Source organism: Anabas testudineus, chromosome 5 (assembly GCF_900324465.2).
Source record: "Anabas testudineus chromosome 5, fAnaTes1.2, whole genome shotgun sequence".
In the NCBI taxonomy this organism is placed as follows: domain Eukaryota; kingdom Metazoa; phylum Chordata; class Actinopteri; order Anabantiformes; family Anabantidae; genus Anabas; species Anabas testudineus.
In genome coordinates, this window is record NC_046614.1 from 1,823,703 (window position 1) to 1,895,791 (window position 72,089).

General features: G+C 39.6%; 4 protein-coding genes across 5 annotated transcripts; 3 read left to right on the forward strand and 1 right to left on the reverse strand.

The window, feature by feature from the left end:
• Window positions 1-2,515: 2,515 nt before the first annotated feature.
• On the forward strand, window positions 2,516-8,166 carry LOC113151781 (proteoglycan 4-like). Of its 2 annotated transcripts, XM_026344709.2 has the most exons (3): window positions 2,516-2,778; window positions 4,385-5,566; window positions 7,819-8,166. In XM_026344709.2, exons 1-3 carry the CDS (start codon window positions 2,583-2,585, stop codon window positions 7,977-7,979), a joined length of 1,539 nt encoding a protein of 512 aa, XP_026200494.1. In that variant the 5' UTR covers window positions 2,516-2,582; the 3' UTR covers window positions 7,980-8,166. The 2 variants fall into 2 exon arrangements, with proteins under 2 accessions (XP_026200494.1, XP_033181851.1); XM_033325960.1 differs by lacking the exon at window positions 7,819-8,166 and having other exon boundaries at window positions 4,385-6,134.
• A 12,309-nt stretch (window positions 8,167-20,475) lies between these two features.
• LOC113151731 (H-2 class II histocompatibility antigen, E-S beta chain-like) lies at window positions 20,476-25,335 on the forward strand. Its single transcript, XM_026344635.1, has 7 exons — window positions 20,476-20,596; window positions 21,274-21,534; window positions 22,374-22,655; window positions 22,762-22,872; window positions 23,153-23,179; window positions 24,981-25,006; window positions 25,101-25,335. Exons 1-5 carry the CDS (start codon window positions 20,539-20,541, stop codon window positions 23,176-23,178), a joined length of 738 nt encoding a protein of 245 aa, XP_026200420.1. The 5' UTR covers window positions 20,476-20,538; the 3' UTR covers window position 23,179; window positions 24,981-25,006; window positions 25,101-25,335.
• Window positions 25,336-25,499: 164 nt separating this feature from the next.
• LOC113151723 (proteoglycan 4-like) lies at window positions 25,500-30,569 on the forward strand. Its single transcript, XM_026344621.2, has 2 exons — window positions 25,500-27,193; window positions 28,816-30,569. Exons 1-2 carry the CDS (start codon window positions 26,998-27,000, stop codon window positions 30,276-30,278), a joined length of 1,659 nt encoding a protein of 552 aa, XP_026200406.1. The 5' UTR covers window positions 25,500-26,997; the 3' UTR covers window positions 30,279-30,569.
• A 10,058-nt stretch (window positions 30,570-40,627) lies between these two features.
• On the reverse strand, window positions 40,628-42,414 carry LOC113164399 (H-2 class II histocompatibility antigen, A-U alpha chain-like). The gene is made up of 4 exons (XM_026367494.2): window positions 42,279-42,414; window positions 41,777-42,040; window positions 41,421-41,702; window positions 40,628-41,306 (listed from the first exon to the last, which is right to left on the reverse strand). The coding sequence occupies exons 1-4, from the start codon at window positions 42,334-42,336 to the stop codon at window positions 41,299-41,301; spliced, it is 612 nt and encodes a 203-aa protein (XP_026223279.2). The 5' UTR covers window positions 42,337-42,414; the 3' UTR covers window positions 40,628-41,298.
• Between the last annotated feature and the right edge of the window lie 29,675 nt (window positions 42,415-72,089).

Sequence of the window (72,089 nt, forward strand, 5' to 3'; positions counted from 1 at the left end):
ACCTCTTCTCAGTTCCTATGCTTTCTGGCTGATATTTTGGTCACTTTTGAATGCTAGTGGTGCTTTCCCTCTAGTGGTAGCATGAGACGGAGTCTAAAACCCACACATGTGGCTCAGGTAGTGCAGCTCATACAGGATGGCACATCAATGCGAGCTGTGGCAAGAAGGTTTGCTGTGTCTGTCAGCGTAGTGTCCAGAGCATGGAGGTGCTACCAGGAGACAGGCCAGTACATCAGGAGGAACAGGAGGAGCACTGCCAGAGCCCTGCAAAATGACCTCCAGCAGGCCACAAATGTGCATGTGTCTAGTCAAACGGTCAGAAACAGACTCCTTGAGAATGGTATGAGGGCCTGACGTCCACACTTGGGGCTTACAGCCCAACACTGTGCAGGACGTTTACGCCACTGGCGCCCTGCAACATCCTCCAGCATGACCGGTTTGGCAGTGGGTCTGTAATGGTGTGGGGTGGCATTTCTTTGGAAGGCCGTACAGCCCTCCATGTGCTCGCCAGAGGTAGCCTGACTGCCATTAGGTACCGAGATGAGATCCTCATCTCGTTTTTTTTTTTTAACTGCAGTGTGTAAGTCCATGCCAACAACTAAGGTAAATGTCCATTTAACAAAAAAGTGTTCTGTCAATTTATCACATATCATTGAAATATTTCAATAATCTGTCTTAATGTACTTTACAAGTTTTATTTTCAGAGCAAATACTTTATGTCAGAGAGGACTGTGAAGATTACCTGAGAATAGTGTCGTCACCAATCCACTGGAAAAGTCTGCAGTTATTCTTCTCCTTTTCTGTCTATTCCTGTGATTTAACATATTTACCTTCAAAATGAAACAAACCATCTTGTTCTTCTGCCCCAAAGTGGCCAAAAGTGGCATTTCTAAAAAACAAAAATAAAAATTACACTTGAAACTTGAAGAAAAAGTACAAAAGTACTGATTGCTAAATACTCAAACCTAATATTTTATTAATGGTAAATGGTCTGCACTATAATGCTCTTCTACCTAGCTGGTACTCAAAGCGCTTCACACTGGGTCCCATTCACACACACATTGATGGCAGAGCTGCTATGCAGCTGATCTAACTCACCGGGGTCAACTTGGGGTTCAGTATCTTGCCCAAGGACACTTTGGCATGTGACATGTCAGCTAGGAATCAAACCACCAATCCTGTGATGGCAGACAGCTGCTCTCTTCAATAGTGTTCTTCTCAATAACTTGGGTTGATGTCAATGTGCGGATATGTATATATGTGTATGTCTTGCTTATTAGGCTGGGAATACTTGTTCTAATATTTATGAACATATCCCGTTTCTGATGGGCTTTAGAACCCTGGAGGAAGTCTTACAATAGATGCAGATGCAGTAGCCTGAGTGCAATGCTCGACCGCGTTCTCCTGAATCTGATTGGCTGACACTGCCGTCAACTTGACTTTGGTTATTGTCATTCTATTGGCTCTAACGATTCAAATAGACCAATCTTTTGTGGAGATATATCTCTGTGTATTTGCATTTGCAGAAATGGAAATCGTGATTTTAGTGGTCGAACGACCAACAAATGCCCGAAACTGTTGTTGTTCACCATTTGGGAAATAAACATGAAATATCATGTTTAAATAAATAGTTTTGTACATTAGAAAATTCAAATAGCACACAAAAGATTGTGTCAAAATGTGCCAAAATTGCACAAATTCAGTTTATCAGAATCACACCTTGCCGAGATGATGGTTACGTACGAGCTACAGCTGCATCATTCCAAAGGGATTTTCTCCCTAAAGTGCTTTTTTCCCAGGCAAACCTGAAATTATTTCATTTGTGCCATCTTCATTTACTCTTCACCATTAACACATCCTAACAAATCTCACAAGTATTCCTTTTACTATGACAGCACAATCATTTAAATACACCTTGTGGTTCCAGAGATACTCATTGACTTGTGGAGGTGTCCTTGGACAAGACACTGAAACCCTGTAGTAGCGCTGATATGTATATCTGGCAACTGTCAATCCCCATTTTGTCCAATGGGATCAATAAAGTACGTCATTATTATTATTATCATCATTATCAATATGGGTATGCAATTTTTGGGAGTGTAGACTAATCTCTGGATTCTGGACATGTATTGCTAAAGAAATAAATGGGATATTTTAAACAAAAACCATGAAAGACCCTGGGCTCTTCCTGTTAGGCCTTCCCTCTAGAGAGCTGCACCTAATCTGAGCATATTGCAAACTTGCAATGACAACTGATGTCTTGTAAAGTGAATATATAAAAAAGGCTGGAGACAACACCTTCTTTAAATTTCATTCATTGTGTATGTTTGATTCTTTTCCTGGTGTCCGTGTGGGACCTGTTGATAAGTCTTTTCCATGTGTTGTTATTATTTAAATTCAATAAAAAACAGAAAAGAAGATAAAGTTGGAAGCTGTTTGCACATAAACACGGAACACAGCAAGTGAGGTCATAGACAGTATAGAATGGAAGTAGGTGCTTACTTGAGATCAGAAAGCTTCAGAGCCCACACAGTCTGAACAGTGCATTTGAAAAGACTAGTTGGTTTTAGGAAACGTTAAAAATGAATCCGCCTTTTGCAGCGAGTCCATATGGACTGAAGAGCATGATGGAGTGTCTGTCCAGAGCAACACTCCTGTCTCAACCAGAGGACATCCCAGACTTTCTGACAAAGTACATGTCAGGTCTGATCAACTTCAGAGACTCTGGACATGAAACTGATCCCAAACTACTTTGCTTCCAGTACCAAGAGCAGTGGGGTAAGTTTGTCTTGATAGAGTTGTTTTGTTGATAATAATGAGGAAATATTGTGTCATCATTTACAGCAATTAGTGAAGTCTGAAGACGAGTTGATCAGAGCCTCATTATTAGTCTGGTATGATGTGTTTAAGGCTTCAGTTCTCACCATCACATTTGTTGTATTGAATTAATACATTTGGTGTTAATCAAGTTTAAAAACATCTCTAATTTATTGTAATAGAATGATGAATAATTAATATAATGGTGGAGTTATTATTTGTGGTTTAACAGATGTAGATCCTGGTTTGTAAAAGCTCTAGTGACAAATGTTTTTTGACATTAGTGAACAGATTTTTAAAATGATTTCACATCTGCAAAACTGAAATAATGACTCTGACTCAATTACACTTTTAAACATAGGAAAACTGCTCTATTCTACCATTACCTTTGGTGAAGTTATTGTGGATTTAAATTAAGAGTTAGATCCAGGCAACAGAGAGAGATCACTAAAACATGAAGAGAGGTGTATTTATGACAGAGAAAAGGCAGTTACTGTGGCAGAAACTGTGCAGAAACTTCAGTTCAAAGCAAACTGGAAGAAAAATATGTAGTTCATCACAGTTTTAGTGAGCAATTAGAGTGTTGCACATACAGTCAGTTGAGATCTGCTTGTTTTGGGGCAAACTAAAGCTCTTTTTACACAGAAACATTATTGGATTGGTGACAAGGTGACTCCCTCTTATACAGCGGTATCTATTTACACTTTGGTTTTTAAAATGCTGTCATATAGGTGCTCCAGTGTCTGTTGTTCTGGCAGCACAACTTTACTAAATTTAATTTGATGTGTGTCACACACGTAGAATATACAAAACATTACTGGAGGGTGAACTGTGATGAGCTTTTGTTAGTTTTGCACATTTTAGAATCGACCTGGACTCAAGTTGATACGTGTTGAGAACAACATGATCTTACACTACTATGGTCACAGATTCAGTTTCCTGTAGCAACGTTTGGGTGATGGGAAGGTGAACTAGAAAAGTTACTTGGAGATGTGCAGCTGTGGAGCACAAAGGATTTACTGGATAAAGTATCAGTTGGAGTAAGACTGTGGTCTAGTCAATCATAATAACACTCGGCTGGTTGGGCTGACCACGTTCTTCTGCTGCCTTATTTCAGCCACATGCACATACTCCTGGTGCTTTTTGAGACTTATCAAATGTGCAGCTTAGCATCATGTCTGATTGCTTGAACACATTGCTAAAACAAAGCTGAATGTAAAGATTAATTACACACATCATGTCATTGTCATGAGATTATTCATAAAAGTTTTTTCTCAGCGAGAGGGACGGTCTGCACAGACCCTCCTCTCTAGTTTACTACATTTTACATAAAACAGTGAAGCGGCGTGTCGGTGCAGTAAAGCCGCCTTGAAGAGGCAGTGGAAAGATTTGCCAGATTTGCAATGATGTTTAAGTCGATGCTTTAACTTTGAAATAAACTTTGTCTTGTATTAAATATATTTAATTTACCAGGGGTACCCAAGCTTACATGTATAACTGTACCTTACATACAATTATTGTTTCCCCTTCATCTCATAAATCTTTCTGTTAATGTTTTCTCTTCCAGAGAAGACATTCTTCAGAAGGATTTTGAGAGGAACGGAGACCTCAGAGACTTCTACAGCATCTTCAAATCTCCCATCCCAGGCAGCCTTAAAAGAGACTTTAAGGATGCTGACCTCTTATTTAGCATCTTCTAAAGACGACAGTGAGGGAGAGAAATCTGCTGATCCTGAATCTGATGTTTGCACTGATGTCAAACCTCCTATGACAGTGAAGACGCGTAGGGTATCCACTGTCAGCATTCCCTGTCACAAGGAGAGTGCAACAGTGAAAACATCAGAAGACCAGAAGCCCTTTCCAAAGCCAACACCACCTCCCCGTGGTGTAAGACAATTTGGAAAGATGGCACCACCACCTTCCCTTGTAGTGAAAGTAGATGCAAAGCCTGCACCACCTCCCTGTGATGAAAGCAAGAAGACACGTAGAGTATCCACAGTGAGGTTTGCTAGGCCTCAGGACAGCAAAACAACCACTGAGACATCTGAAACACACCAACCCACATCATCAACATCTAAACACGTTCCAGCACCACAATCCAGAGTGAGCAAGAAACCACCTGCACCAATACCACCGAAGCCCGTTCCCCCAGCAGCTCCAGAGAAGAAATTGGCTGTGCGCCCTAAATCCACAAAAGAATCAACAAGAAAAAGAGATGTGTCTGAAAGGACAAGCACTGAACCAGCAACATCAAGACCAAAACCTACTGCATCCTCTGCATCTGGGCCAGACCACACTTCTGAACCTAGAGCACAGAGACCAAAGAGCAGCAGGGCACAGGTTAGAACACATAGGAAAGAAGAACCAGAGAAGACTAGAGCTCACTCTACATCAACTAGGGCAACAGGACCAGAGGAGACCAGGATTAAAAAGACTAAAACATTTAAGGACATGAAACAAGAGAAAACCAGGACACAGCTAAAATCATCCAAGGACAGGGAAGTAAAGAGGACCAGCACCACCACCGTGCCAGGACCTCAGAAAACCAGGACTCACACTACAACACCTCAGGACAAAGAAGCAGAAGGAACAAAGACACGACCTTCAACACCAAGGGTCCTGAAACCAGACAAGACAAAAACACGACCTACAACATCTAAGATCCCACAAACAAAGAAGACCAAGACACAGTCCACAACAGCTAAGGCCCAGGGACAGGAGAAGGGCGTTGAATGGGATTCTTCACCAGGTAAAACCAAATCATCAAGGGTTCTGTGGTCCGAGAGGGCTAGGGCCCGACCTATAGTAAATAGGGGTTTTGACTTTAGCCACACTTTTGCCTTTAGTAGACAGGGTTATGGACCATACGGTTTAAACAGTCTGGATTTGGGGGAGATCACATATACTTCTCACATGTGCCCACATGTAGCTCGTCCAGTTAACATGATTAGGTGGAACCGCTTACGAGCAGAATGCAGAAGTGTGCACCACAACATGCCCTCAGGTTTATACTTTAGATATGGGCTATAATGATAACACCACACTAGTGACCCCATGGTGATTCTGACTAGCTTCATGAATACAGTCCATCTGATTGTTGCTATGCAGCCCACCAGGTACCTCTTAACCCAGGAAGGGGGTCCCCTCTTGTGTGGTCCTTCCCAAGGTTTCTTCCTTCTTTAACCGTTAAAGGTTTTTGTGGGTGGAGTTTTTCCTTGCCCGCTTGAGGAGGGGGCCTTATTATGTGGGCTTAGCATGTCTTCATTCACTTAATCAAATTTGTTAAATAAAAACGGGTCAAATTGGCATTGTAAAAAATGGCATCAATAAAACTAATGAATAAAAAAAATAAAAATAAAGAAAATAAAAGACAGTTGTGGTTTGTGTTTCATTTATACTGAATGATTATCATAATGCTATTAGAGTAGTAAAACTAAAGTATTTAAATATTCAGAACCTGACTAACACATTGTGGGTTTGAGGTTTTTAAAGGTGTTTGATGGCAATAAGAATGGTTAGTGTTCTTATTTCATGTTCTTAAATATTATCTACATATTATAACACACTTACTGAAGAGGGAAAGTCATTCTGTCCAAGCTAAGTAACATGTTAAAACTGAGCTAATAAAGATCTTTAACTTAGCCTGGTCAGTCAACTGAAAAGATGTAGTTTTACTACTGACTGCTAAATCTGTCTGCCAAACATTTTTGTCCTGCGAAATAGTTTATAAAGGCTGTTAAATAAGACTGAACTGTGCAATACAGTTAATAAGCTAAAATATCATCATCCTTTCTGGACTTTATTGCTTTCTAATCATTTAAAGGTCAGAAATGTCAAGACAACCTAACTGCTGGTCAGTAGTCCAGCTGAACACTTACCTATCTTCTTCCATGTGCTTGAATCGATCATATGATTACAAATTGCTTATCATGGCCTTATATCCTTCTTTAAACGTATGATCATTCAGTTATGTAGTAAGTGAGACAAAGGAGGTGAAGCTGAAAGCCGCTCTGCAAATGTCTGGAGGTGATTTCTCAGCCAACTTGGTGGCCTCCAAAGCCTCAGACAATTGTTTTCCAGGAAGATCTTTTCTGGTTTATTGAGACTGAAATTGATATTTCATGAGCTCTAATTGACTGTGTTTCTGCTAAAAGTAACTTAGGAAAGAGACAAAATTGATTCAACATGGGAGGTGTTTAAGCACACAGTAAACAACAGGGTTTCAATAAAGGTCACAGCAGTCAGTGTGGGATAACTTCCACTGCAGCTATTTATTAAGAGCTTAAAAGACACAATCCTGCCAGAGGGGAAAAGGAGAAGACAGACAGTCGTACCACAGCCAAGACATCAGACACCTACTGGTAGAGTATCCTAACTGTGAAATAAAAAATAACACAAAAGAATCAAGATATCAACTAAAAACACAAAACATCATGCAAACACAAACCATTATAAAGGTGAGTCAACTCTGGATGGAGGCCACCACCAGCCTCAGTACTATGAACAAAGAAATGTTATGTTTCCTTTTAAACTGTTACTACTGTTTCAGCTGTCTAAAATGATAACAGTAAAGGATGCTGTCACAGTCTGCACACACATGAGGTTTGTGTGTGTGTTTTTTAAAACAGTGCTATTAATAACAGCCAGTAATTTCTAACATAACACAAAAATAGTAGCATGTATATTTTTAATTATACTTGCTAATGTATTTATCAGCTCCACTCAGTTGACATTTATTAGGGAAAAGTTCCAATAATCTAAAACCAATGCTAAATGCTAAATTATATTGATATACTGGATCATTTATTGTTCGGTGTACATGCCAAGTACTGCACCAAATACACTACCAACTAAGTGTAGTTCTTAATACTGTACATTCATGGAAATGTACCTCAACTAAAGGCACCCATGGGTGGGAGCAGCTGTATTAACAGAACCAATGCTGTAATACAAAACTGTAGTAGTACTAATGTTAATTCTGACTTTAATGTGCAATTTTAGAAATCAGCAGCCAATGGACGGACATCTACAGCAGCTTGGGAGCAACAACAGTTCCAGGGAGGTTTCACCACCTGCTAGCAGACTGCAGAATACCTGTGGTTTCAACCACAGGCCATAGCAAACATGTCATATCAACCAGTCCGAAGTTAATAGCTGGATAATGTTACTCCCAGGTTAATGTGAGACTCTCTGGCACCGTAGGAGACAAATGGACCTGGTTATAAAGGCGAGGCAGTCACACAGGTGAGCAATCAGAGGGTAATTTGGCTGGGAGGAGAAAAATCTGGAAAGAGACCAAATAAGGGAATCAGGGAAAGACAGGAAGGAGGAGCTGAAACCGTGACAAGGGAGTACATCTCAAATAAACTAAATAAATAAATTCAAAGTGATCAGCAACATCAACTCAGGAGTACAATATATTAAACACTTTAACCTACAAAACAAAAACAAATAAAACAGTTTGTGTTGATTTTTTTCTTTTATCAAAATAAGGAATTCAGGATTAATGGCTACAATGAGCATGTTTTGCAGTGCACAACTTTTCAACACAGGGTTTGAAGCATGACACAGCAACTCTCAGCTCCTGCTCAGTCTTTAGCTGGGACCTGTACTTGGTCTGTACTTGGTCTTCAGTGCATGTTTAGCTGGGATCTGTACTTGGTCTGTACTTGGTCTTCAGTGCATGTTTAGCTGGGATCTGTACTTGGTCTTCAGTGCATGTTTAGCTGGGATCTGTACTTGGTCTGTACTTGGTCTTCAGTGCATCTTTAGCTGGGATCTGTACTTGGTCTGTACTTGGTCTTCAGTGCATGTTTAGCTGGGATCTGCCCCTCTATTTGAGAAGCACTGCCACAGTGCAAGACACAAGTAGTATATATTTAAATGGTTTGTCAAAAAATTTGCATGATGGTAAATGGTCTGCACTTATATAGCGCTTTTCTACCTAACTGGTACTCAAAGCACTTTACACTTCCTCTTATTCACCCATTCACACACAGAAGCACACACACACTCACACACCGATGGCAGAGCTGCTATGCAGCTGATCTGACTCACTGGGGTTCAGTATCTTGCCCAAGGACACTTTGGCATGTGACATGGCTGATCATAGATGCTGATCATAAATTTATCCATTAATTAAACATCATTTATTGGAATCTTTGGTCAGTTTATTCGTGCTTTGACATATTTGTCTCATCATTAGTCATCCACAATGTGATTGATGGTTTCAGCCACCTTGTGGTGTACCTGATGGCTGCCACCAACAACCGTGCTGCAACAGTTCTTTACGCATTCCTTGGTGATGTTAGGCGGTATAGATTGCCATCACGCATGAGACTGCATATGGGGCATGAAAATGTAGAGTGGCACATTTTATGGTGCAGACCCAGGAAGAAAACCATAATTCTCATATAACTGGAAAGGGAGTGCACAACCAGAGGTAAATAGTTCATTTAATTGTATGTAAAGGCTGGCTCCTTATCCTTCACTTATTAAACCAATGATTACTAATAATTACAAGTAAAATCAAGTAAATGTTTGAATAGGTACGGGCTTTTACAGATCAGTCCAGTTATGTGGTTAATGTAGAGGCAAAGGGTGAGGCTGAAGCAGGGGACCTGACTCATTATGATTGGTGAGAGATACTGGAAATGGATGGATAACTTGCTCTTTAGTAAAATTGTGTTTTTGATGGATGGTCAGATGATTACTTACATTTCGCAGATGTCCACATGATTTTGGATGTCAATTGCTAATTACATAATAATGTAATGTAATATAATACCTACTTTATTTATCCCTTCACCACTGAAGCATTCAAATAAACCCAAATAAAATCAACATCTAGTTAATGTTCAAGGTATTGACATACATCCAGGTATCCTTTATTCTATGATATGATACATTTCTTTTACTATTCAAATTTGTTACTTTAATGTCACCTCAGCATGTTCCAAGAAGCTTAGACTAAAAATAACCAATCACTCTACCAACTGTGGCTATGGAACAGAGATGGTGCAGAAAGCAAGAAGGTTTAGACTATATTGATTTGACCAACATGGGGTTTCTGTTCTATGAGTACATATTACAGAAAAAAAATGTACTGGTTATTTAAGTATATTTGTGGTCAGTATTGTGATAATTCTAATAAAGTGTGTCAAAGTGTGTACATGAATCTAATGTCTAACAGGAAACAACTGTAACCATAAAATGTTAGGTGCAAGTACAATTATTTCTGACATTATGTTAGTTAGATGAACTGTATGGTGCATTGCCCATTAATGCCCTAGAGTTGCAACATATAGATGAAGTCCAATTCCCCAAAGTCCAGCTAACCCAGGCGCTTACTTCAGAACTTGCCTGACTGCCCAACCATGGCATTCTTCCGAGTGAAGCACCTAATGTTCTTCATCTCAGTGGCTGAGAAACTTGTGCACATGTTCTCTGCTTAATGAACTATCTGTAAGAAGCACAAATAAAACTAAATCGTTTGTGCCCCTTTATTTATCTTATTTTTAAAATTAGAACATTTTCTTTTGAGATTCCCCAAATGGCAAGGAAATGTGATGCATAGCAGTTTGACCTATGTTTTTGTGACCAACTAGTAAACTATAAAATTACCATCCAATTACCATCCACCAAATTGCCACTGAACCCTCAAAATCATTTTTTTTTAAACAGTAGATTTCTTACATAGGCTGCACTGGTTTAATGAAATCATAAAAAGTTGCCTCTGACACATGAGTCTACATGTGACCTAAAGAAAAAAGTAAAAACAATGTAAAAAAAAAAAAAAAAAAAGATATTGCCTCCAAAACCTACTGTCAAATGAAAAGTGTTAAGAACATTTCAAAAGGTCCCACATTTTGCTGACATTTTAAGGTGGTGAAGCATGTTGAGGCCTCTGGGAACGTTAGGTCTGGCTGTACTTCTACGCACATGATCGGGCATGACTGTCCATCCAGTCCAAAACTGAACCAGCTCACTAAGCTCTAAGGAAGACGCTTTGTAAAAAACAAACAAACAATAAAAAATAATAATAAAATAAAAAAATATATTTGAAAAATAAACACATAACATGAGTTAATACAGCCGGATCTTATTGTAACCACTTTATATTCTAACATCTGCTTCCTCCATAATAATACAGCATTTACATTTTTTTCATATTTCACAGGCAACAATGTACTAATGCTATGAAACGAATGTAGTGGAGTAAAAGTAAGAAATGGAAATACTCCACTAAGGTACAAGATTCAGAATTGTGCTCAAGTAAATCATTCATTGTTGACAAAGAACGGGTATAAGTGAGAGACTTTTTATTTAATCTCACCAGTTTCAGCGTATTCTCACAAGAAAGACATGACCTTGCAGAACACCTCAATGTTGTCTTCCTCATAGCTCTCAGTTTCTGTCATTGTGAACCTATTCTTATCTTCATATTTAATAAAAAATATATATCACTACCAATAAACTTAGCAATAATTAAGTCATCTGAATTCAAGATAGGTGGTCAGAATGGGAGAAGCATTACTAAGATTTTCACAATAAAATGTACGCTACTTGTGGTTAAAGCACTTGCTCAGAACATCTGAAGAACATCACAATTGCTAATTTGGGTCGTTGTTGTTGTCGTCATTCAACCCACTTCTTCATTGTGCAATCTGCCTCTCACGTCAACCAATTACCTTTAAACAGGACCTTGACACCAAAAATGGATGGATTTTAGCTTATTTAAATTATTGGTAAACCTACCCCATGGTGGAGTATTTTTTCTGCCAACCCTCTTCTGTTTGTCAAAGGGTTAGGTAGATAGGGTAGTTGGGCAGATCCCAACTGATTCCTCCTTTTTTAACACCTGTAAAATATTACTCCATTCTTGCTTTGTAGCATAATTGTTATCTTACATTTAATTAATTACATTTAACATTTGACAGCCTTAATGCTAAAAGGAAAATAGACTGTCAACAGTTCAAATATTATAACTTGACATGCTTCTTTAATGTGTATTTGATCATATTAAAATTTCTAGGCTCTACTTCCCAGTGGAAGTAGAGGCAAAGGGTGAGGCTGAAGCAGGGGACCTGACTCATTAAGATTGGTGAGAGATACTGGAAATGGATGGATAACTTGCTCTTTAGTAAAATTGTGTTTTTGATGGATGGTCAGATGATTACTTACATTTTGCAGATGTCCACATGATTTTGGATGTCGTTAAAAGTAAAATTCTGGCCACCATACATACAGTTTTGGGCTCACACTGCTGTGTGAGATTCTGCAATCAAGAAAATAAATTGTTCTCAAACAATACATACAATAAATAGTAAAACACCAGCAGTAAAAACAGAGGCAAAGAAACTCCTTCTCTGTTTCATTAGTTATATATTGTATAAAGATCATTTTTTATTCCTTGTACTACTGGTTTTAGACAACCTGCAGTGGACAGAACTGTCTCTGTCACATTCAACTAATCATACCCAATAATAAATATATAGTAACCTATTAGGGACTACCACATCAACCATACTGAACTATACTTCACATTAACAAAAAAGACATTTTGATGAGCATTTCACAGAGCTTGTCAAGTGGGAATCTTCCTTAGTCTGTGATTTGTTCAATTAGACCAACAACACATGCAGAAGCATGTATCACCACAAGCATTTTAGATCAAGTGGAACCTCTTGACCGCAGAAGCTAGTAGCCCCCACAGTCCTTCAAAAACAGGTAATGGTTACACAGTGTTCTAGTGAACTCTGCAGCAGTAGAGAATTTATCTGAAAGGAAAACAGTTCACATTCTTGAGTTTAAAGATGTAAGCATTAGCAAAATAGCTTTGCATATCAATAGACTACTTCAACATTTACTTGTTATGTACTTAAAACACATACAGGTGTTTTTAAAGGTAATCAAAGGTAGATAAGCTCCTCTCCGTTCTGCTAGGCCTACCTCTTCCACCTTGTATTTATCTGTTCCTTTGGGCATTTCTTCCTGTCACCTTTCAGCCAGGCAGAAGAATTTATGTGTAAAAGTCTTCTTCTTTGTTTCAGCTGCCCGTGGTGTCACTTGAGGTCTGTGATAAGGCTAAAACAGCCTTAACACCTATGCTGCAATAAAAAAAAATTAAAAAAAACATCACTAAAATGATTGATCACTACTTAGAATAGAACATAACCTACAATAAACATGTCTTCTGAAATATCATCTTGTCTGTGGTTTATCAAACTATTTCAAAGAAGGACAACCTTTTTAAATGACACATTAAAAGTATTCAAGTCAAGTAACTGGAAAATAGCACTTCCAATTAAGAACACGTAGACTGATTTTTTTTCTAATATTTTTCTAATACATCATAAACAGCAGTAGTAGTACTACTATTTCTAGTAAGTAAGATGAATGGGCAGATTCTGACATTTAATCAATATATGAGAGAAAATGTAAAATGAAAGCTCACTAATCACAATTAGTAACACAGAAAAACGCAGTAAACGTGATACAAAATGGAAATCAAAATCACAGCCAAAGCTGGAGACGAACAAAACAAAAACAAACCAAAACACATCCAAAGCTGGAGCTAACAAGAAAAGAAAACGCAGCTTAATGCTGAAACAAACAGACTAGAAAACTAAAATGCATCAAACGCCAGAACAAGAAGGCAAGTAAAGCTACACTAACAAACAAACCAACTGTACTGAAACTCACAAACCGTGGATGAAAAGCCAGAGGTCAGCAAACGACAAAGGAGCAGACACCAACTAAAATACAAGACACAGTAATAACAAACACAAAACACCTGCTGCCACTCAAACCAGCCGAGACATGTCCCCGGAAGTAAGGAAAAACACAAAAATACAGAGACTTCCAGGGACACTGCCTCAGCTGACCGGAGGAGGAAAATGTAACACTGTACCACTAACTATAATTGGAGAGCACTGTATACTATTCTTTTTCCCAAAATCAATATTATTAATTTTGCTAGATGTAGATAGACACTGAATAAAACCTCTGAATATGGTTTAACAGTGACATTGCAGGAATAAATGTAATTGATTCAAACTCAGAGCGACCTACTGACCTTGAGTGTTAAGATCAAAGCACCTGCCTTTCTTATGGCCTTGTTGAGGTTAGATTGATGGATGGGACCAATTAACAACCTCAACAACTTCTAATTTTAAGTTTGAATGCTTGCGAACTACACTGAATAAATCTTCTTCTTCTTCTTTCGGCTTTTCCCATCAGGGGTCGCCACAGCGAATCATCCTTCTCCACCTCACTCTATCATGGGCATCTTCTACCCTAACATTAGCCAACCTCATGTCCTCTGTTAAGACATCCACATATCTCCTCCTTGGTCGTCCTCTTGCCCTCCTGCCTGGCAGCTCCATCTCCAACATCCTTCTACCAATATATTCACTATCCCTCCTCTGCACATGTCCAAACCATCTCAGTCTGGCCTCTCTGACTTGGTTGCTGACGCAGGCAACGTGAGCCGTCCCTCTGATGTACTCGTTCCTTATTCTGTCTAACCTGGTCACTCCTAAGGAGAACCTCAACATCTTCATCTCTGCTACCTCCATCTCAGCCTCTTGTCTCTTTCTCACTGCTACCGTCTCTAACCCATAGAGCAGAGCTGGTCTCACCACTGTCTTGTAGACCTTTCCTTTGAGTCTTGCTGACACTCTTCTGTCACACAACACTCCTGACACTTTCCTCCACCCGCTCCAACCTGCCTGCACTCTCCTCTTCACCTCTTTTCCACACTCTCCATCACACTGAACTGTTGACCCCAAGTACTTAAACTCCTGCACCTTCTTCACCTCAGCCCCCTGTAACCTAACGCTTCTACCTTGATCCCTCTCGTTCAGACACATGTATTCTGTCTTACTACGACTGACCTTCATGCCTCTTCTTTCCAGGGCAAACCTCCACCTCTCCAACTGTTCCTCTACCTGCTCTCTACTCTCACTGCAAATCACAATGTCATCCGCAAACATCATTGTCCAGGGTGATTCCTGTCTGACCTCATCTGTCAGCCTGTCCATCAGCATAGCAAACAAGAAGGGACTCAAAGCTGATCCTTGGTGTAGTCCCACCTCCACCTTGAACTCCTCTGTCTGACCTACAGCACATCTCACCACTGTCATACTTCTCTCATACATGTCCTGAACTACTCTGACGTACTTCTCTGCCACTCCCGACGACCTCATACAGTACCACAGCTCCTCCCTCGGCACCTGTCATACGCCTTCTCTAAATCTACAAAGACACAATGCAGCTCCTTCTGACCATCTCTGTACTTTTCCATCAACATTCTCAAAGCAAAAATGGCATCAGTGGTGCTCTTACGGGGCATGAAACCATACTGCTGCTCACAAATCTCCACCTTCTTCCTAAGCCTGGCTTCCACTACTCTTTCCCACAGCTTCATTGTGTGGCTCATCAACTTTATTCCTCTGTAGTTGCTGCAGTTCTGCGTGTCACCCTTGTTCTTAAAGATCGGAACCAGAACACTTCTCCTCCATTCCTCAGGCATCTTCTCACTCTCTAGAATCCTATTGAACAAACTGGTTAGAAACTCCACTGCTGTCTCTCCTAAGCACTTCCACACCTCCACAGGTACGTCATCAGGACCAACAGCCTTTCCACTCTTCATCCTTTTCAGGGCCTTCCTAACCTCATCCTTTCCAATCTCTTCTATTTCCTGCTCCACAACATCCACATCTTCCTCCCTTCTTTCCCTGTCATTTTCCTCGTTCATCAGCTCCTCAAAATACTCCTTCCATCTTTTCTGCACACTCTCCTGGGTTGTTAGTACCTTTCCATCTCTGTCCTTAATCACCCTTACCTGTTGCACATCCTTCCCATCTCTATCTCTCTGTCTGGCTCGCCTGTACAAGTCCTTCTCTCCTTCCTTTGTGTCTAACCTGTCATACAGCTCATCGTAAGCTTTCTGTTTGGCCTTTGCCACCTCCCTCTTCACTCTACGCTGCGCTTCCTTGTACTCCTGTCTACTTTCCTCAGTCCTTTCTACATCCCACTTCCTTCTAGCCAACCTCTTCCTCTTGACACATTCCTGTACTTCCTCATTCCACCACCAAGTGTCTTTACCTTCTTTCCTCCTTCCAGATGACACACCTAGCACCTTCCTACCTGTATCCCTGATAACCTCTGCTGTAGTTTCCCAGTCATCTGGAAGCTCGTCCTGACCACCAAGAACCTGTCTCAACTTCTGTCTGAATTCCTCACAAGTTTCTTCATTCTTTAACTTCCACCACTTGGTCTTCTTTTCTGTCTTCCCTCTCTTCTTCTTCCTGACCTCCAGAGTCATCTTACACACCACCATGCGGTGCTGTCTGGCTACACTCTCTCCTACCACCACTTTGCAGTCACTAACCTCTCTCAAATGAGCTCGTCTACATAGGATGTAGTCCACCTGCGTACTCCTACCTCCACTTCTGTATGTCACTCTATGTTCCTCTCGCTTCTGGAAGTAAGTGTTGACTACAGCCATTTCCATCCTCTTAGCAAAGTACACCACCATCTGTCCTTCCAGATTCCTTTCCTTCACACCAAACCTGCCCATCACCTCCTCATCACCTCTGTTGCCCTCACCAACATGCCCATTGAAGTCTGCTCCAACAACAACTCTCTCTCCTCTGGGGATACTCTCTATGACCTCATCAAACTCACTCAAGAATCTCTCCTTCTCTTCTAACTCACAGCCAACCTGTGGCGCATACCCACTGACTACATTCATCATCACCCCTTCAATTTCTAGCTTTATGCTCATCACCCTGTCTGAGACTCTTTTCACCTCTAGAACATTGTTCACAAACTCCCCCTTCAAGATCACTCCTACCCCGTTTCTCTTCCTATCAACACCATGGTAGAACAGTTTGTATCCTCCTCCAATACTACGTGCCTTGCTGCCCTTCCACCTTGTCTCCTGCACACACAGTACATCTACCTTTCTTTCTCTCCATCATGTCTGCCAGCTCTCTGCCTTTCCCTGTCATCGTACCAACGTTAAGAGTCCCTATTCTCAAATCTATGTTCCTGCCTTTCCCCTTCTCTCTCTGACCACGAACCCTTCTGCCTCCCCTCTTTCTTCGACCAACAGTAGTCAAATTTCCACCGACACCCTGTAGGTTAATAGCATCGGTGGCGGTCGTTGTTAACCCGGGCCTCGACCGATCCGGTATGAAAGTCTTGCGGATGATTCGCATGGTTATTTTGGCAATTTTTACGCTGGATGCCCTTCCTAACGCAACCCTCTCTATTTATCCGGGCTTGGGACCGGCACAGAAGTCACTGGCTTGCAACCCCTGTGGCTAGATTGAACTACACTGAATAAATAAACCAGAAAAAAGAGTCAGTGTTATGTATAAGATTTTGTAAATATGTGTTCTTCCATATGGATATATGATCCATACGTAAGAGCTTTTATTATCTATGTGCTCTCCAATCATCTATGTGCCCTTTAGACAGTAAAATAAGATTGATAGATTGATAGATTGATAGATCTTAGATAGATTGAGTGTATAAAGATATTTATTGTGTGAACACAAAAAGATAGTTGACGGATCATCAACTACATCAGTTAGGAATCAGGAAAAAGATATTAGTGTTTTTAGCAGGAAAAGATGGTAATTCATGAGATACAAATTAAAGAAGCAACAGGAAACACAACAGTAAGAGGTCGGAGAGCAAAAAGAGAGGCCATTGGATGCCAGAGAGGGAGAATGGAAGAGACCATCGGAAACCACATGGTCTACTGGCTAAGCCTCTTCTTAAGCTCCCCAGATAGGTCACAGTAACCTGTCCAAATTTACATTTTAAGGTCAAATTGGCGTCAGCTAATCTATGGAATACATCTGCCAACTGCCCTTCATGCTGAGAAGTAGAGCTGCTGATGACCACATCACCACATCGTCGAGATAGGCTTCACAACCTTCAACTCTTAGTACTTTATTTACATGACGTTGGAATGTACCAGGTGCATTTCACATTCCATAACTGTATACTGACAGACGTCATCAGGTGTCAAAAAAGCTGAAATTTCACAACGTAAGCAGAACCTGCCAGTATCTCTTTAGGAGGTCCAGCTTGGCAACAAAAGTAGCAGATCCAACTCTGTTGATGCAATCATCTAATCTGGGAAGAGGTTAACACTCAGGTTTGGTTACAGAATTAAGCTTGTGAAAATCTTACAGAAACAAGGTGTTTTGTCTTCCTTATCAACAAGCAAACAAGGAGACCTCCAACAGCTTGTACAAGGGTTAGCAATGCCATGTTCTAGCATGTAATTTCCTTAAGCATAAGCTGGCACTCCTTGCACTTAACTTTTCATTTTCTCTTGAGACTTACATAGATGTTTCTTTGCTACTCCTCAAGCCCTATTAAGCTTATATCAAAGTTACATACAAAATCAAGAAGGTTTGTAGAAGATGACTACTATGTGTACCAGTTCTCTTTAAGTAACTTCAGAGGATCTTCTGTAGCAGAACGGCTTCAGGGAATCGAGTAGCTGCACTCATGACTGTTAATAAATACTGATTTCCAGATTTAGTATGAGGAAGAGGACCAACGAAATCAAACAAAATGCAATCAAGGGGCTGACCAACTACAGGAATATAATGTAAAGGTGCAGGTGGGATTTTCTGATTAGGCTTGACTACAGTTTGACACACGTGGCACATTTTGCAGTACTGAGTGACATCTGACTTCACCCCAGGCTAATAAAAATGGTGCGATCTAATGTTTTTCCCATATGACCTGCAAGACAATGATCATGAGCCAAATACAAGACAAGATGTCAGAATAGTAAACAAATGGGAAAGCTACTTGAAATACACTACTCCAGTCACCCTCACAAGTCATCTCAGGAGATGTCCACTTCCTCACCATCATTCCTTATTGCTCACAAAACAGCAATAAATAAATGAGTTAGAAATGGTTGTCATAGTGGAACAGAACGAACCATCACCAGCTACATGAGACACTTATTAAAGGAATTCATGGCTCCAGAGAGCAGAGGGTATGGCACTCTCAGGTCAGATGTATGACGAGTAAACTGGGGATTGTTGGAGAGAGGTGGTAGAAATGCGCTGCATGGCTGCTGAGGTTGTAGGACCCATCTTAAAAGAAGGACCTGAATAGTGTTAAGGAGAGAGACAGAGACATTCAGGTAGTACTAATTTGAACCAGGATTTGGACATAGGAAGGTGCTAATTGTCTATTCTAGCCATTATGATTGGCTGTAATATTTTGGGTGAAAGGTTAATAACAGATATTTGGAGTATTTTAAAAAGTGTAATAAGACTTATGGGATTTCTGTTCCCAAAATTGGGACCAAACCTTTAGCTTATGAGTGATAGATGACCAGGTGATTCGTCAATAAATGACATAATCTGTGGTAGAGCGGCCCTTGTCTATGGCTGCGTTTGCTAAACCAGTAGTGACCCTCTACACAGCAGGCAGGGTGTCTCTGATAATATATCATAAAATGCCCCCATCAGAGACCAGACTAGGTGTAGTGGGTCCTCTTCTCCAGTTTCTGTCATACTCCCCAGCAATTAAGGAACAGGGAGGACCTGTCTTTCTTATCTTGCTCTCTACTAGCGGTGGTTCCAAAGAGGACGAAACGCCAAACACAGCAAGTTTTATAGAGTAAGTTATTGTACATTTCTGTACAATAATGTAAATGTCAACTGAGCCACAGTAATGTAACCTGTTCTGCAGGTTTGACTGTGTGTGTCCGTAAGTCTTTGTACCTGCATCATCATCCGAGAAATGTGCTCTAAAAAGAAAATAATGCTTTGTATTGTAGCCTTTTGACTGTGTTGTTAATGGTTCTTTTCCAGTTTTAGACAATAATTTAAAGCTGTGCATTCTGTAAATTGTAATTTAAAACATTACTATGACCTCAATAATGAACATATAGTAGAATTATCACATTTCTGACAGTTTCTACTTAAACACTGAGGATTTAGAAATTAGTAAAAGTTAAATCCATGGCAGAGCTGCTGTCATACATGTACCTAATAAAAGATTAAGTGAGTGTATACTGTACATACTATGTAAAATATGAGGTTATGATAATGATGTGATGCTCATTGTCTTAAACTGGTCTGACAGGTCTCTCTCACACTTACTGTACTACTATGTGAACCTGAGCAAATTTACATTGAAAAACAAATCATACCTGTCATAACTAATTGATTTTGAGATGATTCCACAATTCAGATCTTCCCCATGCACCGTATAATGTAGTAGTAGTAGTAGTAGTATAATGTAATATCCCTGCTTGTAACAGGGATATTACTCATTGGCGTCTTACTGCAGTAAAGCAGTTTGTGTGTAATACTGTATACTATGTAAACTGTTTCCAATTGCATTACTTTCAACAAGTGCATCCATCAATACTTGAATACCAATTCACAATGAATAAGACAAAATCAAAGTAGTGGTGTCCAAATACTTTTAACACTTTTGGCTGGTGTGCAACTGTCAAAGCAAACTCCAAGTGTAGAAAAATGAAAATTGATTTTGCAGAAATGTCTATTAAACTGTGATCTTACTATATACAAGTCCAGCATAAACATATGAAAGACAAATCACTTCATTGCGTCACAAAAGCTTATAAGTGTTAAGCGATCTACTGCAGGCGTATCACTTCCTCGTCTTTTACTTCCTATTTGTCTTTTGTTGTTTGATGCCATGCATATTCACAGCTCCTTTTCACTGCTGTGTTTCTTTCTGTTTATTTCAGGAGCAGGTAAGGAACTTAAATGTCTCATTTTCTTAACTTGTGTACAGATACAGCTGACAGCAGCAGGCAGGCAGGACTGCTAGAGGTGTTCATGATACAGTATGAATTGCAGAAAATGTTCACAGTTAACTGAAACTGTGAAATATCTTCCTGAATAAGTCCTGAATTTAAAATCTTACTAAACTAAATGTAGAAGTTGCTATCATCAGTAAAGCATGAAACTGTGTCTATAGTAGCTTTTAATGTACTGTACTGAATTGAGCTACTGTTGGTGGATTAACATGTAAACACCATCTACCACTATGGTGGAGCTATTTCACACATTTTACAGCACTGTATATACTTTCAAGTGGTTTCATTCACTCAATAAAAATGTCTTGAATAACCCACAACGTGCGTGCAGTAGAAACACAGCACAACTGACTGTTGTGTAATTAACATACTCTACATAATCTAGCAAAACTTGCATGAAATTGCTCAAGCAAAGAACCAGTACCTCAGAACTTTATATTATAAATATAAGAGTGAAATCTTTGCATTGAGGTGAACAGATGGATTCAAACCATCAATGTGATTTGTCATTTCTTACACCAGCTGTTACAATACAAAGAAATACCACTACCCCCGTTAGCCTTGAACTGATTGGGCAACACTATCTAATGTGTGTTGACTTTGTGTTACAGGTGCTCTCTTTTTCTACGGTCTAATTCGTTGCCAGCTAACCTCCACCCAGGATGTTATTTATCTGGAACAGCTCTACTTTAATAAGGTGCTTCTAGGCCAATACAGCAGCACTTTGGGAAATTATACCGGCTACACAGAATATGCAAAGGAAATTGCAGACCAGCTCAACAAAATCCCAGCTTTTTTGGAGCAAGAAAGAAAGAATGAAGAGACATGCAGACAAAACACCATAGTGTTTTCTGATGTCTTTTCAAAAGCAGGTGATTTTCCTCATCCTACTTGAAGGTATAAGGGCAGAAGGGGCCCCTTGAGGCAAATGAATGATTTCGGTTTCCATGAATGAAACTTGAGTCATAAGTTTTCTTGTCGTCAGTCCAGGCGGTGCACAGGTTGCTATGTCTGGTCTTACAGTCTCGACTGACTGCTCAATCTACCAGTTTTCTTTTTCTTTTGTTTTTTCTGGGCCTCCCTCATGTATTGAACCATATCTCTATTTATCTTTGCTGCTCTGATGCTTGATAGAAGTTTCCTTGTTGTTGTGCAGAGGCAGGTGTATCTGCATGTTAGCCTGTAGGAATATAAATCCTTCAAAAAGTACATGTATGTAGTATATTACAAAAAGAACTTGATCAGGATTAACATATAATGAAGACAATGCCACAACAGAGTAAGAGTAAGGTAAGAAATTGGCTGTAGGGGTAATTTTTGGACACGTCCACCCAGAACAGTTTCTTTTTTCCACTGATTGTTTCTGTCCACCTGATGAGGTCCAATATTCACTCTTCACTTACCAGGTTTTTGCCTCTACCAGCTCCCAGGGAAAATACCTTTAAATAATAAATGCTCCATACTATGTGCTGTTTCGTGCTGTGCATGTAGTCACAGTGTGTGTGTATGTGTGTTTTTGTGTGTGTGTTTTCAGAAATAGCATCAATGGTAAACATGTACCAATATTAAGGTTTCAGCCTGACAGCTAAACAATGGATGGAAAGTTGCTGTGAATATAAATATATACTGATATATTGATTATTATATAATATTTGAGATTAAGGATTTGAGATTTTTATCTCATCTGACTGTTTTGTCTATTTTTCCCCAGTTGAACCCTACGTCAGGTTGAGGTCGGTTGAAGCAGCGAGCAGCAAACATCCAGGTATGCTCGTCTGCAGCGCATACAACTTCTATCCCAAACAAATCAACGTAACGTGGCTGAGAAATGGGAAGGAGGTGGCATCTGATGTGACATCTACTGATGAGTTGTCCAATGGGAACTGGCTGTACCAGATTCACTCTCATCTTGAGTACACACCCAGACCTGGAGAGAAAATCAGCTGTAAGGTGGAGCATGCCAGCTTCAAGGAGCCCATGTTTTATGACTGGGGTAAGAGAGTGGATTAATAATGTTGTCACTCCTCATCCTGGAGAGCTTCTCAAATATACAGAAATGATGTAAATCAACTGTTACATTGAGGTAAATGTGTTTTCAGAACCTATTCCTGAGTCAGAGAGGAACAAGATCGCTGTAGGAGCAGCAGGACTGCTGCTAGGTCTGGTCTTTTCAATTACTGGGCTCATTTACTACAAGAAGAACAGTCCTGGTGAGAAAATGTCAAACAGAAGTTCTGTTTTTGATACCATGTTAAACGTTTGTTGTCCCAATTTCTGTTACTGTTGGAAGTTGTCAGACCTTCACATACACGACTGACAATCTCCCAGAAAACATCGACTGTTTGCTTTTCTTTAAATCATGGATTATGAAACAATTAAGATTAAGATAATATTTTCTCATATAAATCTATATGACACATGAAGACATTTGACAAGAGCTGTTGATGAAAATCAACAATGTGTGACATGTTTTCTTTGTTTTTAATCTAGGTCGGTCATTGGTGCCAACAAATTAAGGTATCTTGTTATTTTGGCTGAAACATAATGAAAATTCTTTGAAAATATCACTTTAGACACAAGAAAAAGTATGTTAGGCCCAGAGTTAGTGAAATGTTCGCTAACATAGCGTTTAACTGTGTTGCTCTGTAGGGAAGTAACATCTTCCTCTGTGTTTGAACAAAAAAAGAAAGAAAAGTGAATTAGACTTTAATTAGTATGTACTGTACAGTGACTTGTAGGACGGTGGAAGGAATACTTTGAGGATCTCCTCAACCCCGTCGTCACGCCTTCTGTTGAGGAAGCAGAGGCTGGGGACTCGGAGGTTGATTCGTCCATTTCCCTGGTCGAAGTCACCGAGGTAGTCAGTAAGCTCCTCGGTGGCAAGGCACCAGGGGTGGATGAAATTCGCCCCGAGTACCTTAAGTCTCTGGATGTTGTAGGGCTGTCTTGGTTGACACGCCTTTGCAGCATCGCGTGGAGATCGGGGACAGTACCTCTGGACTGGCAGACCGGGGTGGTGGTTCCTCTTTTTAAAAAGGGGGACCGGAGGGTGTGTTCCAACTATAGGGGGATCACACTCCTCAGTCTATGTCTATTCCAGAGTGCTGGAGAGGAGAGTTAGGCCGCTAGTCGAACCTCGGATCCAGGAGGAACAATGCGGTTTTCGTCCTGGCCGTGGAACACTGGACCAGCTCCATACTCTTGCTAGGGTGCTCGAGGGTTCATGGGAGTTCGCCCATCCAGTCTACATGTGTTTTGTGGACTTGGAGAAGGCGTTCGACCGTGTCCCTCGTGGCATCCTGTGGGGGGTACTCCGGGAATACGGGATTCGGGACCCTTTGTTAAGGGCCATTCGGTCCTTGTATGACCGGAGTAGGAGCTTGGTTCGCATTGCCGGTAGTAAGTCAGACTTGTTCCCGGTGCATGTTGGACTCCGACAGGGCTGCCCTTTGTCACCGATCCTGTTCATTACCTTGGACAGGATTTCTAGGCGCAGCCAGGGGTCGGAGGGAATCCGGTTTGGGAATCACAGGATTTCATCTCTGCTTTTTGCAGATGATGTTGTCCTGTTGGCCTCATCAGACCGGGACCTCCAGCAGGCACTGGGGCGGTTTGCAGCCGAGTGTGAAGGGGCTGGGATGAGAATCAGCACCTCCAAGTCCGAGGCCATGGTTCTCAACGGGAAAAAGGTGGCTTGCACCCTCCAGGTTGGGGGGGAGATCCTCCCTCAAGTGGAGGAGTTTAAGTATCTTGGGGTCTTGTTCACGAGTGAGGGAAATAGGGAGCGTGAGATTGACAGACGGATTGGTGCATCGGCAGCAGTAATGCGGTCGGTGTACCGGTCCGTCGTGGTCAAAAAGGAGCTGAGCCGAAAGGCAAAGCTCTCGATTTACCGGTCAGTCTACGTTCCTACCCTCACCTATGGTCATGAGCTTTGGGTCATGACCAAAAGGACAAGGTCGCGGATACAACCGGCCGAAATGAGTTTCCTCCATAGAGTGGCTGGGTGCACCCTTAGAGATAGGGTGAGGAGCTCAGTCACCCGGGAGGAGCTCGGAGTAGAGCCGCTGCTCCTCTGCATCGAGAGGGGCCAGTTGAGGTGGCTTGGGCATCTGTTTCGGATGCCCCCGGGACGCCTCGTAGGGGAGGTTTTCAGGTCCTGTTACAGTGACTAACCACACAATCAATGTTTTTGTTAGTTATATTGCAGACATGAATTTTAAAGACTATGGTAGGAGCTAAGCTGGCCTGTAAATAGGTTCACCTATTTTCTAAATGAGGAACCTCACTATCTATGTTCTGTTTTTTTTAACTGCAGTGTGAATGTCCATGCCAACAACTAAGGTAAATGTCCATTAAACAAAAAAGTGTTCTGTCAATTTATCATTTATAATCGAAATATTTCAGAATCAATAATCTGTCTTAATGTATTTTACAGGTTTTATTTTCAGATCAAATACTTTATGTCAGAGAGGACTGAAGATTACCTGAGAATAGTGTCGTCACCAAATCCACTGGAAAAGTCTGCAGTTATTCTTCTCCTTTTCTGTCTATTCCTGTGATTTAACATATTTATCTTCAAAATGAAACGAACCATCTTGTTCTTCTGCCCCAAAGTGGCCAAAAGTGGCATTTCTAAAAAACAAAAATAAAAATTACACTTGAAACTTGAAGAAAAAGTACAAAAGTACTGATTGCTAAATACTCATACCTAATATTTTATTAATGGTAAATGGTCTGCACTATAATGCTCTTCTACCTAGCTGGTACTCAAATCGATTCACGCTGGCTCTCATTCACCCATTCACACACACATTGATGGCAGAGCTGCTATGCAGCTGATCTGACTCACCGGGGTCAACTTGGGGTTCAGTATCTTGCCCAAGGACACTTTGGCATGTCACATGTCAGCTAGGAATCAAACCACCAATCCTGTGATGGCAGACAGCTGCTCTCTTCAATAGTGTTCTTCTCAATAACTTGGGTTGATGTCAATGTGTGGATATGTATATATGTGTATGTCTTGCTTATTAGGCTGGGAATACTTGTTCTAATATTTATGAACATATCCCGTTTCTGATGGGCTTTAGAACCCTGGAGGAAGTCTTACAATAGATGCAGATGCAGTAGCCTGAGTGCAATGCTCGACCGCGTTCTCCTGAATCTGATTGGCTGACACTGCCGTCAACTTGACTTTGGTTATTGTCATTCTGTTGGCTCTAACGATTCAAATAGACCAATCTTTTGTGGAGATATATCTCTGTGTATTTGCATTTGCAGAAATGGAAATCGTGATTTTAGTGGTCGAACGACCAAACAAATGCCCGAAACTGTTGTTGTTCACCATTTGGGAAATAAACATGAAATATCATGTTTAAATAAATAGTTTTGTACGTTAGAAAATTCAAATAGCACACAAAAGATTGTGTCAAAATGTGCCAAAATTGCACAAATTCAGTTTATCAGAATCACACCTTGCCGAGATGATGGTTTACGTACGAGCTACAGCTGCATCATTCCAAAGGGATTTTCTCCCTAAAGTGCTTTTTTCCCAGGCAAACCTGAAATTATTTCATTTGTGCCATCTTCATTTACTCTTCACCATTAACACATCCTAACAAATCTCACAAGTATTCCTTTTACTATGACAGCACAATCATTTAAATACACCTTGTGGTTGCAGAGATACTCATTGACTTGTGGAGGTGTCCTTGGACAAGACACTGAAACCCTGTAGTAGCGCTGATATGTATATCTGGCAACTGTCAATCCCCATTTTGTCCAATGGGATCAATAAAGTACGTCATTATTATTATTATCATCATTATCAATATGGGTATGCAATTTTTTGGGAGTGTAGACTAATCTCTGGATTCTGGACATGTATTGCTAAAGAAATAAATGGGATATTTTAAACAAAAACCATGAAAGACCCTGGGCTCTTCCTGTTAGGCCTTCCCTCTAGAGAGCTGCACCTAATCTGAGCATATTGCAAACTTGCAATGACAACTGATGTCTTGTAAAGTGAATAAGAAAGGCTGGAGACAACACCTTCTTTAAATTTCATTCATTGTGTATGTTTGATTCTTTTCCTGGTGTCCGTGTGGGACCTGTTGATACGTCTTTTCCATGTGTTGTTATCATTTAAATTCAATAAAAAACAGAAAAGAAGATAAAGTTGGAAGCTGTTTGCACATAAACACGGAACACAGCAAGTGAGGTCATAGACAGTATAGAATGGAAGTAGGTGCTTACTTGAGCTCAGAAAGCTTCAGAGCCCACACAGTCTGAACAGTGCATTTGAAAAGACTAGTTGGTTTTAGGAAACGTTAAAAATGAATCCGCCTTTTGCAGCGAGTCCATATGGACTGAAGAGCATGATGGAGTGTCTGTCCAGAGCAACACTCCTGTCTCAACCAGAGGACATCCCAGACTTTCTGACAAAGTACATGTCAGGTCTGATCAACTTCAGAGACTCTGGACATGAAACTGATCCCAAACTACTTTGCTTCCAGTACCAAGAGCAGTGGGGTAAGTTTGTCTTGATAGAGTTGTTTTGTTGATAATAATGAGGAAATATTGTGTCATCATTTACAGCAATTAGTGAAGTCTGAAGACGAGTTGATCAGAGCCTCATTATTAGTCTGGTATGATGTGTTTAAGGCTTCAGTTCTCACCATCACATTTGTTGTATTGAATTAATACATTTGGTGTTAATCAAGTTTAAAACATCTCTAATTTATTGTAATAGAATGATGAATAATTAATATAATGGTGGAGTTATTATTTGTGGTTTAACAGATGTAGATCCTGGTTTGTAAAAGCTCTAGTGACAAATGTTTTTTGACATTAGTGAACAGATTTTTAAAATGATTTCACATCTGCAAAACTGAAATAATGACTCTGACTCAATTACACTTTTAAACATAGGAAAACTGCTCTATTCTACCATTACCTTTGGTGAAGTTATTGTGGATTTAAATTAAAGTTAGATCCAGGCAACAGAGAGAGATCACTCAAACATGAAGAGAGGTGTATTTATGACAGAGAAAAGGCAGTTACTGTGGCAGAAACTGTGCAGAAACTTCAGTTCAAAGCAAACTGGAAGAAAAATATGTAGTTCATCACAGTTTTAGTGAGCGATTAGAGTGCTGCACATACAGTCAGTTGAGATCTGCTTCTTTTGGGGCAAACTAAAGCTCTTTTTACACAGAAACATTATTGGATTGGTGACAAGGTGACTCCCTCTTATACAGCGGTATCTATTTACACTTTGGTTTTTAAAATGCTGTCATATAGGTGCTCCAGTGTCTGTTGTTCTGGCAGCACAACTTTACTAAATTTAATTTGATGTGTGTCACACACGTAGAATATACAAAACATTACTGGTGGGTGAACCGTGATGAGCTTTTGTTAGTTTTGCACATTTTAGAATCGACCTGGACTCAAGTTGATACGTGTTGAGAACAACATGATCTTACACTACTATGGTCACAGATTCAGTTTCCTGTAGCAATGTTTGGGTGATGAGAAGGTGAACTAGAAAAGTTACTTGGAGATGTGCAGCTGTGGAGCACAAAGGATTTACTGGATAAAGTATCAGTTGGAGTAAGACTGTGGTCTAGTCAATCATAATAACACTCGGCTGGTTGGGCTGACCACGTTCTTCTGCTGCCTTATTCCAGCCACATGCACATACTCCTGGTGCTTTTTGAGACTTATCAAATGTGCAGCTTAGCATCATGTCTGATTGCTTGAACACATTGCTAAAACAAAGCTGAATGTAAAGATTAATTACACACATCATGTCACTGTCATGTCATTGAGATTATTCATAAATGTTTTTTCTCAGCGAGAGGGACGGTCTGCACGGACCCTCCTCTCTAGTTTACTACATTTTGCATAAAACAGTGAAGCGGCGTGTCGGTGCAGTAAAGCCGCCTTGAAGAGGCAGTGGAAAGATTTGCCAGATTTGCAATGATGTTTAAGTCGATGCTTTAACTTTGAAATAAACTTTGAAATTTTTAATGTCTTGTATTAAATATATTTAATTTACCAGGGGTACCCAAGCTTACATGTATAACTGTACCTTACATACAATTATTGTTTCCCCTTCATCTCATAAATCTTTCTGTTAATGTTTTCTCTTCCAGAGAAGACATTCTTCAGAAGGATTTTGAGAAGAACGGAGACCTCAGAGACTTCTACAGCATCTTCAAATCTCCCATCCCAGGCAGCCTTAAAAGAGACTTTAAGGATGCTGACCTCTTATTTAGCATCTTCTAAAGACGACAGTGAGGGAGAGAAATCTGCTGATCCTGAATCTGATGTTTGCACTGATGTCAAACCTCCTATGACAGTGAAGACGCGTAGGGTATCCACTGTCAGAATTCCCTGTCACAAGGAGAGTGCAACAGTGAAAACATCAGAAGACCAGAAGCCCTTTCCAAAGCCAACACCACCTCCCCGTGGTGTAAGACAATTTGGAAAGATGGCACCACCACCTTCCCTTGTAGTGAAAGTAGATGCAAAGCCTGCACCACCTCCCTGTGATGAAAGCAAGAAGACACGTAGAGTATCCACAGTGAGGTTTGCTAGGCCTCAGGACAGCAAAACAACCACTGAGACATCTGAAACACACCAACCCACATCATCAACATCTAAACACGTTCCAGCACCACAATCCAGAGTGAGCAAGAAACCACCTGCACCAATACCACCGAAGCCCGTTCCCCCAGCAGCTCCAGAGAAGAAATTGGCTGTGCGCCCTAAATCCACAAAAGAATCAACAAGAAAAAGAGATGTGTCAGAAAGGACAAGCACTGAACCAGCAACATCAAGACCAAAACCTACTGCATCCTCTGCATCTGGGCCAGACCACACTTCTGAACCTAGAGCACAGAGACCAAAGAGCAGCAGGGCACAGGTTAGAACACATAAGAAAGAAGAACCAGAGAAGACTAGAGCTCACTCTACATCAACTAGGGCAACAGGACCAGAGGAGACCAGGATTAAAAAGACTAAAACATTTAAGGACATGAAACAAGAGAAAACCAGGACTCAGCTAAAATCATCCAAGGACAGGGAAGTAAAGAGGACCAGCACCACCACCGTGCCAGGACCTCAGAAAACCAGGACTCACACAACAACACCTCAGGACAAAGAAGCAGAAGGAACAAAGACACGACCTTCAACACCAAGGGTCCTGAAACCAGACAAGACAAAAACACGACCTACAACATCTAAGATCCCACAAACAAAGAAGACCAAGACACAGTCCACAACAGCTAAGGCCCAGGGACAGGAGAAGGGCGTTGAATGGGATTCTTCACCAGGTAAAACCAAATCATCAAGGGTTCTGTGGTCCGAGAGGGCTAGGGCCCGACCTATAGTAAATAGGGGTTTTGACTTTAGCCACACTTTTGCCTTTAGTAGACAGGGTTATGGACCATACGGTTTAAACAGTCTGGATTTGGGGGAGATCACATATACTTCTCACATGTGCCCACATGTAGCTCGTCCAGTTAACATGATTAGGTGGAACCGCTTACGAGCAGAATGCAGAAGTGTGCACCACAACATGCCCTCAGGTTTATACTTTAGATATGGGCTATAATGATAACACCACACTAGTGACCCCATGGTGATTCTGACTAGCTTCATGAATACAGTCCATCTGATTGTTGCTATGCAGCCCACCAGGTACCTCTTAACCCAGGAAGGGGGTCCCCTCTTGTGTGGTCCTTCCCAAGGTTTCTTCCTTCTTTAACCGTTAAAGGTTTTTGTGGGTGGAGTTTTTCCTTGCCCGCTTGAGGGGGGGGGCCTTATTATGTGGGCTTAGCATGTCTTCATTCAATTAATCAAATTTGTTAATTAAAAACGGGTTAAATTGGCATTGTAAAAATTGGCATCAATAAAAGTAATGAACAAAAAAAATAAAAATAAACAAAATAAAAGACAGTTGTGGTTTGTGTTTCATTTATACTGAATGATTATCATAATGCTATTAGAGTAGTAAAACTAAAGTATTTAAATATTCAGAACCTGACTAACACATTGTGGGTTTGAGGTTTTTAATGGTGTTTGATGGCAATAAGAATGGTTAGTGTTCTTATTTCATGTTCTTAAATATTATCTACATATCATAACACACTTACCGAAGAGGGAAAGTCATTCTGTCCAAGCTAAGTAACATGTTAAAACTGAGCTAATAAAGATCTTTAACTTAGCCTGGTCAGTCAACTGAAAAGATGTAGTTTTACTACTGACTGCTAAATCTGTCTGCCAAACATTTTTCTCCTGCGAAATAGTTTATAAAGGCTGTTAAATAAGACTGATTTAAAATATCATCATCCTTTCTGGACTTTATTGCTTTTCATTAATTTAAAGGTCAGAAATGTCAAGACAACCTAACTGCTGGTCAGTAGTCCAGCTGAATGGTAAATGGTAAATGGTCTGCACTTATATAGCGCTTCTCTACCTAGCTGGTACTCAAAGCGTTTGACACTGCGTCTCATTCACCCATTCACACACACACCGATGGCAGAGCTGCTATGCAGCTGACCTGACTCAGCGGGGGCAACTTGGGGTCCAGTATCTTGCCCAAGGACACTTTGGCATGTCACATGTCAGCTAGGAATCAAACCACCAGTCCTGTGATTGGCAGTCAACTGCTCTACCTAATGAGCCACAGCCACCCCTAAACACTTACCTATCTTCATTCCATGTGCTTGAATCGATCATATGATTACAAATTCCTTATCATGGCCTTATATCCTTCTTTAAACGTATGATCATTCAGTTATGTAGTAAGTGAGACAAAGGAGGTGAAGCTGAAAGCCGCTCTACAAATGTCTGGAGGTGATTTCTCAGCCAACTTGATGCCTCCAAAGCCTCAGACAATTGTTTTCCAGGAAGATCTTTTCTGGTCTATTGAGACTGAAATTGATATTTCATGAGCTCTAATTGACTGTGTTTCTGCTAAAAGTAACTTAGGAAAGAGACAAAATTGATTCTACATGGGAGGTGGTTAAGCGTGTAAGCACACAGTAAACAACAGGGTTTCAATAAAGGATAGTCAGTGTGGGATAACTTCCACTGCAGCTATTTATTAAGAGCTTAAAAGACACACAATCCTGCCAGAGGGGAAAAGGAGAAGACAGACAGTCGTACCACAGCCAAGACGTCAGCCACCTACTGGTAGAGTATCCTAACTGTGAAATAAAAAATAACACAAAAGAATCAAGATATCAACTAAAAACACAAAACATCATGCAAACACAAACCATTATAAAAGGTGAGTCAACTCTGGATGGAGGCCACCACCAGCCTCTGTACTATGAACAAAGAAATGTTATTTTAGAAGAGTGTGTATGTTGTTGCATTGTGTTTATTCAATTCTATCCAATTTATATGTATGCTGGTAAAGTAAAAAGACAGTCAACAATTTGTATGAGGGAGTACATCTCAAACAAACTAAATATAAAATGGGTGAATGGTGGTCCAGCGGCAGAGAGGAGTGAACCTGAGGAGACTGTGAGGAGTTGTAGATTGTCAAGTGGTGAACCGGAAATGATTGTGGCTTGTAGTTGTGAATATAGTGGAGCTCCCAAGATGGCCGACAGCAGAATAGCACATGCAGACTGGGAGCAGAGGAGAAATGATGTGTTCTGGAGAATGAACTACGTTGCAAGCACAAAGGGTTAGTGAAACACAGTTATAGTTAACAGTTAACAGAAATCCCAGGTGCAGAGTGAAAAACAAATCCAGGGGTCATACACAGAAGGGCCGACCAAGCACTAATGTCTGTAAAGCTAAAGCAGAGGTCCAAACAATCCAGGTCAACACTGATGGGCAATACTGAGAGCAGAGATCCAAAAGGCTGATAGAAATGTCAGGAGACGTTCCAGGTCATACACAGGGAAATCCAATTCAGGGACAGAACAGGGAAGGGGGCAGAGCAGAGGCAGGTCAGGTTGGGGGGGAGTCAGGCAGAGACAGGTTTCAGGTCAGGCAAGATTTGTAGCCGATAAGCAGTCCAACAATTAATGCTGGATAGTATTGATCTCAGGTCGATGTGAGACTATCTGGCAAAACAGGAAACTGACAGACCTGCTAATAAAGGGGCAGGGGAGACACAGGTGAAGACAATCTGCAATCAGCAGGTCACCTGACAGGAGGGAGAAAACAAGGATATCAGGGGCAGATAGGCAGGAGGAGCTGGAATCGTGACAACTGAACATATGCACTAAACAGTTGTAGGATAAACGATCTGGCAGGGACCAAAGGGCTGCACACCTGCTTCAATGAGGGAGAGTGATCACAGGTTAAACAGATGATCAATCAGAGTGGAGGGAGAGTGGAGACTGGTTCATTCAGTGAGGAACTACGAGCATACAAGTCACTAGATGTTTACAACTATGTTATCTGTGGACATAATACAGTACAGATAAAACAACCATGACACAGGCTCAGAATTGGGTTGAAATCAGATGTTCTTCCTACTTAAAGGACACAAGACTGTTATGTATGATAGTGGGTTATAATCAACAAACCTGAAAACTAAATATTGATATCTGATTGTACTTGCATGGCAGGATGACTACTGTTTAACATTGTTGACTAGATGGCTAGTGATCAATTCATTAATGAATCATTCAGTCAATTGTTCAGCTCTAGTACACTGTAATTAATAATAGTAATCCCCCTTTAGGCAATATCATTAGGAAACACTCTATAAATTTCCATTGTTATGCAGATGATACCCAGCTATATTTATCTATGAAACCAGGAGAAACTAATCAATTAGTCAAACTTCAAGAATGCTTAAAAGACATAAAGACCTGGATGTCCTCCAATTTCCTTCTCCTAAATCCAGACAAGACAGAGGTTATACTGTATGGGCCTAAAAATCTCAGAGACACTATGTCTAAACACATTCTCACCATTGATGACTTAGTTCTGGCCTCAAGTAATACTGTAAGAAATCTCGGAGTTATCTTTGATCAGGATATCTCCTTCACTTCATACATAAAAGAAATCTCTAGAACTGCCTTTTTTCACCTAAGAAACATTCAAGTTAAAATTAGGAGCATCCTGTCCCAAAGTGATGCTGAAAAACTAGTCCATGCATTTGTTACTTCCAGACTGGACTATTGTATTTCATTATTAATAGTTTGTCCCAATAACTCATTAAAGAGCCTCCAGTTAATCCAAAATGCTGCAGCCAGAGTTCTGACTGGAATTAGCAAGAGAGGTTATATTTGTCCTACGTTAGCTTCTCTCCATTGGCTCCCTGTTAAATCCAGAATTGAATTTAAAATTCTTCTCCTCACTTATAAATCCCTTAAAAATCAGGCTCCATCTTATCTTAAAGACCTCATAGTTCCATATTTTCCAAGCAGAACTCTCCGTTCTCAGACTGCAGGTTTACTTGTGGTTCCTAGAGTTTCCAAATGTAGAATGGGAGGCAGAGCCTTTAGCTATCAAGCCCCTCTCCTGTGGAACCAGCTCCCAGTTCAGGTTCGGGAGGCAGACACCCTCTCTACATTTAAGACTAGACTTAAAACTTTCCTTTTTTATAAAGCTTATAGTTAGAGATGGATCAGGTGACTCTGAACCATCTCTTAGTTCTGCTGGGGGACCTCAACTGATACACTGAGCTCCTCTCCTCTCTCATTTCTCCTGTATCAATGCAAATGCCACCATTGCATGTCATTAACTTTGTGTCTTCTCTCTCTTTTAGTTGTGTTTCCTCCTCTCTGTCTCCCTCTCTCTGTACTTTTCTGCAGGTGTCCTCGGCCTGGAGCTGTACATCTCCAGAATCCAGTTCATCTGCCCAATGTTCTGATGCTTGTTGTTGTCTTTATTGCCTGCTGTTCTTTTCTCTCTTCTCTTTCCACTCACCCCAACCGGTCGAGGCAGATGGCCGCCCACTATGAGCCTGGTTTTACTGGAGGTTTCTTCCTCTAAAGTTTTTCCTCTCCACTGTTGCCTAAAGCTTGCTCAAATGGGATTGTTGGGTTTTCTCTATAATTTTTGTATAAATATTTTCTGTAAGGTCTTAAACCTTACACTGTAAAGTGCCTTGAGACAACTTCTGTTATCTCAAGGCGCTATACAAATATAATTGAATTGAATTGAATTAATTAGCCGATGTATTGGTTTTTGCAAGTGGAAAGAGATGTTGTCCGTTGCTTTAAAACAGTCATGATGCGTGAAGTACTGTTGCAGCATGGTTGTTGGTACTAGCCATCAGGTACACCACAAGGCGGTTGAAACCATCAATCACACTGTGGACGAACTTATTTGAGACAAATTATATGTCAAGGCACGAATAAACTGACCAAAGATTCCTATAAATTATTTTTAATTAATGGAACACTTTATGATCAGCATCTATGTGTATCTGTGACATCTAAATACACAGCTGGCACACTAAAAGAAGAAAAAAGAAAATCAAAAGGTTAGGTCAATGATTTTGGAAATGGTTTTAGAAAAAAAGACAGTGTAGCTACATCCAAATTTATTGGTTTTAGTAAAATCCAACACATTTCAGTAAAATAATGATTCAACATTGGCTTGACTTAAAATTTCTTATTAAATCAAAGAAGAAAATGAAACTATACAATAGACCCTTTTGAGCAGATATCATCCAAAAATGTGGCGTGCTCATTTTGGCAATGGAAGTAGCAGACTGTCCTGTTCATTTAGACGAAGGACCAAATTGTAAACAGTATTACAATTGTAATACTGGAAGAAATGTCTCATGTCTCATTGTTGTGTATACAGTTGGTGGACTCAAGTATTACGAGATTTCAACTGGATCACGACTGTTTTAAAGCAACAGACAATGCCGCTTTCCACTTGCAAACACAAAATACTATAAACATAATACGTAATCTTAAATACTTTATTAATATTAAAACTGTAATATACTGTAATGTTATGACTGGGGCTTGAGACTAATACATTTAGCCTATGGCCAATACATCGGCTAATCATACTATAGCTTTGTTAAAGTGAAGTATAGTTCCGTATGGTTGATGTGGTCCTTTATATGTTACTATACATTTATTATTGGGTATGAATAATTGAACGTGCAGGATGTCTATAACCAGTAGTACAAGGAATGAAATGATTTATTGTATATAACTAATGGAACAGAAAAGGAGTTTCTTTGCCTCTTTACTGTTTGTGTTTTACTATTTATTGTATATGTTGTTCAAAAACAACTTGAAAACTCCTGATTGCAGAATCTCACACAGCAACAAGAGAGTGAACCCAAAACTGTATTAAAACATGTAAGCATTAGCAAATTAGCTTTGCATATCAATAGACTACTTCAACATTTACTTGTTATGTACTTAAAACACATACAGGTGTTTTTTAAAGGTAATCAAAGGTAGATAAGCTCCTCTCCGTTCTGCTAGGCCTACCTCTTCCACTTTGTATTTATCTGTTCCTTTGGGCATTTCTTCCTGTCACCTTTCAACCAGGCAGAAAAATTTATGTGTAAAAGTCTTCTTCTTTATTTCAGCTGCCCGTGGTGTCACTTGAGGTCTGTGATAAGGCTAAAACAGCCTTAACACCTATGCTGCAATAAAAAAAACAAACAAAAAAAAAACCATCACTAAAATGATTGATCCCTACTTAGAATAGAACATAACCTACAATAAACATGTCTTCTGAAATATCATCTTGTCTGTGGTTTATCAAACTATTTCAAAGAAGGACAACCTTTTTAAATGACACATTAAAACTATTCAAGTCAAGTAACTGGAAAATAAAACTTTTAATTAAGAACACGTAGACTGAATTTTTTCGAATATTTTTCTAATCTAATATTTTTCTAATACATCATAAACAGCAAGAGTAAGTAAGATGAATGGGCAGATTCTGATTTAATTAATATATGAGAGAAAATGTAAAATGAAAGCTCAGCAGGACAATAAAAAAGGGGAAAAATCATAAAAACGTACAAGTACGCAACGCACATTTGACATTATACTGTATATTTTTATTGTTTTTTTCTTGTGACATTTCCTTGAGGCAAAAGGAGAAAAACACTCATACTCACGATCCTACACATCCAGTCTAAAAGGCCACTTTTCAATTCTATTCAATTTTATTTTAACAGAAGAAATTACACTTTACAGTGTTTAAGGTTTAAGACCTTACAGAGTATAATTGTATAGAAAATTACATAGAAAACCCATGAATCCCATTGTGCAAACTTTTTTTTAATTAATTAATTGTCATTTGAATAAATACACCAAAAAAAAAATGGCAATTGATTTAACTTTTATTGAAGACATACTTTCAAAGAAACAGAGGATTGAATTGGCACTTCTTTATGTTGAATTGCTCTTTCCCACAACTTCATTGCATAGCTCAGGCTTTATTCCCCTGTAGTTGCCACAACTCTGCACACTTCATTTGTTCTTAAAGATTGGCACCGGTACACTTCTCCTCCATTTCACCTTTAAGGGGAACCTCTCACGCTCCAAGATCTTGTTAAACAAACTAGTCAGAAACTTTACTGCCATCTCTCTCAATCTCAAAGGCACTTCCATACAGGACCAACTGCCTTCCACTCTTCATCCTCTTCAATGCCCTCCTCACTTCACTCCTACTTATCTTTGCTACTTCCTGTTCCTCAACAGTCACCTCTTCAACTCGTTGTTCTCTTTCATTTTGATCATTTATCAACTCTTCAAAGTACTCCTTCTATCTTAGCAATACACATCTGTCATCTGTCAATACATTTCCATCCCTCTCTTTAATCACCCTAACCTGCTGCACATCCTTCTCATGTCTATCTCTTTGCATCGCCAACCTGTACAAATCCACCTTTCCTTCCTTAATGTCCAACCTAGCATAAAAAGTTAACAGTAATGTGGCCTGTAAGAGATGTATGGGCCATTATTCTATACAAAGACAATGATTAAGAAATACACTATAAATGGACGCAAAGACTTCCTAGAGGGTTCAAAAGACAAAGACTAGAAAACATGTGTTATCTCTCAACAAGTGACAAGGTTGAATGTTCTGTGTTATGCACTGTTAGCATAGTGGTGCGTATTGTATGTGTGCATCAGAAGAGAGTAACAGGATAGAAGGATGCCAAATAAGTTTTCATGCTAATGTGGAAATGTGTTCATATCTCTCTGAAAGTTTATTGTCTGGTTTTCTTTCTGTTTTCTGTTATTGCAGCCCTGCGTTGAAAGTCAACTTCTAAGAGTGCACAGGTAAAAGAAAAACCTGTAAAAGTGTTCAAGACATTGAGGTTCAAGATCAAACAATGGATGAAAGTTCAGAGTTTTAGCTTTTATTTAATTTATATACACCTCATTACACACACAGGTTGTTTTAAACAACAGCAAACATAGCAGCTTTTGTATCACATGACTCAAATTGGGAATTAAGCAAAAGTATCAGAGTAGATACTGTTAGTTAAAATAAGTAAATAAAAATGAACTTTACTAGTATATAAAACGTGTATATAAAATGTTTTGCCATGTTATATTTACATCCATCTAATGTTCACCAAATAAAGGCACAGAATATACCACAAATATAAATACAACTATACTATACCACTAACTATAATTGGAGAGCACTGTATGCTATTCTTTTTCCCAAAATCAATATTATTAATTTTGTTAGATGTAGATAGAACCTGAAAAAAAATGTTAAGATCAAAGTACCTGGCTTTATTATGGCCTTGTTGAGGTTAGACCACCTTCATCTACTTCCCCTGCACCATTTTGGTCTCGATCTACAAAAGTGATGTCTAGTTTTGCTTTTAATTATATGCTTGAATGTTTGCGAGCTACACTGAATAATTGGAGATGGAGATGTTGATTTAAGTCAACTTATCAGTCAACTGCTGATCAGTTTTTTAATATGATCTGTAGATCAGCTCCACAAGAAAAAAAAAGAGGCTATGCTTTATTATTTATATGTTGTGTATATGATTTTGTAAATATGTGTTCTTCCATATGGATATATGATCAATACATAAGAGCTTTACAATCTATGTGCTCTCCAATAATCTACGTGCCCATTAGACAGTAAAAGAAAGATTGATAGATCTTAGATAGATTGAGTGTATAAAGATATTTATCATGTGAACACATAGAGATAGTTTACGGAGAGACATCAGTTAGGAAATCAGGAAAAAGATATTAGTGTTTTTAGCAGGAAAAGATGGTAAATCATGAGATACAAATTAAAGAAGCAACAGGAAACACAACAGTAAGAGGTCGGAGAGCCAAAAGAGAGGCCATTGGATGCCAGAGAGGGAGAATGGAAGAGACTATCGGAAACCACATGGTCTACTGGCTAAGCCTCTACTTAAGCTTCCCAGATAGGTCACAGTAGCCTGTCCAAATTTACATTTTACCCTCTTATGACCTGGCGTACACATGCGTGTACATCACATTTTGGTTTCTTGTGCGTGCAAGCTCACCGCAACTGTTACACAGCCTTTCATTCACAAACAGGTGTGTAAGTAGTCACACTCATTAATCTGGCTGTCAATCACATAAGGTCCACTGTACTGAGCGTTTGAAGTTGACGCAGAAGGTGGCAGGAGTATTAGAACCTTGTCTTCTGGAGAAAATACTAGTTATTTTTATCATCTCAACATTTCATTTTCTCTTGAGACTTACATAGATGTTTCTTTGCCAAAAGTTACATACAGAATCAAGAAGGTTTGTAGAAGATGACTACTATGTGTACCAGTTCTCTTTAAGTAACTTCAAAGGATCTTCTGTAGCAGAACGGCTTCAGGGAATCGAGTAGCTGCACTCATGACTGTTAATAAATACTGATTTCCAGATTTAGTATGAGGAAGAGGACCAACGAAATCAACCAAAATGCAATCAAGGGGCTGACCAACTACAGGAATATAATGTAAAGGTGCAGGTGGGATTTTCTGATTAGGCTTAACTACAGTTTGACACACGTGGCACATTTTGCAGTACTGAGTGACATCTGACTTCACCCCAGGCTAATAAAAATGGTGCGATCTAATGTTTTTCCCATATGACCTGCAAGACAATGATCATGAGCCAAATACAAGACAAGATGTCAGAATAGTAAACAAATGGGAAAGCTACTTGAAATACACTACTCCAGTCACCCTCACAAGTCATCTCAGGAGATGTCCACTTCCTCACCATCATTCCTTATTGCTCACAAAACAGCAATAAATAAATTAGAGTTAGAAATGGTTGTCATAGTGGAACAGAACGAACCATCACCAGCTGCATGAGACACTTATTAAAGGAATTCATGGCTCCAGAGAGCAGAGGGTATGGCACTCTCAGGTCAGATGTATGACGAGTAAACTGGGGATTGTTGGAGAGAGGTGGTAGAAATGCGCTGCATGGCTGCTGAGGTTGTAGGACCCATCTTAAAAGAATGACCTGAATAGTGTTAAGGAGAGAGACAGAGACATTCAGGTAGTACTAATTTGAACCAGGATTTGGACATAGGAAGGCGCTAATTGTCTATTCTAGCCATCATGATTGGCTGTAATATTTTGGGTGAAAGGTTAATAACAGATATTTGGAGTATTTTAAAAAGTGTAATAAGACTTATGGGATTTCTGTTCCCAAAATTGGGACCAAACCTTTAGCTTATGAGTGATAGATGACCAGGTGATTCCTCAATAAATGACATAATCTGTGGTAGAGCGGCCCTTGTCTACGGCTTCATTGTCGCATAGCACTGAGATGCGTTTGCTAAACCAGTAGTGACCCTCTACACAGCAGGCAGGGTGTCTCTGATAATATATCATAAAACGCCCCCATCAGAGACCAGACTAGGTGTAGCGGGTCCTCTTCTCCAGTTTCTGTCATACTCCCCAGCAATTGAGGAACAGGGAGGACCTGTCTCTCTTATCTTGCTCTCTACTAGCGGTGGTTCCAAAGAGGACGAAACGCCAAACACAGCAAGTTTTATAGAGTAAGTTATTGTGTATTGAGTAAGTGTATTTTTGGTCCCCAGTACAAAATTCTAATCAAACATGAAATATTATAGAAAATACAAAAAACAATAAAACAGTTCCAGTAAGAACAGTGTCAAAGTTACAGATAAGCAGACAAACAGTGTGTTACAAGGTAATGTTTGAATATACAACACTGCAATAACAGAATGGAAACATACATACAACTCATAAGGCATTTTTTATTCAATATGTAAATCCTAAAAACTTCTCAGAATAAAACCTGGAGGAATGATCTTTCTTGTATTAGACCACAGAGCACTGTTGTCTTATGTAGTGTCTGATCGTGGTGCAGTGAGCTTTTTAGAACATGTATGTTACCGGTTCCTGTGGACATCTCAGTACTGTACTGTAAGTGGAAGAGTCTGAATGCACCATTAACAGGTTTGCTACTTTAAAACCACTTTATGGGTTGAAATAGGATACATTCAGATTTCCATTGCACTCATTACTGTGTTTTTGGACATTTCACTTGTGTCAGTCACCTTTCTGTCTATAATCAGACAAAGTTTTTTCTATGGTGTCCCTTGACAATTAAAAATGTTCCAGCCGCTACCCCCACCAAGCCCATAGTCAGACCCACGGCACAGATCACATCTAGTCCATGACTTTGGTGACTAAACTAAGGTTCTGTGGAGGGACAAGAGAAAATATGTATCATTACTGACACAGTAAGGTATTTTCTAGTTATGATTTTATTATTTAAATATATAGAGTGATCTTTGATAAAGATAAAACATTCACCCCAGATGTATGTTTTAGGCATGTCCAGGGCTGAGTGCTCCACAGTGCAGCTGTAAATATCCCCATCACTTGGTGTGAACGTAACAGTTGAGAACTGGTGGAAGGTTCCATCGTTATTGGGGTAATATCGACTGAGTGACACCCCTTCTGACACAGGACGACCATTTCTATACCAGCTGACTTGGATGTAAGGTGGGTAGAAATGACTCACAAAGCAAATGAGTCTGTTTTCAACACCCAGCTGAACTTCTTCTGCAGGGTACAGGACACCCTGAGGAGGGTCTTCAAGGCAAATACAAAACTTATTCAGTATTTCATCAGTCTCATCACCTTAAAAAAAGCAGTTTATTCTTTACCTTTCTCTTCAGGCGGATTTTTCTCCACCCCCTTGCAGTATGCAATCACTTCAGAACACCTTCTCTTGCCTCTTGAGGCATCAGTATAATCACCTATGTTCACAATCATTGCACTTGGGTTCAAAATAACAAATCTGGGCACTGTGTATACAAACTCTTGTCTTTCAAAATCCACATATGCAATCTCTTCAGAATCTAATTCAACCTGCAGCTCAGTTTGTCCGTTATCAAAGCAGGCCACGACAACAACAACTTCATGGGCTACTGAAAAAAAAGTGGAGATGAACACAATAAATAAATATAGTGGTAAAACTCTGTAATGAGAAAAGGCTACACTGTGGATTCTGCCTGACAACCAAGTAGCTTCTTCTGTCAGGTATTTCTATTCTCAGCAGAAACTTAAAAACAATACTATAAAAAGGCTTTTGCAGATTCTGATGTTTATATAAGTTTACTACAAATGTTTACAAGGACAGAGTAGTGAAATAGAATTCAGTCTTACTTTGTGAGAAAGCCAAGAAGTTGTTGAGTATGAGCAATATAACAGCAGAGCGCTTCATTATCTGAGCTGCAGTTGGTCACATTAGAGACTCTGGACAAGAAGTAAAAAGGAATCTGTTTCTGTTTCCAGAATGAAGCTTACAACACAATCACAACAAGTTTCCTTGTTGTTGTGCAGAGGCAGGTGTATCTGCATGTTAGCCTGTGGGAATATAAATCTTTCAAAAAGTACATGTATGTAGTATATTACAAAAAGAACTTGATCAGGATTAACATATAATGAAGACAATGCCACAATAGAGTAAGAGTAAGGTAAGAAATTGGCTGTAGGGGTAATTTTTGGACACGTCCACCCAGAACAGTTTCTTTTTTCCACTGATTGTTTCTGTCCACCTGATGAGGTCCAATATTCACTCTTCACTTACCAGGTTTTTGCCTCTACCAGCTCCCAGGGAAAATACCTTTAAATAATAAATGCTCTATACTATGTGCTGTTTCGTGCTGTGCATGTAGTCACAGTGTGTGTGTATGTGTGTTTTTGTGTGTGTGTTTTCAGAAATAGCATCAATGGTAAACATGTACCAATATTAAGGTTTCAGCCTGACAGCTAAACAATGGATGGAAAGTTGCTGTGAATATAAATATATACTGATATATTGATTATTATATAATATTTGAGATTAAGGATTTGAGATTTTTGTCTCATCTGACTGTTTTGTCTATTTTTCCCCAGTTGAACCCTACGTCAGGTTGAGGTCGGTTGAAGCAGCGAGCAGCAAACATCCAAGTATGCTCGTCTGCAGCGCATACAACTTCTATCCCAAACAAATCAACGTAACGTGGCTGAGAAATGGGAAGGAGGTGACATCTGATGTGACATCTACTGATGAGTTGTCCAATGGGAACTGGCTGTACCAGATTCACTCTCATCTTGAGTACACACCCAGACCTGGAGAGAAAATCAGCTGTAAGGTGGAGCATGCCAGCTTCAAGGAGCCCATGCTTTATGACTGGGGTAAGAGAGTGGATTAATAATGCTGTCACTCCTCATCCTGGAGAGCTTCTCAAATATACAGAAATGATGTAAATCAACTGTTACATTGAGGTACATGTGTTTTCAGAACCTATTCCTGAGTCAGAGAGGAACAAGATTGCTGTAGGAGCAGCAGGACTGCTGCTAGGTCTGGTCTTTTCAATTACTGGGCTCATTTACTACAAGAAGAACAGTCCTGGTGAGAAAATGTCAAACAGAAGTTCTGTTTTTGATTAAACGTTAAACATTTGTTGTCCCAATTTCTGTTACTGTTGGAAGTTGTCAGACCTTCACATACACGACTGACAATCTCCCAGAAAACATCGACTGTTTGCTTTTCTTTAAATAATGGATTATGAAACAATTAAGATTAAGATAATAGTTTCTCATATAAATCTATGTGACACATGAAGACATTTGAAAAGAGCTGTTGATGAAAATCAACAATGTGTGACATGTTTTCTTTGTTTTTAATCTAGGTCGGTCATTGGTGCCAACAAATTAAGGTATCTTGTTATTTTGGCTGAAACATAATGAAAATTCTTTGAAAATATCACTTTAGACACAAGAAAAAGGATGTTAGGCCCAGAGTTAGTGAAATGTTCGCTAACATAGCGTTTAACTGTGTTTCTCTGTAGGGAAGTAACATCTTCCTCTGTGTTTGAACAAAAAAAGAAAGAAAAGTGAATTAGACTTGAATTAGTATGTACTGTACAGTGACTAACCACACAATCAATGTTTTTGTTAGTTATATTGCAGACATGAATTTTAAAGACTATGGTAGGAGCTAAGCTGGCCTGTAAATAGGTTCACCTGTTTTCTAAATGAGGAACCTCACTATCTATGTTCTGTTTTTTTTAACTGCAGTGTGAATGTCCATGCCAACAACTAAGGTAAATGTCCATTAAACAAAAAAGTGTTCTGTCAATTTATCATTTATAATCGAAATATTTCAGAATCAATAATCTGTCTTAATGTATTTTACAGGTTTTATTTTCAGATCAAATACTTTATGTCAGAGAGGACTGTGAAGATTACCTGAGAATAGTGTCGTCACCAAATCCACTGGAAAAGTCTGCAGTTATTCTTCTCCTTTTCTGTCCATTCCTGTGATTTAACATATTTACCTTCAAAATGAAACGAACCATCTTGTTCTTCTGCCCCAAAGTGGCCAAAAGTGGCATTTCTAAAAAACAAAAATAAAGATTACACTTGAAACTTGAAGAAAAAGTACAAAAGTACTGATTGCTAAATACTCAAACCTAATATTTTATTAATGGTAAATGGTCTGCACTATAATGCTCTTCTACCTAGCTGGTACTCAAAGCGCTTCACACTGGCTCTCATTCACCCATTCACACACACATTGATGGAAGAGCTGCTATGCAGCTGATCTGACTCACTGGGGTCAACTTGGGGTTCAGTATCTTGCCCAAGGACACTTTGGCATGTGACATGTCAGCTAGGAATCAAACCACCAATCCTGTGATGGAAGACAGCTGCTCTCTTCAATAGTGTTCTTCTCAATAACTTGGGTTGATGTCAATGTGTGGATATGTATATATGTGTATGTCTTGCTTATTAGGCTGGGAATACTTGTTCTAATATTTATGAACATATCCCGTCTCTGATGGGCTTTAGAACCCTGGAGGAAGTCTTACAATAGATGCAGATGCAGTAGCCTGAGTGCAATGCTCGACCGCGTTCTCCTGAATCTGATTGGCTGACACTGCCGTCAACTTGACTTTGGTTATTGTCATTCTGTTGGCTCTAACGATTCAAATAGACCAATCTTTTGTGGAGATATATCTCTGTGTATTTGCATTTGCAGAAATGGCAATCGTGAATTTAGTGGTTGAACGACCAGACAAATGCCCGAAACTGTTGTTGTTCACCATTTGGGAAATAAACATGAAATATCATGTTTAAATAAATAGTTTTGTACGTTAGAAAATTCAAATAGCACACAAAAGATTGTGTCAAAATGTGCCAAAATTGCACAAATTCAGTTTATCAGAATCACACCTTGCCGAGATGATGGTTTACGTACGAGCTACAGCTGCATCATTCCAAAGGGATTTTCTCCCTAAAGTGCTTTTTTCCCTGGCAAACCTGAAATTATTTCATTTGTGCCATCTTCATTTACTCTTCACCATTAACACATCCTAACAAATCTCACAAGTATTCCTTTTACTATGACAGCACAATCATTTAAATACACCTTGTGGTTCCAGAGATACTCATTGACTTGTGGAGGTGTCCTTGGAAAAGACACTGAAACCCTGTAGTAACGCTGATATGTATATCTGGCAACTGTCAATCCCCATTTTGTCCAATGGGATCAATAAAGTACGTCATTATTATTATCATCATTATCAATATGGGTATGCAATTTTTTGGGAGTGTAGACTAATCTCTGGATTCTGGACATGTATTGCTAAAGAAATAAATGGGATATTTTAAACAAAAACCATGAAAGACCCTGGGCTCTTCCTGTTAGGCCTTCCCTCTAGAGAGCTGCACCTAATCTGAGCATATTGCAAACTTGCAATGACAACTGATGTCTTGTAAAGTGAATAAGAAAGGCTGGAGACAACAACTTCTTGAAATTGCATTCATTGTGTATGTTTGATTCTTTTCCTGGTGTCCGTGTGGGACCTGTTGATACGTCTTTTCCATGTGTTGTTATCATTTAAATTCAATAAAAAACAGAAAAGAAGATAAAGTTGGAAGCTGTTTGCACATAAACACGGAACACAGCAAGTGAGGTCATAGACAGTATAGAATGGAAGTAGGTGCTTACTTGAGCTCAGAAAGCATCAGAGCCCACACAGTCTGAACAGTGCATTTGAAAAGACTAGTTGGTTTTAGGAAACGTTAAAAATGAATCCGCCTTTTGCAGCGAGTCCATATGGACTGAAGAGCATGATGGAGTGTCTGTCCAGAGCAACACTCCTGTCTCAACCAGAGGACATCCCAGACTTTCTGACAAAGTACATGTCAGGTCTGATCAACTTCAGAGACTCTGGACATGAAACTGATCCCAAACTACTTTGCTTCCAGTACCAAGAGCAGTGGGGTAAGTTTGTCTTGATAGAGTTGTTTTGTTGATAATAATGAGGAAATATTGTGTCATCATTTACAGCAATTAGTGAAGTCTGAAGACGAGTTGATCAGAGCCTCATTATTAGTCTGGTATGATGTGTTTAAGGCTTCAGTTCTCACCATCACATTTGTTGTATTGAATTAATACATTTGGTGTTAATCAAGTTTAAAACATCTCTAATTTATTGTAATAGAATGATGAATAATTAATATAATGGTGGAGTTATTATTTGTGGTTTAACAGATGTAGATCCTGGTTTGTAAAAGCTCTAGTGACAAATGTTTTTTGACATTAGTGAACAGATTTTTAAAATGATTTCACATCTGCAAAACTGAAATAATGACTCTGACTCAATTACACTTTTAAACATAGGAAAACTGCTCTATTCTACCATTACCTTTGGTGAAGTTATTGTGGATTTAAATTAAAAGTTAGATCCAGGCAACAGAGAGAGATCACTCAAACATGAAGAGAGGTGTATTTATGACAGAGAAAAGGCAGTTACTGTGGCAGAAACTGTGCAGAAACTTCAGTTCAAAGCAAACTGGAAGAAAAATATGTAGTTCATCACAGTTTTAGTGAGCGATTAGAGTGTTGCACATACAGTCAGTTGAGATCTGCTTGTTTTGGGGCAAACTAAAGCTCTTTTTACACAGAAACATTATTGGATTGGTGACAAGGTCACTCCCTCTTATACAGTGGTATCTATTTACACTTTGGTTTTTAAAATGCTGTCATATAGGTGCTCCAGTGTCTGTTGTTCTGGCAGCACAACTTTACTAAATTTAATTTGATGTGTGTCACACACGTAGAATATACAAAACATTACTGGTGGGTGAACCGTGATGAGCTTTTGTTAGTTTTGCACATTTTAGAATCGACCTGGACTCAAGTTGATACGTGTTGAGAACAACATGATCTTACACTACTATGGTCACAGATTCAGTTTCCTGTAGCAACGTTTGGGTGATGAGAAGGTGAACTAGAAAAGTTACTTGGAGATGTGCAGCTGTGGAGCACAAAGGATTTACTGGATAAAGTATCAGTTGGAGTAAGACTGTGGTCTAGTCAATCATAATAACACTCGGCTGGTTGGGCTGACCACGTTCTTCTGCTGCCTTATTTCAGCCACATGCACATACTCCTGGTGCTTTTTGAGACTTATCAAATGTGCAGCTTAGCATCATGTCTGATTGCTTGAACACATTGCTATAACAAAGCTGAATGTAAAGATTAATTACACACATCATTTCACTGTCATGTCATTGAGATTATTCATAAATGTTTTTTCTCAGCGAGAGGGACGGTCTGCACGGACCCTCCTCTCTAGTTTACTACATTTTACATAAAACAGTGAAGCGGCGTGTCGGTGCAGTAAAGCCGCCTTGAAGAGGCAGTGGAAAGATTTGCCAGATTTGCAATGATGTTTAAGTCGATGCTTTAACTTTGAAAGAAACTTTGAAATTTTTAATGTCTTGTATTAAATATATTTAATTTACCAGGGGTACCCAAGCTTACATGTATAACGGTATCTCATAAATCTTTCTGTTAATGTTTTCTCTTCCAGAGAAGACATTCTTCAGAAGGATTTTGAGAGGAACGGAGACCTCAGAGACTTCTACAGCATCTTCAAATCTCCCATCCCAGGCAGCCTTAAAAGAGAATTTAAGGATGCTGACTTCTTATTTAGCATCTTCTAAAGACGACAGTGAGGGAGAGAAATCTGCTGATCCTGAATCTGATGTTTGCACTGATGTCAAACCTCCTATGACAGTGAAGACGCGTAGGGTATCCACTGTCAGAATTCCCTGTCACAAGGAGAGTGCAACAGTGAAGACATCAGAAGACCAGAAGCCCTTTCCAAAGCCAACACCACCTCCCCGTGGTGTAAGACAATTTGGAAAGATGGCACCACCACCTTCCCTTGTAGTGAAAGTAGATGCAAAGCCTGCACCACCTCCCTGTGATGAAAGCAAGAAGACACGTAGAGTATCCACAGTGAGGTTTGCTAGGCCTCAGGACAGCAAAACAACCACTGAGACATCTGAAACACACCAACCCACATCATCAACATCTAAACACGTTCCAGCACCACAATCCAGAGTGAGCAAGAAACCACCTGCACCAATACCACCGAAGCCCGTTCCCCCAGCAGCTCCAGAGAAGAAATTGGCTGTGCGCCCTAAATCCACAAAAGAATCAACAAGAAAAAGAGATGTGTTAGAAAGGACAAGCACTGAACCAGCAACATCAAGACCAAAACCTACTGCATCCTCTGCATCTGGGCCAGACCACACTTCTGAACCTAGAGCACAGAGACCAAAGAGCAGCAGGGCACAGGTTAGAACACATAAGAAAGAAGAACCAGAGAAGACTAGAGCTCACTCTACATCAACTAGGGCAACAGGACCAGAGGAGACCAGGATTAAAAAGACTAAAACGTTTAAGGACATGAAACAAGAGAAAACCAGGACACAGCTAAAATCATCCAAGGACAGGGAAGTAAAGAGGACCAGCACCACCACTGTGCCAGGACCTCAGAAAACCAGGACTCACACTACAACACCTCAGGACAAAGAAGCAGAAGGAACAAAGACACGACCTTCAACACCAAGGGTCCTGAAACCAGACAAGACAAAAACACGACCTACAACATCTAAGATCCCACAAACAAAGAAGACCAAGACACAGTCCACAACAGCTAAGGCCCAGGGACAGGAGAAGGGCGTTGAATGGGATTCTTCACCAGGTAAAACCAAATCATCAAGGGTTCTGTGGTCCGAGAGGGCTAGGGCCCGACCTATAGTAAATAGGGGTTTTGACTTTAGCCACACTTTTGCCTTTAGTAGACAGGGTTATGGACCATACGGTTTAAACAGTCTGGATTTGGGGGAGATCACATATACTTCTCACATGTGCCCACATGTAGCTCGTCCAGTTAACATGATTAGGTGGAACCGCTTACGAGCAGAATGCAGAAGTGTGCACCACAACATGCCCTCAGGTTTATACTTTAGATATGGGCTATAATGATAACACCACACTAGTGACCCCATGGTGATTCTGACTAGCTTCATGAATACAGTCCATCTGATTGTTGCTATGCAGCCCACCAGGTACCTCTTAACCCAGGAAGGGGGTCCCCTCTTGTGTGGTCCTTCCCAAGGTTTCTTCCTTCTTTAACCGTTAAAGGTTTTTGTGGGTGGAGTTTTTCCTTGCCCGCTTGAGGGGGGGCCTTATTATGTGGGCTTAGCATGTCTTCATTCAATTAATCAAATTTGTTAATTAAAAACGGGTTAAATTGGCATTGTAAAAATTGGCATCAATAAAACTAATGAATAAAAAAAAATAAAATAAAAAAATAAAAGACAGTTGTGGTTTGTGTTTCATTTATACTGAATGATTATCATAATGCTATTAGAGTAGTAAAACTAAAGTATTTAAATATTCAGAACCTGACTAACACATTGTGGGTTTGAGGTTTTTAACCCTCCTGTCGTGTTCGGGTCAAATCAGACCGATTTACAACTTAAAACGCTCATAAATTTTGTTTTTTAAATCTGATTGCCTCAAGACTTTATGATATCCTCCACACCATGCATTTGAACATGTAAAAGCGATGATCACCTCTTTCATTGAAATTTGAGTGTTTTAATCAACCTTGTTACATCTGTGGTGTTCCCGGTCAAAAGTGACCGCCATAGGAAATGAATGGGTTTCCAGACTTTATTGATTCTTCAGACAGAAAACATCCTCATACACACCACCCCAACTCACTCACTAACTTACTAACTCGCTCATTTATTCCCACACTCACTCACACATCAGACTGAACAATGTCTTTTGCGGGTACACATCTCTTTCCCGCGCTTATGTGTCGATCCTCCCACGTGAACCAACTACCTGAAGAAACAATTTACCATATCGTCACACAGACTAGACAGGTGTCTGTTATGTGAACACATCTCTTTCCCACGCTATTGTGTCTATCTTCCATGTGAACCATACCTTCCAGACTAATCAATGTATCATCTTCACACAGACCCCGTATATATAGCTTGATGTTTGCCTTGTACTCCTTTCAGTCTGAACCCAATAAGTAGGTGATTGACCAAGCGGTTCTCTGAGAGAGGGAGAGGTACCTAAAGAAAAGGCACCTGAAGAGACATTCCAGTCCAACAGTGGACACTTGCTCTGGTCTTCATCCCCCCAGGACAGAGGAAGTAAAGAGTGGAAAACATCATAAATATGATGCTAGGGCCAACACGTTATGAGACATCTCGTGTGGATGACATCAAGTCCAGCTTCCAACTCTTTTTATCATTGTGCATTGAGGGAATTATACTAGAGAAAACTAACTTGAAGGGGAACCATGTGTTTAGGGACACCTGGAGGGAAATGGACCTGGTTGACCTCCAAGCATACACAGGTTTGTTGATTTTAGCAGGAGTGTATCGCTCAAACAATGAGGCTACAAGAAGTTTCGGGAGAGGCCGAAAAAAACCAGGGCATGCGTGTTGTGCTGGACATGAAAACCGATCTCCAATGGCATAATATAACATGTGACAAGTTCTTCACATCATATGCTCTTGGTCAAGAGCTGCTAAAAAGAAAGCTCACCATGGTAGGGACAGTGAGGAAGAACAAGCCTGAACTTCCCCCTGCACTGGTATCGACCAGAAGAAGTGGGACTCTCATCAAAATTTGCTTTCAATGACATGACTGACTGACACACACACTCTTCTGTCATATGTTCCCAAGAAGAATAGAAATGTCATCCTGATAAGCATGCTTGTTGAGTTTGGTCTTTGGTTTTCAATTAATTTTTTACATTACATGATAATTTTTAATACATTTTCGGTGCCTACTTTTATTTTCACTGCAGTTATTTTATGTCTAATTCTATAAATTCATGTTAAACACCACTTTTAGACATTGTTCACAGCTAAAGAATGTTGACTAAAAATTTGGTGCTGAAAAATGTTTTTTGTGCTAATTTAAGAGCAGTTAAAACAGACCGGTCAATTTTGACCGGGAACACTAAAGTAAGGGGCAGGAGACGAACACGACCGGAGGTGTTTGATGGCAATAAGAATGGTTAGTGTTCTTATTTCATGTTCTTAAATATTATCTACATATTATAACACACTTACTGAAGAGGGAAAGTCATTCTGTCCAAGCTAAGTAACATGTTAAAACTGAGCTAATAAAGATCTTTAACTTAGCCTGGTCAGTCAACTGAAAAGATGTAGTTTTACTACTGACTGCTAAATCTGTCTGCCAAACATTTTTTAAGAAGTTATGAATGTTAGAGTAAAAATGATTTACTCACTGATTTATAATTTTCTTATTACAATGTTACGTCACTCAGAAGGACATGTTGTACTCTGCTGAAGCTGCACTCTGCACACAGACAGAAAAACAGGAAAGGTCAGAAAAAGGTCAGCAGCCTTGGAGTTGAACAGTTCTTGTTGCTATACGCCTATAACCAATGTTTATAGGCGTATAGCAATCACAGTTCTTGGAGACATGGAGTTCTTTTTCTTGCAATATGACCATCATTTAACCATACCATATGTCCACATCTGTAACTTCAGGGTGTGTCTCATTTTTAATAAAAAGTTTGCACAAAGGGGAGACAGACGGAGTCGGAGGTGGAAATTCCTGAGTGAAGCACTTATAACGCTAAGACCTCAGGCCGGCTCCCGTTGCAAGCAAAAAGGCCAAACAGTGTCCTTGTTGTGCTTTATTGTCTTCGTCTCTCAGCGTATGGAAAGTGTTGTGGCTATTTTAGACCCGACAATGAGGACTGTTAAAGAGTGAACAGTGCAATACAGTTACTGAGCTAAAATATATCATAATTCCTTCCATCTCTTTTTCCAACCTCCCATTCACTCAAAGGTCAGACATGTCTGCTCACAGAGTCCGCTAAATCAATCTCAGTACCTCACTAGGGATTTCTGCTAAGTCCCTGCTTTGCTGGTTTGTTGACTGATTACTAAAGGAGAGTTTTAAGACTATTATGTCCTCTAAAAGAAAACAGTAAGACAAATCTGAATTCATAACTTAAGTCTGAAAAGTGGTTGGAGTTTTTTTTAGCCAACTTGAAAATTTGAAAGTAGTTGAAAAGTGGGTAGAAACCAACGGTGAGTCACTGTGATAGTCCATGGCTATTACACCAAGCCAATCTTTGATTGATCAAATCAAAAACTCCATCTGATCAACTATCATCTACTGTTTGGAAATATTACAGCAACACAATCTCATTCAGTGGTGTTCATAACTATTGAAGAGTATGTGTCTACGCAGAAAGCACAACAGCATGTACCGATCCTGACGGTGTCACACACATGCACTTTTTTTAAACGCAAGTCTGTGAGAGGCCTGGGGAGTACACTGCTGTTCATGAGGCTTTACACTGCTCAGTCATAACATTAATGGATATAGTTAAGTTATATAGTTAAGAGTAATGCTGATCAACAGGGGCCAGAACATGCAGGCCTTAAAAGTGTGCTATGTAGCAGCACACAGAGTAATCATGTCTGAAATTAGAAGTAGAAAATTACAGACGACAGTGTTGGGCCTTTAAGTCTTTAAACATGCACACACTTAAGCCTGATGAAAACCTACATGACTTTTGACTAGTAACACACAAAGAAACTCAGGAATAACTGTGCTTTTTTTAACCATCCTAAATACTCATACAATAATACTTTGTTTTGTCTACAATGATTCAATTTTGTCCTGCATCACCAGCACTTGAATATTACCTCTGAAGAAAAAGCTCTGATCTGCAGAAGTTGAAGTTCTGACAAGGCATAAAATGGAATCATTAACAGAAACATTGAAGGTGAGAAAGATTACTAGAACTGTTTCAACTTGAACTGCTGTTCCCTCAGTGTCAAAGTGACTTGTGTATCTCAGTGTCATGTGTGTGTATCTTAGTTTAATCTGACCTGCTCAACTCTGGTCCTCACTAATCACTGGAGTTAATGATCCACTTAGCATAACATAACCTGATCATCAGACCAGATCTGTGGACATAGTGTTTGGATTGTTTTAGAATGTGTGTGTGTGTGTGTGTGTGTGTGTGTGTGTGTGTGTGTGTGTGTGTGTGTGTGTGTGTGTGTGTGTGTGTGTGTGTGTGTGTGTGTGTGAGCATTATGTCTTCACTCTATGCACATTGTCAATATATAAAAACCTGGAGCCAATAAATATTTTCTTCATGCCAAACAATAGGAGGAAGTTGAGCTTTTAGCATGCATTTCCATCCACCAGGGGGCAGCACTATAAAACAGAAGCAGACAGCAGTCAGAGAGCAGTACTAAAAGGACACATACTGTACATGTCTAAGAGCTAACTGTCAGATTAGTTTGAACATATTTTGATGTGAACTAACCAGGTTTTTAAATATCAAACTTATCTTTATTCCCTAAACATGTTTTTACTTTATTTCCACACAAAATGAAGATAACTTGAGATGTGAGAGAGGCTCATAGAGCAAAATTAACTAAGGTCACTTGAACCTTTATTAACCAACAGAAGTGTAAAGAAATTGTTTTTTATCATTTTCACTGACCAAATTCTTAGGTTTTGGTTTCTAAATGTGGACAAACACAAAAATGTGACCAAGTGATATCTAGCACTGTGTTATCATCATTTTGAAGCAGAAAATTGTCCGTTCTTGTTGGATACAAGATTTACTTGAATGGACTTCAGTTCATAGCCATTAATGTCTGATTCTCCTTTTTCTCCTCCTCCTACACTTTCAAAAAGAGATAGATCAAGCAAACAGTCTACAAAGTCATGCCGAACTCAGAACATCTTTCCACTGTCTTTCAGTGACATGAGCACAGGCCCAGAGAACTGGGGTGTTTCCTCACAGAATTGATTTATGGCTTCCTCCTTGCATAACAGACAGACAGTTTACATTTCTGGACAGAGCTGCAGAAGTTGTTCAGCGACAATGGTATTCCAAGTACCTTCAAGTCCATCATAATTTCTCATACAATGCCACCTGAAGACTTGGTCACACACATTTGACAGTGGCCTTTATGCTCTGAAATGTCCCTGAAAGTCCCTGAATCTGTAATCTGTATCTGTAGATGGTGAAATTTGAATGCTTTGTAATTGTGCAATTACAAAAACATTATTTTTGACACAGTGTTGAGCCACAACCCATTGTTGCTTGCAAAGACTGAGCCTTTGGTGGATGCTCCTTTAAATCCAAATGATGATTACCTGTAATCAATTAACTTGTTAATTTTGTACTCTATACACCTCATAAACTTTTCAATCTCCATTTTCCTCTGTCCCAACATCTTTTGAGTGTGTTGCAGCATTAAACTTTATCCCTGAAACAACAGACATTTTACTTTTATTACATTAGATCACACACCGTGTCCTGTACTGTATGGTTTAGTAGAACAAGAAAAAGTGAGAACTGGAGCAGGCAGTACTGGCTCATATATATGGATACAGTATAGCAGCATACACCTTGCTCACTCAAAGTCAGTGTCTGGTAAAAATAGCGGTTTCATATTTAGCTATAAGACACATGTTGAACCCGATGATCTCTGTGCACTAACTCTTCTATTCTATTCACAGCACAGCAGGTTTCAGAGGGGAAACTGCCTAAATGGACCATAAAGTAGCCCAAATGATCACAAGCCACCTTAAACCTATTTTTGCATGACTCAAACTTAAATTTGCTCTGACTAATCAAATGAAGTAGCAATAAAACGTTTTCCACAGAAAGAATTTCCCAGTAGAAAGCCTGTGTTTTAAACAGAACGCGTGAGGTTTGGACAGTATGAGTGCTTATGAGACAGACAATGTTTAACAATGTTTAACAAAAAGATGGTTACATTGCTTTTTTACATTTTTAGGGTTACAAAGTATGAATGTGTACGCTTCTTATCCTAGATGAAGGATTGCAGCAGTCTAGCTACGGAACCATTGCTTGTGATTCCCCTGTATCTCTTTAAAGCTGGGTACATATACTGCATTTGAACATGTTTACTGTGTATACAGCACGTTGGCAGTGGGAGGAATGCTCTAGAGTCCACAGGGTGGTCAGGAGTTACATGTATCCATCATGGAGATTGTAATTATAACTTGTGTTTGAGCGTGTGTCCTGATTGGCCAAGCGCTCTCTGGTAGGGACACTGTTGTGTATCCAGGCATCTGAGTGTATTTTCACACCAACTCAGGCTCCACACTGCTGGAGATTCACTAGCTATAAATACACTCTGTGCACAGTGCGTCCTTCATCAGCTTTCCTGGAATAAACGGAAACACCTGCCCCCCTGCACAACAAACACGCGCATGTTCTCCTTCTCATACTTTAAATCATACAGATGCACACACACACACACACACACACACACACACACACACAGAGTGTGTCTTCAGAGTAATTAACTGCCTTCAGCTTTAAAAGTTAACTAAGTGAATATACATCAATGCTAGTTTAATTTGTCAGTGTTTCTCTGGTTTATCAGCAATCTGTCCCATTTAAATTGAGAAAAGGTTGACTCATTCCAATTTCTTTCACAGCAGGTGAACACATCTGAGCAGCTCTCAGGACAGCAATGATAGGAACACATATAGTAGCACGACATGCATGAGTTAAGAGAGGGCATTGGTCTGGCACTGTTGGTAGGGGTGGGTGGGCACTTTAAGTGTTTATGTGGTGACATCCTGTGACTTTGTGTCTAAAGCCTGGTCCAGACCAGCCATGTTCACCTTGGCATTAGCTGCTTGGTTGGCAGGGTTGGCATTCACTGACAGAACCACGAGGTATAAAAATAATATACAGCCCAGTTAATAAAAACCCCAGGAAGCTGCCAGAGGTTCAGACTAACGATTTACGCAATCCCATCAAGTCCCCAGCCAGGAGGAATAAAGATGGGGCCGAGGTGCTGGGGGGTGGGTTCAGCCTTTAGTGAAATGAGATGAGACACTGAGAACTTCCTGAGGTAATACTGCTGGTGGTGCTAGATGCAGATTAAAGGTGCACTCCACCAATCTTATACCTTAAGGTCAGTTTCTCAGTCCTTCTCAGCCTGTGGAAACAATATTCTGAGAGGTTTGAGAGAATAACCCTGGTGATGGCTCGAACTTGAAGACAATGTTTTTAAAAGAAGTTAGGAGCATTTATCACATTTTAATATAGTTTGCTTTGTTTAAATCTATTTATTTTGAGCAAATATGTATATATTTAACAGCTGCAGCACAAAATGAATAAATTGTTTCACCTTCTTAGCTTCATTAACTCAAAGTGAGTGAGTTTGTTTAGATGGTGGGAGAGAAGAAAACCCGCTCTCTGAGTCCTGGTGTCCACCATTTTCTACCTGTGATTTAATGTTGCCTGGATTACCGTTGGAGGAAGTCTACTAACGTCAGATGTAGGCTTAGTCCTCTGTAAGTATTTATTGGATATTGCTACGCTTTGAAATACTGTGTATATAGTATATAATACTGCAGTGGAGTTAAGGCCATTTACAAAGGTTGGACCCAGGAAGAAGACCCGAAAAAAAAAAAAGAAAGAGAGGATTGAAACAGAAAAAACATTTACTCAGCAGAGGATGAAAAAGACCCTCTTCTCTCAAAGAAAAGACAAGCAAGAAAAGGAAAGAGCAGAAAACAGAGTCATCGTCAGATGAAAAAGAGTGTTCCTGCTTGTGTGTGGAGCCCTTCTCAAACAGCCACCCCAGGGAGACATGGTTGCAGTGAATCATGTACCAAAGAGTGGCCACAGAAGGATTCTGGGTGTGGTAGTGACTGACAAGATAAAGGAATTATTATTGTTGTATTGTTGTGGTCTGTTGTTCTTTCTAGTGCTATATATTGATGTTTTTTCTGTGTAAGTTCTTATTTGATGTTGGGCTCTTGCATTTAATAAAATTAAATTTTTTAATTTTTAAATGTCCTTTTTCATTTTTTTTAATTTTGCATTATAATACATAAGGACAACCAATTCCATAGTGTGTGACAACCAACCCTACAACGGGGATGGTTGTCACAAACGCACAAGATATATTTGAAAGTCAACATGTTTTGAACAGAACAAAATATTCCGTGGACACATGAAACCAAAATTGAGTTGTTTGGAAAAAACACTATGTGTGGAGAAAAAAAGGCACAGCACACCAACATCAAAACCTCATCCCCACTGTAAAACATGGCAGAGGGAGCATCATGGTTTGGGGCTGCTTTGCTGCCTCAGGACCTGGACGGATTGTTGTCGTTGATGGAAAAATGAATTTCAGAGTTTATCAAGACATTTTGCAGTAAAAAAAAGCACAAGCTAAAGAAAAGTAAAGTCACTCCATTCTTACACAGTGAAAGTTGACATGTTAAGGTCACATGCAGTTTTTGAGGGATCAAAACAACAACAAATCCCGTTCTCCCCTATTTCTTGGCTATTACTACGCTTTGAAATAACATGCATTCCGTAATGCTGACCAAAATATGTGCAGCAGCCATGATAATATTAAGAGGGGCGAATTTTGCTTTTTATACTAAAGCGGGAGTTGGCGGGTTTGTTGGCTAGCAAGTTTTACAAGAGCCTCTCCTGCTTAAGCAGGCAGAGGACTCGACTAGTTCCTGTTGTGGGTTCATTTAATAATGTATCTGCAAAGATTGCTGTTTGGAGCAGATATTTGTTGCTGCAGCATTTATGACAGACCTATGGACATACACAGATTGTCCATGTACATTTACCACCTGGAGTAAGCTACTAAAACACACATGAAAAGTCATGCTAAGCTGCAAACAAAGCAAGTAGAGGTCTCTACATGTCAGTGTCACGTGTGCTCATGCAGAAAACTAGCAACATAAAGGGATTTTTTTTCCAACACATCAATGGACATCTCAGGCATTCTGAAACGGTTCATTGTGTATTTGTAGGATGCACATTTCAAACTAATGTTTACAGTACATTCAACACACACAAAAACAGGAAGCATAACCAACATCCAATAAAAGACTTCAAAGTTAGCATAATCAGCACAAGTGATCAGTTGCAGGAAGACAATTGTACCAATAGTGGTTACAGATAATGAAAATGAAACTCTAAGTTGTGGTGATGCTGCAGCCTTACACCTGTCAAATTATAATGAAAAGAAAATAACTTGTATTTTATTAAAGTTGGAAAATACTGTTTACACTCCAAAAGCAGGTCCTTTCTGAACTTCACAGTTATTAGTTACAGCTATTAATACAGATGTTTTCCAGAGCCATGAACTACATATTAAGGAGTCATTATTTGATGAGCTTTCCACTCTTCTTTGTAAATTGAGAGTAAGTTGAGGATTTTGAGATACGCAACCCTGTTGAGACATCTTGTAAGAAGCACAAACTTTGTGGCGTGTATTGGCTTTTAGGTAATTTGCCACTAGGTCAACACTAAACTTTTATCTATTTGGCTATTTGATGCAAATGAGATATGTGACATGATATGAAAAAGTGTTGCAGTCACTTGTGCAAAAAAAATTATGGTGTCTCCATCTGTCAGCTTGCTCAATTTGTTCAAGGTTCCAACCAATGTGTAATAGCTGACAATATTGCAACCCGTGGGCTAGGTGGATTTGTTGAGAGTTTTTCTTCCGGGTCAATATGTGATTTTTGTACTGGTGTCAAATCAGAATTTCAGAATAATGATGTTAAGTCAGGTGCTTTCAGAATCAGAATCAGAATCAGAAACATTTTATTGCCAGGTGCGATAAAGGGCAATTTACAGCACTAGGAATTTGTCCTGATGTTGGTGCAGACATAGAATAGAATAGCAGGAAAAACAAACAAACATAAATACGCATATTCACAGTCGGTTGGGAGGGGGGGATTTGTGCAGAGGTTATCTGGGGGGAATTGGGGAACTGTTCAGCAGGCTGACAGCAGCAGGGAAGAAACTGTTCTTGTGGCGTGAGGTCCTGGTCCTGATGGACGCAGTGTGTTTTAACAGAGCAACTTGCCGCAGCACAAATGCCTTTTACATCTAGTAACAGTATAGTAGGGTATAGTATATAGGTGGTAATGCAAATTAAAATAAGCCAGCATGGCAGGTAATCCTTCATTTAAAGGACATAGTTTGTTGTGGCTCCTATTCATACAGATGAAACCATTGCCTATCTTTAGGCCAAGATCTTTGATCACCAACAGAGATATCCTGAACTCTTTTTACAAATCAAGCTCCAAACAAAACATCACTATTTAGAGAACTATCCACAAATGATTTGTTGCTTTGGATCTCTAATTGGACTGTGGATGTTGAGATTTGAGACTAAACACAGCTTCTTCAAGCAGGTTGCTCATCACACAATTGTTTTTAAAAATATACCTTATGGCACCAGTTAATGCTTGCCTACCACACACAGCTCATTGATGTTTCAGTCATGCCTATTGATGTCTATAATGAGAAAGTAGTGTCTACACTGAAGCAGAGAAACCCAGAGGTTCATATTTCAAAAACATTTATCTTTCAGTGTTATACGTTACAGTGAGGGTATGTTTATTGTACATGGCTCTGTAGATAGACTGCTTAAATTTCATAAGATCATTCAAATGTGCATTCTTACGTTGCTCACTTTATTCTTGGTATAGGAAGCATTATGGTGGATTTGAGCTAACTTTCTCATGCACTAGGGAGATTGCCCTAATTGAGCTTGATGATTTGAACGATCGATATCCCCATGTGCAGTACATAGTTGGAGGTTTATACATGGTAATGTTGAAAAGATTTGTAACTGTTTGCCCTTTTTGGGCCTAAGTAGTTTTACTTCAAATCTCTAAATCATTAATTATTAATTCATTATTTTTTATTTCACATACAACCCTACCTATAACCTCCTTTGTTTGTGCTCTTTTCTGACAAACTAATGGGGGTTTAGGATTAAAATGTTTGTTAAACGTTTGCCTGCTTCACCCTCTTACGCTATCTCTGGTGTGAGTCTCCTCTCATCATTTCTCAAACTGCTGTTGAGCTGGTGCCAGTGGCACCCAGGGCCTGATTACATCACAGTGGACCGGAAAAAATGAATCTAAACATGAGTCAACAAACTGTTTTCATTTATTTTAATTGTGATTGGGGATCAAATGAAAACCTTTTCTTTTACAATATTTCATTTCTTATTAATTGAATTAAGTTGGACAACATGAAATAATTGAATTTAGGTTTCATTTATTGCAGGTGTATTTTATAAAAAATGTTGTTGGACTAACTCAATTTAATTATAGTGTTTGGATGTGCTTAATTCGAGTGCTTATATTTATTGGATGGAAATCCTGCCCACATTTTATTGTGAGAGTTCTTTTTTTGTGGGCAGACAGGGAGTGTCTAAGTTACATTTGGGGCAGGATTGACTGGTTTTGGAGCCTGATTCAAGCTAAAAACCATGCATGAAAATTAGCCTTTTGGTTAACTCTGGCACATTCATAGTCATGTTTATTAATGTGTGATGTACCTGCCAAATAAAGTAAAGGGAAGCATGGTGCAAAACTAAAGCTCTGAAATGTCCTTTTAAAAGAAAGATTCACATAGTAATTTTGCTCTATTATAATTGATAATTGTCTGGTTGTAAAAGCAAGTATGCTTGCAAATTACCTGTAAGAACAGTTTCCACCAGTGTGAAGGCGTAAGGACATGTAGATATCTAAATTAAAATAGCTTTGGTTATAAATATTTCTAAACTCAAACTCTATCAAAAATATAACCAAGGTTTTACAAAAAATGTTAATAACAGGAAGCATTTGGTCATGTAGAATTACAAATCAAAGATTTGCTAACTGAGTTAAAACTGTAGTAAATGTTCTAGCCATGTAGAAATTAACTTTGGCTGGAAGCCTGTTCAGCAAGAGTTTATGACCCTGTCAGTATAATTACCACTGGAGAGTTTTCTACTAGTATTTTCCATATTTTGCAGGTGCTAAAAGTCAAAGAATAAGTGACCTTTTGGGAATAATATTTTATTTAACTACCCAGAGTGAAATTTACACTTTTTTGTGCCTGTAGTGGAAAAAGAAATTTATATCCAACTGGCATTTACTTAGCTTATAATAAAAAGCGGGAACATAGACATTTACCTGCCTCTGTCTGCTTTAATATGCTCAGCTTGTTTGCTGCTGCAGTCTTAACTTGTTCTGGTATGAATATGTGTAGTATGTGCTACTCTGGTGAGTTACAGATGCAGCAGCTTAAAACTGCTTCGTTTTCGGTAGAAGAAACTGTCCAGATGCATAACTTATCCAGATTCTCAACTGAATTGTGAACCCCGGCACTGACGTGGTGAAAGCAGAGTGTGTAACATTGGAATTTCTGTCAAATCAAAACCCACAGTGTACTGTACCAGACACACTGCAGACTGCATTGTAAACATTAAGGCTACATACAGTAAATCTAGTTTTTGATCCGTGTTTTAGAAGTGTGGCCGTGATTATGTGTGCTTCAGAACATAATTACAGTGAAACCATCAGAAAATGACATAATTTTTTTTTTGACTTACAACTCCCTTTCAACCACGTACCGCTGCACAACCTCTTCCCCAGCACATCCCAAAGATTCTCAATGGGCTAAGGTCTGGACTCTTTAGTGGTCAATTTATGTGTGAAAATGATGTGTCATGCTCCCTGAACCACTCCTTCAGAATTTAAGGCAGATGAATCCTGGTATTGTCATACTGGAATTTGCCCATCAGAGATGAAAAAATCCATTGATTGAATAACCTGGTCATTCAGTATATTCAGGTCGTCAGCTGACCTCATTCTTTGAACACATAATGTTGCAGAACCTAGACCTGAACAACTGCAGCAATCCCAGATCATAGCACTGCCCCCACAGGCTTGTACAGTAGACACTAGACATGATGGGTGCATCACTTCACCCGTCTCTCTTACCCTGATGCTCCATCACTCAGGAACAGGGTAAATATGGACTCAGACCACCGGACCTTCTTCCATTGGACAGTTCTTAACCCAGTTTTAGTAGTTTCATCATCCTTAGATGTTTTCTTTGCTTGATTCATGCCAATAATTTAACCCTTTTGAAACAGATTAACATCTCCCAGCATGGTTGTTTAATAAATTAGAAGCTACTCACTGCATCAGTTAGAGTGAAATAACTTGTTGCCAGCTGAAATATAATCATCTATGCAGTAATTATCCAGTGGAAGGCTCTTAGCTATTGGCTTAGTTAAATCAAGGTGATTACTTTCTTTTTTGCACAGCACTGTATGTTATTGTGTTCAACCCATTACAAAATCTGACATACTGCATATCAAGGACGAAATCTTCTGGGTGGGACCGCTGAAAGTGGAAGTGCAGATGAATTTGGAAAGTTCATGAAAAGAATAAACAGCTGGAATGTTTATTCTAAAAAAGAAGTTGTTGCTGTGCTTGAGAACAAGAATCTCTGAACCATGTCTGTACTGAAGCGTTGGTGATATTAAGATAAAATGCACAGAATTAAGGTCAATTTGAAAATACATTTTAATCAATAAATTACCCCAAAGCACTCACACCTGAGCATGTTCCAGATAACCCGCTAGAGTTTCTTTATCCCTCTCCATGTGTCATGTGCCTAGGATCCGACTCCATTGCCAGAGACCACACAATACAAGAGAAGTGAGATAAGGAAGGTTTATTAACAGTAACAATAATGATAATTCAGTGGATGAATGTCAGGAACCAGCAGCTGAACAGAGCGGTCGTCAGGTGAGTATGGTGGTCTAGAAGAGGAGACAGAGTTAGATTGAGTCTGGCTGGATCTTAGGTAATGTTATATAGGAGTTCTCACTGAAGTGTTGGTAAGCAGTGGTTGAGAGACAGGGAGGAGTGAACCAGAGAGAAGACTGTGAGGAGTTGTAGATTGTTGAGTGGTGAACCGGAAGTGGTGGTGGCTTGTAGACCGGTGAACAACAGAATGACGTATGTGTAGACTGAGAGCAGAGGAGGAATGATATGTTCTGCAGAATGAGCTACGTTGCATAAGCAGAAAGGTTTAGTGAAATGCACAGTACCAGTTGACAGTTTTCCAGGAACCCGAGGTGCAGAGTGAGAAACAAATCCAGTATCATACACAGAAGAACAACAATCCAGGTAAACACAGATAGGCCAAAAAGAGAACAGAAATCCAAAAGACTGATCATACACAGGGAAATCCAACTCAGGGTCAGAACAGGGAAGGAGGCAGAGGGGAGCAGGAACAGGTCAGGCAGAAAACACTCATGATACCAAAGGAAAGAATGAAAGAATGCTGGATAGTAGGTCAGGTTGATGTGAGACTTATCTGGCAGAGTGGAAAAGCACATGGAGCTGCTTAAATAGAGAAGTGAGGGAGTGGCACAGGTGTGGCTAATGAATAATCAGAGTCATGAGGCAGGAAGGGGGAAAACTGGAAACAGACAGGCAGGAGAGAGCTGGAATCATGACACCATGTCCTCTCTGTTAAGGAGTGTGCCAGGTCGGATACTCGACAGGTAACCCGCAAAAATCCTTTAGTTTAGTTTAGTTTAGTTTTTACTACAGTGATATCATGATCTGGTTGCTTTAATACTGTGATGGACTGGGATCAGCATGAAAAAAGATCCACAATGTCAAAACACACAGCTGTTTACAGCTTGCTGCATATGGGACTGTGGAGCTGCACATCAGTCAGGGTACCCACGCTGAATCTGGTCCACCATAGCATTAAAAACACCAAATGATGTGTTGAACTAGGCTATGGGTATGAATTGGGTTGCAGCTTTTGCAATATAGGGTCGGGTGGGGTACAGATTCCATTTAGATGGACAACCTAATTCCACTCCACCCCCAGTTCTTGTCGGCAGGGCCGCCCCTGACATACACATGACGGTACAGAATATGTTCATAGTTAAATTACTAATGCATTAATAACTCATTTAAAACACAGTGGTAATGCACAAACCAGCAAAACGCTGCAGCACCTGCGTCTCCTACATTTCGTTAATTCTTGGCAGTTTTGCAGCGTATTAAAAGACAACACAGCACATGATTAATCTGCATTTTTTACTTGTTTTTAAAGAAAGTCTTATCTGTCCTTTTCTCCTTGACTTAGATTTTTGCCTTACATAAAAGAGCGTCTGCTAAATGACTAAACATAAAGTGGTAGGCCAGTTAGCAAGCAGTCAATAAACAACATTGTCATCAAGGTAGACGTGTGTTTGGCTGCCCCTGTGCCAGGCTCATAAGACAGTAGTCTCTCTCTTTTAACTCATTGTTCTTCACTAATACCTGAAGCCAGTATCTTTACCTGCTAAATGCTCCACTATGCTCATCAGCCTCTCTCTTGGTGTTGACCAGGTTGTGTACAGTGTTTTATTAAGATCCTATAGAAGAAACAGCTAACATGGTGGCAAAGTTCCATGAACGTGATCGCAGGACTCTGTTGCAGCTGCCATGAATCCAAGCTGACCTTATTTAAAAAAGGAGAGTGAGATGATGTATTCCTTCAGGCTGCATATTTCTTTGCAACATGTTTTTATTTCTTAAGAAAGGACACACTACACTATGTCCCTGTCAGTCTTTTCGGTGTAGTTCATGTCTCGTCCGTGGATGCTCACTATTTAAAACATTGAGCTGTTGGCTTCAGTCTGAGCCCAGCCCAGCCGTGCTCTCCAGAGGCCTGCAAGAAAACAGCAGCCAAGCATTCCTGGCTTGCACGATAATGATGAAATGCTCAGCATTTGCGCTGCTTAGGGAGAGTGATAAAAATACTACCTATTCCATCATTACACCCTTCCTTCTCCAGGCTGTTGCAATAAAACATACTCATCAAGTGCCGCTTGCTCCAAAGTGTAAGTTTGTGAATAAAGATTTATTTGCAGTGGCACTTGAAAGTTTGTGAGCCCCTTTAGGTTTGTGAAGTACTAAAAGTAGAAAATGATGAAGGGTTCACAATCTATCAAGCACCACTGTAGTTTGAGTTTAATAGGAGGTTTGTGTAGTAGCAACAAGGTTTTATTTAGGACATAGAAAATAAAATATTAAAACACAAGTAGACAAAAACAAACACCTATTTCAAATTGTCAGGGAGTAAATGTAATAAGATGTGAGACTTAAGTTTCAGTTGAACTGGATAATCTAATAGCAAATTGTCAGTAAAGGTTTAGTGGCAAAGTCAGGTCTTTTGAGCACACTCAGGAAAAATAATAATAGTTTTCAGATATCCAGCTTCTCATAGCTTTGCTGAGCTTTTGTTTCATAATATAATCATGTTTAAAAAGCTGTTTATCATCAGCATGAAAATGAACATACATTTTAAAATGACAAAGCAAAAATTCAGGGCCTAGAGCAGAACACTGAAACACTGCTACACTATACAATACAATATATTACATGTTATGTTATATGTTACATATTAATATGCAATTAACCAGCTAAGAGCAGAACCTGATAGATCAAACCACTGCTGTAGAGTGACAATGAGCATCCCATGACCCACTGACCTACAGCTGCTCATATCTGAAGATGAGTAAGTTTCTATTTAAAATATTTAGCACCAGAGAGCAAAGAGCTGTGTCTGTGCTGTGTTTTTCTATCAAAAAAGAAGGGTTGGACTGCACATTAGCTCCACCAGTTAGAACACAACCAGAGGTGAAGGATGCACTAACAACTGACATAGTTGAAGCTGTGAGCCTTAGATAGGGGTAAAACTGGGGAAACACAATGAAGCCAAACAACTCTTCTGACCAGGTTCGAGTCTGAGATGTGGTAGCCACAGTCATCATATTTTACTGCTTGAGGTTGAGTCTGACTACATCAATCCAATACCACAGGCCTGGTTGGAAGCTATGAGTTTACAGAGCCTTAGTTAGAGAGCTTTGAGCTGCTGGATGATTCAGTCCACATACCTGTGGACACAGGTTTGCTTAGAGCAGTTTTTTGGCTGGAGACTTGTCTGGAAAGTGCACTGATTCCAGCCTTGCTGCTGTGATGTGATGTGTTTACTTGCTTGGTTCAGCCAATGAAACCGACATCACTTTTGACACTCTAGATCCAACCAGGGATATTTCTTCAACTAACCTGAGGCTTGCTTTCTGACCCAGTACTTCTGGACTCATAGCAGGTGTTTATTATTGAGTGTACTGTATCAAGAATAGTGTCTCACAGATCCTTACTGTAGTTGAAGTGGGGAAGAGTCAAAAGCATTGTGCAAGGTTTAGGCTGTTTGAGAAAAGTATGCACAGTCGTGTTTTACATCAACATTCGTTGATTCAAACCCTCAAGTCAAGTCCAGTGTGAAGCGTGAATCAGGGTATGGGGTTTCCCTGGCCATAAATACGTACATGTATATGAGAACATTTGCAGCCTTCCTTTGGAAGCACTTCGTCAGAAGCATGAGGAGGTCGAAGCAAAGAGGAACAACATTTGTTATCAATTTAGCTCCGCTCGTAGATTAAAGCAGTGTGGTGGATTTATGGCACCTCAGCGCAAGCAACCATGTGCTGGAGGTATGCTGCATCATGTGGATGTGAATACTGAACAGGCTTTCACTACCACGGCTTCCTATTTCACGTATCAGATATCCACAGCTGTGCGCTCAGCCCTGCCATGAGTTACTCATTCTTTCTGCAGGCTGAACCAACTGCTTCACACAGTCTGTCAGCCGGCCCCTTATCACAGCAGTCAACCAAATAAACCTTAAAAACCCAACTCTCTGGATGTTCACTAAAGAAATAAGTGCCTTAATAATGGTGGATCTAGAACATTTTGACAAAAGCTTTTGTCAGGTTGGCTTGGTATGTGGAGCTACCTGGGAATATATTATTTTTATGTATGACTGCAGTTCCAAAAATGTCCATGTTGGTAAAAGATGCATTTGTATAGCTACAGTCCTCACAACGCCATCCCTCGACAATACAGATTCAAGGCAGAAGTCAGTACAAATTACTGTACATTCATTCATTACTAAAAATAAGACAGAAATCGAATGTATAAAATGAAATACATTTTCCACCAAAGACTAAAGCGAAGTTGCGATTAATGCTGGGTTTGCATCAAAGCTGAGGTTGAAGAAGGGATCAATTCTGACAGCCCATGATTCCCTCGCTACTCGTCCAACAGTAAGTACATTTTTATATATTGCTGTGAAACGGTCCTACAACTGGTTTATGATTTGTCGGTGTGAGTTACACAAACACAGTGACTGTGTCTCTTACATTAGGTCTGTTGTTATTCGATGCTTAGTTGTTACTTTTTCTAACATTGCTATTACTATAACAGTATCATAACTATTTTGTATCTTAGTGAAATGTTGCTTATCAATTGTCAGATACCTATAGCTTCTGTAACAGCTACTATATGTGTGGGAGAAATATTATGTACATGTAACAAGTGTATTTCTTTACAGGGGGGCACATCCTGGTTACCCAAATACAAGGAGGTTTCCTGTCAAACAGTGACATCACTGTGGACTGTTGGTACACAGCCATCTCAGAGGAGTCTTCAGCCTCACATGAGTGCAGGTCTGTAGCCCAGTATATTACAGCTTCTTTAAACAAAGTTTACAATAATTAGCTGCTCCAGCCTTGACTACTTAGTTACAGTTGCTGTAATTTTTTCTGATGTTATATTTCATAAAAATGAATTTCTGCTACAACTCACCAGGCAACTGTGTTCTGAAAAAGAATCCCTCCTCCAAAAGCGTCACCTGGACCTGGAGGAGGGAGATCCAGACTGAGTGGCTGTGAGGGAGTCAACAGACAGATGAGTTATTCAAATATTCAAATTTCTCCCAGATCATCATCTAAAAGAAAGCGTTCTAATTCTAAGTCAGCAGTCTCACAATATTTTGCCCCATTATGTTCTGTCATTAAGAGGATTCAGCTGTTGTTACACTGTGTTGCTGTATGCTGACAGATGTTATTTTATCTACTTCCATTTCTATTACAGAGGGCAGGCTGAACAGATACACCTTTCAACAGTTCAACAGAAGTACTGCAGTATATATATGACAATTATAGCTATTCATTCAATTAATGGTGTTTTACAGACTTAGAACAAAGGATGTTGAGCCTACACCCACATTTTGCTCACAACAAATGTGCAAGTACTTCAAGTGTTCTTACTCACCTTGAGAACATTGTCTTTGGTCTGCTGTAAATAACATTTTTGATTTGTTTAATCTTTACTGTTCTTGCAGACGTCATGGTCCACCCTGTATTACGATGAAAATGTTCACTTACCACAAGAAAAAACCTGGAGGACTGAGCTGTCATTTTGAAAGTTTTATATTCCTTTATTTTTTTCCTCAACAACACCTTTGTAATTCACATATGGTGTTTACTGTGGTTCTTGTACTTTGTGACACATTCAGAACAATTGTCCAATAAAATATGTTCTACTAATTCTTTTATAATCTAATTCTACTCTGTCATTATTTAATGAAGCACACATAGAATTTAAAATACTAACCATTTATTTGTGTGTCTCACATAACAGAGGGTAACCGAGGACCCGTGTACCCAGCGTGAGTGCGAAATAACAGCTTATTTCCTACAACCAGGGAGGGACCAGCCGCACAGGACTCTGAAACATGGGAAACTTGAGAAAATTTTAAAAAATATGAAATATTGTTAGACAATTTTTATTTTAGGTCATGTAAAGCTCTATCTATCAAAGGTGTGTCATCAATTTAAGTTTCCAGCTCTTTACTATTATCGGTTCAGTGCATACTTGAGTTATCAGTCCTATATTTCATATCATAGCAATTAGTGATTTGAGTCCAGGGTTTTTAAACCCGACTCTGAAGGACTCCCTGCCCTGCTTTGCCCTTCCCACAGCTGATTACCTGGATCAGGTGTGTTCAGTGAATCAGAAGCTGAAAGAAAACGCCTTATCCAGGTAATCAGCTGTGGGCAGGTCAGGGGTAGTTGGAAAACAAGCAGGGCATGGGGTCCTTGAGGACCAGGTATGAGAACCGCTGGTCTGTGTTATTAGGTTGGGACACACACACAATTTTAACACTGTAAAGTGCAACTACTGGTGATGTCAATAAATACTTGATAATATCTGTAAAACTTCAAATTTTCTGTGGTAGTTTTACCCCATTAAAAGTTAGCAAACAAACTTTATTTCAGAAACCAAGCTGTTCACTGACTACTACCGGTTCAAAATACGTAACCTACTTAGAGCGACGCTAATGTTATGTTCTACTACTTAGAATTGTGTAAGGTTAAGTACGACTACTTAGTTACTACGGTGTTAGAAAGGTTTGTGCGACTGAATGGGAAACATTTACATTGTTGAGACATCCAGGACCAACTTACTCCAGCCTGAAAAGCACAACAGGGGACCTTGAAAGCATAGAATTTCTGAACACAAAGAACATGAAACACTGGATGTGGCAGCAGTAAGAAATTTAAGCTGTTGGAATTAAACAATCATTTGTTGATCTTCCTCTGAGCACAAAGTGGTTTGAAACTGATGTATAACTTTAGAAATCTCACTGTGTGCACAGTGTCTGTTAGCACCACACATCTGCCATAACTGTTGACTTGAGACTATATTTAATATGTTTTCTGTATTTAAAATAATGACTTGTGCGTTCTTGGTAGACTGAAGAATATATGTGAATGTTTAAAAAAGGCCAGCGCTCAGATGTCGGTGGACACCAAGCCGAGATGGAGCCAAGGGTCTGTGGTCATTTCAGTCAGGGCTGTAATCCATCACAAGCAGCAGAACAGAACAATGAAATCCCAAATTACATTCTAGCCTGTAAGAAGTTCACCAGGATTCAAGACCTGACGACTCTCATATGCATTTAGGCCCATCCCAGATGCACACACACACAAATGCACACATCTGTGCTGTATCAGCATGTGTTGTTCCACATATGTTAGCACTTTAAGTTCCTGTGCTTTCACTTCTGCTGGCTTCTGTGCCAAATACCGGCTTTTTTGCCTGCCTCTAGCATTTGTACCTTCACCCTCCTGTGGCTATTTGCCACAGTCACAGTCCCACTAAATCTGCATTTGGCATTTCTCAATCTTAAGGTCAGACTGTCCTCCTGTCAAATACAACATTGTATTGTTCAACACATGCGTTTTGCTACTTAACAACATCTTGCGGCTGCAATGAATAATACATGGCCACCAACTACTAAAACCCTGAGCTTGCCAGTAGGAGAGTCGGGGTGAACAAGTGTCACAACAAAGCAGAGAACTTTCAGACAGTGAGCTGGAGTAGGAGTCCGGCAGAAAGTTTTATTGATGTTAGTATTATTGTTATGAAAGTGACAGGTCGTTTTTAAGGTGGTGACTTTGGTCGTATGGTAGGTTTGAGACAAATGACCTACAGTATATGGGTGTTAAATTAAAAAGGACTGTAGCTCTGTGGATGATGATATTTGAAGTTGGCCTGTGGAAAATCAAAATTTTATCTTATAGCTTTGGTTTTTGTGAAAAAAGGCATTTTGCTCAGATTTAACATGCATGGATACAGAACATAATTGTAAAAACATTTTTAGTAAAAGAGGAGGAGGTGGAGAAAGTTGTATGTAGGTTCAGTATCAGCATCAGGTAGGTGTTTGTACAGGATACAAAATGAACACTAATGAGCAACAACAACACCAATAAACAAATGGAAACCTGGCTAGGATATTATAATGAGTTTGTGCTATGATTTAGTTATTTTGCAATCACTGCTTTATATTACAGTCTGCACCAAGTACTGGGCATAGCCATAAAAAGAAATTGGACTATGTGCAGGCGATGAAATAAAGATAAGAATAAAAACAGAAGTGAAAATAAAGGTAGCATTTTTGTTTAACCAGCTCAATATCTCATCTAATTATAATTCAGCAATCATCAGCACATAGATATGCAGGCTATAACACAAATATGGTTAGCCTATCTCTGTGTCACTTTGCAGTACATAAGCAACTGCAGCCGACTGCACCAGTGCACATGTGAATGGGTCGGTATGCTTAGATTGGATGGATTTAAATACAAAAGTAAGTGTCCTCACTGAAGTTGTCAATTCTAGGTTAAACAAAGCTGACAGTTCTAGCCAACACGTGGCATGAGAGGACACTGGAGGACAGTGAAATCTATGAGGCAAACACATTTTGACGGACTTTTGACGGAAACTCTGCTTATTGTAATACAACAGCACAGAGGCTTCTAAAGATACTAAAACTGAGATTAACTAGAAATAGATTTTTTGTGGGGCATAACAGGCTTATACAGTACAGTACCTCCACCTACACTGTATAGACATAAGAACAAAAAAACTAGAGGAAGTCATGGAAAGAAGGGAGAGATGGAAGACATTAAATGAACACCAGTGACACTTACTTAACTAACATATAAAATATAGATGTTAACCTTAAAGGCATGCCCAAGCATCCTTTTAAGGTTTGGTCTGGTTAACAAATTACATTTATGCTATTGAAGTGTTTTATGTGTGAGCATATTATACATGCGAGTATGGTATGTACCACCAGACTCTGACAAGCTGGTCTGTCTGTCTCCTTTGCAACGTCACCACAGACCAGCATAAACCTGATTTAGTTGTACTTTTTAAAGAGCCAATTCATCATGGTTGCAGGTTATGTGGGTAAGTGGCCCCCAGTTTCAGGGCTGATTTGATGAATAAAGATTGGGAACAGGAGAGTTGTTCTTTTCTGGGACAGAGAAGCCAGTCTGGTGGAAGAC

Excerpts from the sequence above, each read along its gene's own strand:
- LOC113151781 (XM_033325960.1), top strand. The coding sequence starts at position 2,583 with ATGAATCCGCCTTTTGCAGCGAGTCCATATGGACTGAAGAGCATGATG. Across the intron at positions 2,779-4,384 it reads CCAGTACCAAGAGCAGTGGG|AGAAGACATTCTTCAGAAGG; the intron begins GTAAGTTTGTCT and ends TTTCTCTTCCAG.
- LOC113151731 (XM_026344635.1), top strand. The coding sequence starts at position 20,539 with ATGCATATTCACAGCTCCTTTTCACTGCTGTGTTTCTTTCTGTTTATT. Across the intron at positions 22,656-22,761 it reads GCCCATGTTTTATGACTGGG|AACCTATTCCTGAGTCAGAG; the intron begins GTAAGAGAGTGG and ends ATGTGTTTTCAG. Across the intron at positions 22,873-23,152 it reads CTACAAGAAGAACAGTCCTG|GTCGGTCATTGGTGCCAACA; the intron begins GTGAGAAAATGT and ends TTTTTAATCTAG.
- LOC113151723 (XM_026344621.2), top strand. The coding sequence starts at position 26,998 with ATGAATCCGCCTTTTGCAGCGAGTCCATATGGACTGAAGAGCATGATG. Across the intron at positions 27,194-28,815 it reads CCAGTACCAAGAGCAGTGGG|AGAAGACATTCTTCAGAAGG; the intron begins GTAAGTTTGTCT and ends TTTCTCTTCCAG.
- LOC113164399 (XM_026367494.2), bottom strand. The coding sequence starts at position 42,336 with ATGAAGCGCTCTGCTGTTATATTGCTCATACTCAACAACTTCTTGGCT. Across the intron at positions 42,041-42,278 it reads CTTCTTGGCTTTCTCACAAA|TAGCCCATGAAGTTGTTGTT; the intron begins GTAAGACTGAAT and ends CTTTTTTTTCAG. Across the intron at positions 41,703-41,776 it reads AAATCCGCCTGAAGAGAAAG|ACCCTCCTCAGGGTGTCCTG; the intron begins GTAAAGAATAAA and ends TTTGCCTTGAAG.